At 42.2% G+C, this 72,089-nt stretch overlaps 1 protein-coding gene and 1 long non-coding RNA gene across 3 annotated transcripts; both read left to right on the top strand.

Annotated features, from left to right (window-relative positions):
• The first annotated feature begins 55,231 nt into the window (after nt 1-55,231).
• LOC139073082 (sterile alpha motif domain-containing protein 3-like) lies at nt 55,232-59,825 on the top strand. 2 transcript variants are annotated; one of them, XM_070556055.1, is made up of 7 exons: nt 55,232-55,327; nt 57,302-57,374; nt 57,922-58,013; nt 58,156-58,527; nt 58,663-58,729; nt 58,853-59,018; nt 59,435-59,825. In XM_070556055.1, the coding sequence occupies exons 4-7, from the start codon at nt 58,234-58,236 to the stop codon at nt 59,547-59,549; spliced, it is 642 nt and encodes a 213-aa protein (XP_070412156.1). In that variant the 5' UTR covers nt 55,232-55,327; nt 57,302-57,374; nt 57,922-58,013; nt 58,156-58,233; the 3' UTR covers nt 59,550-59,825. The 2 variants fall into 2 exon arrangements, with proteins under 2 accessions (XP_070412156.1, XP_070412155.1); XM_070556054.1 differs by lacking the exon at nt 55,232-55,327 and having other exon boundaries at nt 57,237-57,374.
• Nucleotides 59,826-68,927: 9,102 nt separating this feature from the next.
• On the top strand, nt 68,928-69,717 carry LOC139061917 (uncharacterized). The gene is made up of 2 exons (XR_011515559.1): nt 68,928-69,563; nt 69,629-69,717. It is a non-coding gene; the product is annotated as an uncharacterized lncRNA (long non-coding RNA).
• Nucleotides 69,718-72,089: the final 2,372 nt, after the last annotated feature.

Below are 72,089 nucleotides of genomic sequence, written 5' to 3'. Positions count from 1 at the left end.
ACAGCCACTGAGTTTAGTTTTACTAACAAAACATGAGGATCCTTGAAGGTACATTCTAATTTCTTCTAACCTTGTGTGTCTGACTGCATTAAAATCTAAATAAAGGGTGCACAGAGGCAGTCTGAGTAATCTTCTGAACACCCTTGGACCTTCATTTTACACACCGTTAAATCCTGAAGAACATCTTTAAAGTGTTTTTAAGAAATGCTTTCAGTTTCGTATTGATGCTTACGGAGGCTCAGACAAAAGCTGAGAGACAGAAGTCACTCATCACGGCCATCCAGGTATTGGCACATCTGCACGCATTGACCACACCCCCGGTGTGATTGGCAGACAAAATGAAATCCCTCATCGACAGATGTGCATCTGTGTGCCAATAGAGCCGATGGAGGGACTGACAGAGTGATGGAAGGAGAGAAAAAGGGAATAAGAGGAGAAATGATATCATGTGGTGCGTTTGTGTCTGCCCTGCTATGTATGTGAGCATAGTTGCTACGGCGTTAGAAGAGAGAGAAGGTGATGTGGGGAGGGGGTGAGATCAGGGAGGTAAAGCAGAGGTTGAACAAGCCACACAGGCTGAGGTGCTGCACATGTGGACACGAGACAGAACTCACCTCAAAGACTTGTCTGCAGTTTCCTTTGAGCTCCTCGATGGAGCACTCCGACTCAGGGTGCCCAGTGGAGTTAAACAAAGTGATGTGAGAGTGGAGGAGCAGTCAGGGAACTTCAGTGGGTCTGAGGCCCACGGGAGGAGCGAGGACAGGGAGCAGGGCTTGCTAGTGGTCTAGAGGACACAGGTCCATCCATCACACATGTCCCGACCTCCAGCTGACCCCAACATAGCAGCCAATGAGGTGCCCCAAAACACACACACACACACACACACACACACACACACACACACACACACACACACACACACACACACACACACACACACACACACACACACACACACACACACACACACACACACACACACACACACACACACACACACACCAGGCCAGTTCCATAACAGCTTCTGATGGTGTTAAAAACCAGCTAACCTTCTTCCTCTCTTCGTTTAAACTACAGAAGGAAATAACTTTAAAAACGTATTCAAAGCTGAATTTGTCCTTCTTGAGCTCCCATCAGCTACCGGCACAACAGATGTGTCTGCTCAGTTAATTTACTGACTTTTAGACATGTTTGTTTTTATTATGGATATCTGCTCTGATGGTCATCCTCTGCTGCAGAAGTTAACCAGTGAGAAACAGCAGCTCAGAGTACAATTTGATAAAAACACACATAAGCATAGATGATCCTGAATGATATAATAAATGGCTGAACAACATAACAGGATTCCATTTACACGTTGTAATACATTTACTTGTTTGCTCATGTAGAGCACACTGGACTCACTCTAAGTGGGTTAGGGTCAAAGTGCTTGAGTTTAACTCCTCTCCTATTTTATACCTCCCTTCTCGTTTAGGAAACAGCTTTAGGATGTTGTCTGGATGGAGGTTGTTAGCTATTTTATATTTTATTACACTGTTAGAAAGTAACTGAATCCAAACTTTTCCATATTTGTGATTTTAGGGGCAACTGGTTTGTGTGATGTCAGTAAATACTGTTGATAACTAATATCTTATTTCTCTTTTTGCAACAGTGATGATAATGAACATTAATGATTATTGCTCCAAACCTCTGCCTGAGACCAATGAACAGTGTAGGAGAGTGAATGTATGAAAACAAAGAAGATCCACAGGCATGAGTCGAGTAGCAGACAAACTGCCGACACTGGATCATATTACTGTCTTTGTCTCAGAACACTGTTTTCTTAAGACTGCCAATAAATCAAATTCAGGAGGAAGCTTTTAGTGCTGACATGACAGGTAAAAGGTGTTACAAGTGTGTTATGCCTGCCCTATACTTAGCACAAAGAAAAAAAATGCGTTTGGTTGATCTTTTTTGTTTTGTTTTAGGGCTTCTTGACAATAAAATGTAACACAGATGAAAAAGTTTAAACTTTTTTCATTCAAATCTAGGACAGTGCATGAGGGTTACACCTTTGAGAAACCTGATCAGATCTTTTCCGCCAAATTAAATAGTTTGTAGTCGACAAACTTTAGATTAAAGGTATCATACTCATTGAGCATTACTGCTTGGAGCTGTACAACATCAACAGGATTCTGAGAGCCTTCACTGCAAACTTAATGGGGTTGTGGAAAACCACCCTTCAGGCCCAACTCTCCATCAAATGTGACATATACCAAGGAGGCGCCCTGTCCCCACTGCTGTTCTGCATAGGTCTGAACCCCCTCAGCCGAATAATCAAGACTGGCTATGGATACCGACTCAAGAATGGAACCACAATCAGCCACTTCCTCTACATCAGGGGTGGGGAACCCTGGTCCATCGAGGGCAGCTATCCAGCATATTTTAGTTTCAACCCTGCGTCATCACACCTGATTTCAATCAGCAGGTGATTAACAAGCTTCTGCGGAGCTTGATGAGCTGCAGAACAGGTGAATCAACAACTGAATCACAAGTGTTGGAGCAAAGACATGCAGGATACCGGCCGTCGAGGACCTGGGTTCCCCACTCCTGCTCTACATGGATGGCAGTACACCAAGAGCGAGCAAGACATCGCCTCACTGATCCACACCACCAGGATCTACAGCACTGATATCGGAATGTCTTTCGGACTTGAAAAGTGTGGTCGGATGGTGACAAAGAGAAGGAAGGTAGTCCACACAGAAGGGGTCTCACTCCCAGAAGGAACAATAGCAGACATTGAGGACAGCTACAAGTACCTTGTTATGCCAAAAGCAAATGGAAACCTCAATGAGGCCGCAAGAAAAGGAGCCACAGCCAAATACCTACAACAAGTAAGGCACATCCTAAGAAGCCAGCTCAGTGGCAATAAACAGTTACACCCTGTCAGTAATCAGATATACTGCAGGAATAATAAGCTGGCCAAAGGAAGAAGTTCAGATCACAGATGTTAAGACATGGAAGCTCCTAACCATGCATGGAGGGTTCCATCCAAAAACCAGGACCTTGATACTGTGCACTAGCCATAAGGAAGGAGGCCGAGGACTAGTGAGTATGAGAGCTGCTGTCCAGGATGAAACATCAAATATCAATAATAACAACAAGGACAAGGCCCCAACAGATGATGTCCTCAGTGAATGTCTCAGACAGTGGTGAACAGACGAGAAGCACTGGAAATACCATTGTGGGAGGACAAACTCCTACATGGGATGCACCACCAACAGAAAATTGGAGTGGCTGATATGAAGAAATACCACCAATGGCTAGAAAGAGCTGGTCTGAAGGACAGCATAGAGGCCCTCATCATGGCTGCACAGGAACAGGCCCTGAACATCAGAGCAACAGAGGCCCAGATCTTCCACACCAGACAAGACCAAAGGTGTAGGCTATATGCAAAGAGGCCCCTGAGACAATCCACCACATAACTGCAGGGTGGAAGATGCTGGCAGGTAAAGCATATATGGATTACCACAACCAAATGGCTGGCATTGTGTACATGAACATCTATCTGTGTAAAGGACTGGAAGCCCCAAGGTCAAATTCGGTAACACCCCCTAAGGTGGTAGAGAACGAGAGAGCCAAGCTTCTGGAGAACCAACTGGGCATTGTGGTGGTCAACAAACAACAGAGGACAGCTGTTGTGGTTGATGTGGCAATACCAAGTGATGGTAACATCAGGAATGAGGAACACAAGAAACCAGAGTACCAGGGCCTCAAAGAAGAACTTGAGAAAGCCTGGAGTGTGAAGACATCAGTGGTGCCCATGGTCATCGGGGCACTCGGGGCAGTAACCCCCAAACTGGAGGAGTGACTACAGCAGATCCCAGAAAAACATCAGACATTTCAGTCCAGAAAAGTGCAGTTCTAAGAACAGCTAAGATATGGTAGAAGCCTCAAAAGAACACTAAGAAGTTTGGTGTCAAGAAATCAAATGTGGAAGACATACCAGACCCCCTCCATCAGGGGCTCCACTCAAGATCTCACCCTGTGGGTTAAAAACGACCACAAGAACAGTGAGCAAAAATCCCAGAGCTACGTGGGGGACTTAGTGAGTGACCTGCAGAGATCTGGGACCAAAGTTACAAAGGCTACTATCAGCAAAACACTATGCTGCTAGAGACAAATCATGCAGGGCCAGACGTGTCCCCTGCTTAAACCAGTACATGTGCAGGCCCATCTGAAGTTAGCCAGAGAGCATTTGGATGATCCAGAACAACCATGACTACTGTAAAGCATGGAGGTGGAAACATCATGCTTTTGGGATGTTTTTCTGCAAAGGGACCATGATTGGTCTGTGTAAAGGAAAGAATGAATGGAGCCATGTATCATCAGATTTGAGTGAAAACCTTCCATCAGCAAGGGCATTGAAGAGGAAACATGGCTGGGTCCGCATGTCAATGATCTCAAACACACCACCCGGGTTACGAGGGAGTGGCTAAGAAGTGTTTAAAGGTCTTGGAGTGGCCTTGTCTCCAGATCTCAATCCCATGGAAAATCTTAGGAGGGAGCTGAAGGTCCGTGTTGGTCAGCAACAGCCCCAAAACGTCACTGCTCTAGAGATCTGGAGGAATGGAGGAGTGGGCCAAAATACCAGCGACAGTGTGTGAAAACCTAGTGAAGACGTACAGAAAACATTTGATGTCTGTCATCATCAACAAAGAGTATACAACAAAGTACTGAGATGGACTTTGTTATTCACTAAATACTGATTTTCCACCATCATTTGCAAATAAAATCTTTTAAAGTCAGACGATATTTTTTTTCTTTTATTTCGATTTTTTCCCGTCATTTTGTCTCTCATAGTTGAAGCATACCTATGATGAAAAATTCTGGTCTCTCGTCTTTTTTAAAGGACGACCTTGGACAATTGGAGGCTGACTAAATACTTTTTTGCCCCATTGTACATCAAGAGAGAGAGTTAAACGTAATGTCCCATTAGTCATCGCACACTGGTGAAATGTGGTCTCTGCATTCGACCCAGACCCTGGAGGAGCGGTGAGCTGCAGACACAACCGTGCTCAGCAAGGATTTGGTGAGCTGGTTAGAGAGAGAGAGAGAGAGAGAGAGAGAGAGAGATCACACAAATGCATGGCTAACATGATAAATGATAAATGACCCACAGTTGTAAAGCACCTTTCAGAGTCAGAGGACTCCAAGGCACATTACACTACACTGGATCATTTATCTATTCACACACACATATTCACACACTGGTGGTGATGAGCTGCAAGTTAGCCACAGCTGCACTGGGGCACACCATCAAAGGCCAGGCTGCCATGTATTTCCTAGATTTTTCTCACAGTTTGCTGTAATGCTCAGTGAATGATAACATGCACCCTTTGTTAGACTTGTTGTGGTTTTTATCCTGAGCTATAGACGTAAGTTTAGCACACCGATCCTGAATATAATCCCAAAGCCGTCAATGCAGTAGAGCTTGCTGATAAGGAAATGTATCCTGAGCCAAGTCTTTGATATGAAAGCCGGTCTCCAGAATTAGCAGATGGGTTAATAGCACATGTTAAAACACCCTGAAGGTGATGGCTGCAGACATATCACAGCAAGAGAGAACCACAGTCAGTGCTTTCACACACAGATATGAACACACACCGAGCTGGAGGGCAGAAGACAGGTTTCAGCACTTCAACTCTAACGTCTCCATGTCAGGCGGAGTCTGCAGATGCTGCCAGCTGTGGATTCTGCTGCAGGCGACTAGCAGCAATTGTTGGCGTTTGATCTCACCTGACACAGTTTTACCTGAGAACCACCTGTCAGTCCTTCTTTTAAGAAGAGCTATAGTGCTCACGTGTGCTGTGACAGAAAATCATTGGAAACGTAATCTGGAAGGATTAGGGAGCAATTTGTGTGTTAACTGATGAAAAACTGAGAGTTCAACAGTTTTGATGGCTACCCACAAAGAATCATGCTAATGATTTAGAAACCACTGGCGTATTTTCACTCAGCTCCACTGTGTTTAGTAAACTCATCAAATCAAGATTGGATTCAGAAAAGGGAGAACTGAACTATCACAGAAGTCCAGACAGCCAGGGTCAATCAAGCAGCTTGTTATTAGGAATGACAGAGATGTTTCAGTGACAGATGTGAGGCGTAGTGTAACTCAAAGCCTCTGGTTTGCACACAGCCTGAAGCTCATCACACTGTGGGAGTCAGAGAAATGGAGTGAAACTATGCACTGATGTGGCTGTCCCCTTCAGGCAGAGAGCAGAAGACTCTCCAGCAGCGGGAAACCGATTCTGGGAAGTTACTGTACGTTGTAGAATCAGACTTGGAGCCTTTCTGTTGGATAGACAGGTCTGAAGGTATTTAGAGTGTGTTCATAATATGTTTCTGAACGTCTGTTTGTTCCAGCGTACCTGCATTTGTACGCTTCTACGTTAGAGGTCTTTTTCACTGAGGAACCATTTTTACTGTACTGTGATCAGTCAGTGTGAGTGACTCATGCAGGCTGAACATGAAAATAGTCTCCTACACCTATTTGCTGTATCAGCTTCTGATAGAAAACAGACGGCGAAACACCCATCTACAGATCTACGTCACACTGTCACCTAACATTCAGGCCTAGTCCGCACATAGCCGGGTTTTTTTTTAAAACAAATGTCTGCCCCTCCAAAAACTTGCATCCACACCACCTCGTTTTAAAAAAAAGAAACTGTCCACACGTACCCGGATAAATACGTTGTTAAGGACATGCCAGACCTGTAGGCGGCAGCACTTCCCCCGTTCTTAACCTCGTTCTTCATCTGTGGTCTTCCGCAAGGAGCAGTAATTCCGCTTGCAAAAACAAACAAGCAAAAAGCGCTTGGACAATTGATAAAGCGAGCACAGCTCTGAGGGCATCCATGCTGTCGGCTAGTGTAAACACAGGTCGCACACGTGATGTCAGCATTTTTTTGTCGCGGAAAGTGACGTTGCGGACCTTAAAACTCCGGTTTTGTCTGTCCACATGCAGATACCCAAAACGGAGAAAACGCAGATCTTCACTTTGGCCGGAGTTTTTAAAAAGATCAGTTTTTGTGTGAAAAAACTCAGTTTTCGTGTGGATGACAGGCCAAAACGTAGAAAAATATCTACGTTTTGGCAGATCCCCGGCTACGTGTGGACAGGGCCTCAGTCAGACCGGTTCCCTGTGACATCTGTCACCGGCGTTCATAACCTAATGGACATCATTTCTATGTGCAACTGTGGGGTCGGAGGTGTTGCGTTTTGTGGGAGGAGGATCTTGTCTCTGCTTTGTGTGGATGATGTCACTTAAGCTCCACCCAGCTCTCGTTGGGGAGGTTCACAGCTGAGATGAGGATCAGCACGGTTTTCAAGTGGAAAAAGGTGGATTGCTCAGGGTAGGCAGAGGAGTAGAGGTAAAGTATCTCAGCAACTTGTTCACGAGAGAGGGGAAGGCAAAAGGAGATCAACAAGGTGGTCCGGCTCAGCGCCAGACATAGGGGGAGGAGCTCAGACATTCAGGAGGGACTCAGAATAGAGCCGCTGCTCCTCCACACCAAGAAGAACCAGCTGGGGTGGCTCGGACCTTTGGTCAGGATGGTTCCTGGACTCCTCCATGGGGAGCATTTTTATCTCTAAGGCGACCTGAGAGCTGACTGTGGTCTGGCCAGAGGAGCTGGTGGGGAGAGGACCGTCTGGGTTTTTCTTCTCAAGCTCCTGTTTCCACAACCACATAAGCAGAAAACAAAGACTACGAGGTTCTGGACTTCAACATGCTGACAGAACAAACAGGACCTGTTGTCCCAAAGTATTCTGCAGCAAAAGATCATGGTGGACATTTTCATAAACGTGTCATTTAGGCTAAAAAGTCTGAGTTCAGATCTGTAAAGCTGAACTTTGTATTTTTTGATATAATAACTTTGGAATCCGTGACTGGTGTGTTGATAAACTTTAGAGAGTACCGTGTGATTCGCGCTGTAACAGCGAGCTGACCTCTCCAATGCCGTGAGCTTACCTGCAGACAGCTGGACTCTAACCCTTCTCACTCCACCCTCACTCTTCCTCCCCCTGTCTCGTTATCATCTGAGCTCCACAGAGACTCCTCTAATGACAGCGCCTGTCTATATTGTCGTTGTCGCGGCTCGTGTGTGTGTGTGTGTGCGTGTTTACATTTGTGCTCTCAAACTAGTGCATGTTTGCCCCGTAATGACAGCAGCTGTCTATAATGCCTCGTCCTGGCAGGGATCATTCGGTTCTACCTCTCTCGTTGGCTGTCCGGTGTCACTAAAGCCACGGTTGGACGATGATATGATCTTTAGTCCCCTCTGCGATCTATAGACTGGCATTTGGCTCAGAAAGCGTCCCTTGGCCATGACATGCATGCTAAAGCTTGCTGCTGTTTTGCCGATATCCTCTCCGTCCCCTCCACCCCCCACCCCTGCCTACCTTACCTCCCCCAAAAGGAGAGTTAACGCCAGCCTGACCAATATTGCAACAGGCAGCATTGGACACAGGAGTGGCGTTAAGCTGCAGAAGCACAAGCAGGGACAACAATTGTGTGCATTAATATTTGGAGCAGTTTCACGGTGATGCCTTTAGTTTAGAGGCCAACGAGCCATCACGGTTTCTTCTGTACTTTAGGCTCATTTTATTTGGAGAGCTCTTAGAAATTAAATTTACACCTATAATAGTTTGATTAGGGATTTAAAATATTTAGATTTTTCACATTTCTTTAAAAAGCTGCTTATTTGTCTGTTGAATGTCCTTTTTACAGCAACTAACCTCTCAGAAAAATCAAGTTCACTGAGAAAATGTTTTATAATTGATTTTTTTTTTAAATATGATCAGTCACTCTGTGCTTTCATGCAGGCTGAACATGAAGATGGTCTCCTACATCTATCTCCTGCATTAGCTTCTGATAGAGAAATAAAAAAGCCCGACAGATCTACGTCACACTGCCACTTAACATTCATGGACTCATCCATCTTGACTCATGACAGGGAAGGCTGTTGTTGGTTTAGCGTCCAGGAAACAGCAGAGGAGTCTCATGTAGTAGAAGCTAACTGTTGGCAATAGCACCTCCGCCACACAGCAGAACTCCTCCAGGCTTGTATTATTTGTGGAGATACAACATCAACAGAGAGCAAACTGAGTCAGTGGTCATGTTACAATCAGAGGAGAGATGTCGAAATGTCAGGAAATACGACTCCAAATGCCGTCGTTTGCTCAAGCTCATTTACAGTTCCTGAAACAGGAGCGACAGAGTTTGTTTCCCACAGAGATTAACTTACAAGGCATTCACTCAAATAGAGTATAAAGCACATTTGGTCCCATTGACTCAAATGTACTCTCTCTTTTTTCCTGTGGAGACCACTGCAGATGTTGTGAAAGAGTTAACTTGTTTGTGACACTCACACAAAAACAGAACCCTGGAGCTGCTTACGGAAGATCAAATCAGCCTGAAGAAGTATTTTATTACACAATTACGTTACCATTTCAGGTGGATGATTTACCCCTTGATTATCATAGTTTGATTTGCTTTTTCAAAATATATTCATGCGAGCAAAAAGGTCCCAAAATACTAAAAATTAACCCGACAAAGAAACAATATTGTTTTATGTTTGTTCTTGCTTTCAGATTACCCTCCCTGATCCGAGACAGGCCCTGAATATGAGCCACTCTCCGTTTAGCAGATCTGAAGCAGACGCTCGTCTAACTTTAAATAGTTTTCTCACAGACGGAAGTGACTTTAGTTTCATTAAAGCCGTATTAAAGTTCACCAGACAACACAGACATACAAGCATAAAGATAAATTAGAACAACAAAACTATTTATGATTAGGTGAGGTTTCACCTGTGGAGTCACCCTAATTTCTGCAGATTTAACCGCAGATGAAGGCACCTGTTGGCAGACCTGCCTGCTTTCATGTATTTTTAATTTTTTTTTGTTTATCCCACAGCGTTGTGGCACGTCAGTTTTGTTGTTTTTTACGAAGCAAAGGCTGGATTTATTGTGCTCCCTGCAGAAACTCTGGAGTTGATTGTATTAATTAGAGATCACCCCCAGGAGCTGATCCTATTCTGTCAAATGCAACAGCTTGCCGATTTATGCACTACAAGCTATTGCATCCTTTGTTGTGACATAAAAACAGAAACAACAGGCTTCAGTTGAAGACAGATTAGTTGCATCCAGCAGTCTAGCTGAGGCATGAAAGAATAATGGAGAAAGAGTTGGGTCTCACATCGGGAAAGGCCTGTGTTACAGTACCCAGCTACTAATCCTTTATGGAAACAATAACTCAGATAATATCTACCTGTGGCACCATACATCATCAGCTCGGTCCCACTCACAGGTGAAATTCTCCTGACGTGCTTTGTGTTGGTTACATTTCCAGGATAGCACGACGGAAGGATGCGTTTTGCATTTCCAGCATCATCAACAATCTGCAGGGGAGGATAAATTAAGCACTTAGCATGAGTGGTAATGTGATCTTTAACCAAGCACAACACGAACGCAGCATGGCTTCAGAGAAGTGAAACACAGGATGAACTACCTGGTTTAAAGGGAAGTGCCGACAGTCAATCTGTTCATGTACTTTAAAAACTTTGCCTCGAGAGTGTTCTTTTTAAAAAGGCAAAACCCAAATGCCAAAAAGATTAGTGCCATGGTTCCACTTCTGCCTTTTGCAGATGACATTGTTCTGTAACAGTTTTCTAGACATGACCTGCAGCACAGCTGTTATCAGTCTGAGGCCATGGTTCTCTATCTTGAGTGAAGCAGGAGATGAACTAAAGGACTGAGGCTTCACCTGCAGTAATGATGATGTTTTAGTTTGTCCCGGCTAGAGGCAACACTATCCATGTCCTGGTCTGCTCACATTCCTGTCCTCATGATCTCCTGGATTTGAGCAGCTGGAATGAGCTTTCTCCTTCCAGAGAAGGTGAGGAGCTCCACCATTCCTGGAAAGCATAAAGAGAACCGTTGCTCCTTCTCTGATGTGGTTTGGGTATCTGATCAGCCTCTAGAGGTTTCCCAGGCATGTCCAACCAGGAGGAGACCACAGACCTGCATCTCACTGGAGGGATTATGTCGCATGAGAATGCCGAGGGATTTCTCAAGTGGAGCTAATGGCAGAGGTAAAGGGATGCGTGGATCCTTCATTACTGGTTTCTTCTTCTATTCTTAATCAGTGACTCTTTAACACTTCTGTTTGTTCCAGGTGTATTCATTGAGCTGTAGAAGAGAGTGGAAATAAAATGTTTTAATGGTTTCATCTTAAAGTAAAAACAGAACCTCTCTGAAGATTCTGGTGTTTACAGTCGCCATCTTTTATAATTATTATATTTAGACTGTGTAAAGGGTTAATTTACATCTATTTAACAAACCATAAGACGTAAGATTCCATAGTAAATATGAAATCAATCTTGTGGATCTTTGGTACTTTTAACCAGAAGATTGGAACTTTTTATTGCAGGGATTATGTAAAACTTCGTATTACTGTAACTGAGAGACAACAGAAGATTTATTTCTAAACAATTTTAAACAAGACTAACTCTAAATTGTAAGTGAATGGATGGATCTTGGTGTGAATGAGACGTGAGATGAATGGTGTATGTGTGAGTGATGTTTGCAATCAGAACTCTTGTATCCGGAGAAGCAAGTCTGAATGATGTTGTGATGTTTTGCTCTTAAGCTATGATCGGAGTTTCATAAACACATAAGACACCATCTTGTCGCTCCACACATACCCTTAAGATGAGACCTCCATACAGATCCAGAGTGCCAGGTCCTCGGACCCCCCTTCGGAGCCGATGAAACAGCATCAGCAGTACAACAGACTAGTCTTTGGATTGTCTCCAGGTAAAAAGTGACAGTTGGTTGACAGCGTCAGATGGACCCAGAGGGTCAGTGAGTTCAGCTTCTACTCTGAAAGGAACCGTTGCTTGGTTGGTAAAATGCAACAGATTTTTTCCAGCTTGTTGGTTCTTTGCTTAAAGGAAGTCCGGGTGGCCGGTCTGACACTTCTCTTAGAATGCGGTGAACTGCAGTGAACTGTAGAGAACTCAGAGAACTGATCTAAGATGGTGTGGGGACTGGTTTTATTAATCTGGATGTTTTGATTTATGGTCGAATCAAAGTTGGCAGATTTATAAACACCAGAGAGACTATGCCATGCTTCAGAAAGGAAGGTTCTGATTGGATGAGTAAAAGCAATGTGTCATGCGTTTACATTACGTGTAGTCAGCATGTCTAGTGCAGCTAGACTAAAGACATCGTCGTCGTCGTCTTCCTCCGCTTATCCGGATCCGGGTCGCGGGGGCAGCATCCCAACTAGGGAGCTCCAGACCGTCCTCTCCCCGGCCACCTCCACCAGCTCCTCCGGCAGGACCCCAAGGCGCGTTCCCGGACCAGATTTGAGATGTAACCTCTCCAACGTGTCCTGGGTCGACCCGGGGGTCTCCTGCCGGCAGGACATGCCCGAAACACCTCCCCAGGGAGGCAACATCTTATTATTGACTAACACTTTGTTTGATTAGCTTTATTAAAAATAGAGTTCTTTGATTTATTAAAAAGAAAAGAATCCTTTCTCTTCATTCTTCTCTTGGGCTGGAAAGGAAGCAGTTTAGCAGCAAATGCATGACCTTGAGGCGGTCTCATGCAGATTAGTTCTGTGTCAGAGGTATCCAAGGAGAGAGGGTAAATAACCTTCGGTGGAATAGCTCCGTCATCACGTTACAACTGAAACAAACATAAACACACAACTATGATTGCTGCAGCTCCAGCAGTACTACTGCTAATTTCAGTTTATGTTGGCTGCTTAATCCAGGTCAGATTAGTAAAATCTATACATTTGTGAGAAAACAGAAGAACCCTTAATTAGCTGTTGTAGTGTCCATGTTTTCTGTCCCTAATGAAGGCTTAAGTGGATCTCTGTGTGTGTGTGTGTGTGTGTGTTCCTGAGGGACTGACTGTGTCCACTTCTCATCTGCATACCTGACAGCATAGACCTTTCCTTTGCCCCCGCAGCTTCTCCTCCAGTACCACCAGTTGGTGTTATTACTTATTTCCTCTTTCCTTCGTTTACCCTCTTTGTTGTCATGTCAAATACTCTTTTACACTCTTTGCTCTCTCACCCACTTGCTAATTTTCTCTCCACTTCAGGTCAATAAAGTGTGTGTGTTGGGGATTCAGTGGTTACAATCTCCAGATAAACGCCCTGGATTATCCGTGTTGTCCTAACAATGTAAATTCCGGATTAGGCCCAGCTCTCCAGGGAAATGTCAGCTCGGGCTCACAACGTGTGTCGTTGGCAACTTGCATTTTGTCAAATCAGCTTATTCCTGTTTATAATGTTTATAATCATGTTATTTCAATATTTAAGATCATTTTTAAGGAGAAAAGTAAAATAGAAAAAGTGGCATTATGAAGTATTAAGTGGTTATTTCAATGCAAAAAGGTTTAGATTTAGCAGGAGTGCATAAAGTTTTCTCTGGCTATGGTTTCTTCCTGATTTACAAGAAAAAATAATGTATTATTATTATTATTATTATTGTTATTATTATTATTGATTTTCCCAGTATCTTCCTAAATTGTACATTAGAATATATAAACTCTCATTTAATGAAAAAAAAAAATCTAATAAACGAATGGAATTTAAGATTTTGTCAAGTTATTGTTTATTTTTAAGAAAAGATCCACGACATCCAAATCAGCACAGGTTCATGAAACATTTCAGGAGCAGAAGCTGAATAAAGCAATTTCCCTTTAATCCCAGCCCTGCCTCAAATACCAGGCAGTCACGTTCCTTAGGTGGATGTGGTCACAACTTCAGTCGCACTTTACACTAAACAGGTTAATTATTTAACACGGCTGTTCAGCCCGGATTCCTCTCAGGATTTTGTTTCAGCAGTTTCAACTTGAATAATTTACCACCGTAAGATCTAAATTAGTTTGTGGTGACAAGAAACATTTGAAAGGAATACAATGATCATAAAGCCTGAATATATCCCAGATATATTTATGTGCATCTTATTTAATCAGATCGTGTGATGTAAACATGATTTAACAACTGTGTTTTAAATGTTATCCCGTCCCAAATTACTCTGGAAGAATCAGTCTACACGTTTTATCTTTATTTCACCGTTTTCACTGTAAAACTGCCTAACTCGTTCAAAAACTGTAGCACAGTCAAACGGGAACTGATCCTGTGAACTAAAGGTTCTGCGCTGGTGGCTTTCATGACTCTAAACGAGGGAAAATGTTTAGGTTCATCTATTTTTCCTCTAAATCAAATCCAGATAATTAGGCCAAATCAGGAGGATAGGAAATTGGATTGTATAGTTTGAATGGACCCAAGTGAAATGTATTCATCTGTTCCTCCATTTCCCAGAATGAACTCCTGACAGATGGATTTCCATGACAGTGATTAGGAGTAATCAGGCTTCCCAACCCCAGAAGAGCTGGATTACATAAACTGGGAGTGTTTGTGTGGAAAAGTCAGAGTATTAATGTTTGGGTTATTAACACCATGGTGAAGGGATGAAGGTTAACAAGTTGAAATGAAATGAAGGAATGGAAGTGGGTAAAGAAGGCAGTGAGGTGGTGGCGATGAAGAGGTCAGAGGTCAAAGGTCAGCCCCCCACAGATATCTCCTGTGCCGGAGAGGCAGTCATGACCCGGTCAGCAGAGGTTCAGGTGTCAGTGAGAGACGACTGACTGACAAGTTAGAGCGGGACACCTCCTGTGTTCCATCCCGATTGGACCTTTCATCCTTCTCTTCTCCCTATCCTTTTCACTCCTCCATGACCCATCCTTCCCTCCCATCAGCTGGTACGTTCTCCTCTCTCCTGGCCAACTCGACATCTTGGACTCCAGCCCTGTCATCCCCTCGTCCCTCCCCCGTCCCTCCCCTGTCCTTTCTCCACTCACCTTCTTCTTCACCCTTTAAACTAAACATTAGCGCCGGGTTTCACTCAGCGGGCCAGGCTGACTGGGACAGCTCTCCGTGGGAAAGCATTTGTCTTCACTTCACTGGGGCACACTTACAAACACACACACACAGTCTAAAATACACTCATACACTCACAAGCACACACACACACACACAGTCTAAAATACACTCATACACTCACAAGCACACACACACACACACACAGTCTAAAATACACTCATACACTCACAAACACACACACACACACACACACACACACACACGAACACACACACACACACACACACACACACACACACACACACACACACACACACACACACACACACACACACACACACACACACACACACACAGAGTCTAAAATACACTCACACACTCACAAACACCAACACACAGGCCCTCAAATAAAAACACACACATACAATCTAAAACACACTCACACACTCACAAGCACACACACACACAGTCTAAAATACACTCATACACTCACAAACACACACACACACACACACGAACACACACACACACACACACACACACACACACACACACACACACACACACACACACAGAGTCTAAAATACACTCACACACTCACAAACACACACACACACACTCACACACACACTCACACACACACACACACACACACACACACACACACACACACACACACACACACACACACACACACACACACACACACACACAGAGTCTAAAATACACTCACACACTCACAAACACCAACACACAGGCCCTCAAATAAAAACACACACATACAATCTAAAACACACTCACACACTCACAAGCACACACACACACAGTCTAAAATACACTCATACACTCACAAACACACACACACACACACACACACACACACACACACACACACACACACACACACACACACACACACACACACACACACACACACACACACACACACACACTCTATTATACACACATACACTCACACATGTCTGACTTTCTATGAGAACAATCCATTGTTTTGAATGTAGAGTTTGATTTTGCAGGAGAATTGAAGGGTTCTGCCTATTGTGTGTGTTTTGTGAACTATATATATATATATATATATATATATATATATATATATATATATATATATATATATATATATATATATATATGTATGTATACACATATTTACCTCATGTGGAGGGGCTCAAGATTCTTCATGTCTTCTGTCTGCTGTCATGAGTGGCAATGAGGACGTTATTCTGGCCGGTGGTGGTAAGAAAGGAGGTAAAGTTCCTGATGTACTGGTCCATCTGCATTCCAACCCTCACCTATGGTCACAACAAGGTCTGATCGGAATCAGGACTGAAAGATCTGAGCTGAAATGATCTTCTACACAGAAGCTGGGCTCAATATGGAGAAAATGATTGGCTCGCATTTGTTGTCATCAAGAAAAGAGCTGCTTGTGGCATAAATCCAAAATGTTTAAAGGAACACGATTCTCACAGCAAAGCATGGGGGTGGCAGCATTTTGGTGTGGTATTATGGAATGGTCTTTGTTGTGGATGTTTGATGAAATTAGAATTTTTTAAGGGGATTCGGTGTGTGGGAAATATACAGGTTCCAGTCACTCATCTTTTATCTAAAGAGATACCAATGAGCAGTTGGACCCTTTCTTCCTCCAAAAGTACCTGGTTATTATCAGAATAAATTACAATTTTGGAATGACAAGGATGTAGGATATGATGTAATGGAGGGTGGGATGGGGTCATGTGACACATTAGGAAAATAAAAATCCAATTTAAATGATTTATTGCAACACCAGTTCACAAGAAATATCATCTCGGGGTGCTTTTCCAGAAAAAAAACTGCTTATCAGATCACATGCAGTCAAATTCAGTCCATTTATTAGACAATAGTGTTGAATGCATTAAAAAGTTGCTCATAGAAAGAAATAGTGAAATAAAACAAATACATTCAGTGCGAATGTTGTCTAAATGTGGAGCTCCTGATGACAGCAGGCTGATAGTCTCCGTTGCTACTGTTCCATGTAAGTATCACTCCCCCTAGCCTTCTCACTTCACTTTGCATGGGAAAGAAATATATATTCATAACCATTTCACGTCTGCAGAGCAGACCCAAGCCTGAAGGCATAGACGAGCTTCTCATCACTCTGTTAATGTCTCATCACCGCAGTGACTGGCGCGCCTGAGGACAAGAGGCGTTCTGACACTGGCGCTTGCAGGTATGTACGCACGTACGCTCTGGCAGGTGCGGGCTTCACCGAGGGCTGCCAGTCGCTTCTTCTTTGTTGCTTTTCATTAACTTGTCTATTACAATCAAAGCCTGTCAGCAAAAGTGAATGACAAAAAAGATGAGGGGGAGATATTGGCAACTTTACGAAACAGATATGACTTACTTTGTGCGACTAAAATTAAACATATTTTTGTCTTTCAGATATCACGTTGTGTGCTTTGTAGCTGTTAGATATCCTTGGGCATTCCAGGTTTATCCGGGTACACCCGCTAAGGAGGAAAACAGGGGAATGAAAGCGTAGCGCTTTGGGCGGCATATGTTCTTCTGTCAGCTCATCAACTCACTGTTACAGTGAAGAGTGAATTTTGACTGAAAAGCAACAGTTTGAAAAAAAAGTACCAGAATATCTTCCAGCAGAAACACTCATGGATTCTAGTTTTTAGTGGGTGTGTCACTCCACCAAAGGTTAAAGCAAAGATATTCAAATCAGTGACTCTTTACACAACAGTCGCTCAATAAGGTCAACTGATGTCACAACGTTCAGGTTGGATGGAGGAATGTGTGTAAATACATGCATGTGTGTGTGTGTGTGTGTGTGTGTGTGTGTGTGTGGGTACTTTGTAGTCATTCTCTGCTTATTATTATTAGTTACCTGTGCAGGTTGCCCAAACACAGCCTCTTTTTTAGTCCTTGGATCCTTTTTCCATGCTAAGTCACATTTACTGAGATTAGGCACTGTGTAGCGCTAACAGACACACGCATTTGCACTGAGTTGAATGTAAAGTGCTGGCGTCTGACGGGGTGATCTGCCAGCCAATCGGCTGTATTGATTATTGGGTCTGAGGAGGCTGGTGGAGCGGCAGCAGTAATTAGGGCTTTTTGGTGTGGATTAGTTGAGAGAAAAGGTCACACACTCAACATCAGTGGCAGGACCACAGGCAGGGACAGGGAGGGGTGAACGGGTGATGTAGACTGTCCCCAAATGGGATGACCATGATTGACACACCATGTAGATTCATAGCCAGCAAAAGGATGATAGACAAATACAATTAAAGGCCCACGAAGGCATAAAGGGATGCATATAACCTGTCAAATATAAAGCCAGGGTTTCATACTGAGATTATATTGTATTAAAAACTCAAGGCCTTAAGATCAAATCTTAAACTCAATTTCCACACTCGACTACTTTCTTCTACAATCTGCTCTTTAACTGTATTATTTCCTGCTATTTCTGCTGTTAACTTAATTTTTTTCTCTAAGTGTTTTTCTCCCCAGAAGAAGCTACAATGAAGTTCTGCTGAGCTGTGGTGGCCTCATGGAGGGGGTCATCGGCTTGAACACTGTTGCTAACCACTTAATCATTCTCCCTCTCCTGATAATAACACTTTACTTTCCTTGACATTGAATGTGCTACTACTAGTTTACCAGTTTAATTATAGATTCACTACAATATATACAATAAAGTTTATCCCTCACCAGATAGAATGTTTACTAAGAAATCACAATGTAGCCATAGAAACGTTACTTGGTGTGTGTGTGTGTGTGTGTGTGTGTGTGTGTGTGTGTGTGTGTGTGTGTGTGTGTGTGTGTGTGTGTGTGTGTGTGTGTGTGTGTGTGTGTGTGTGTGTGTGTGTGTGTGTGTGTGTGTGTGTGTGTGTGTGTGTGTGTGTGTGTGTCTGCTCTGTCTTCTTGATCCCCAGTGAGTCATGGTGGATGGCTGCTTATACTGAGCCAGGATCTTCTGGAGGGTTCTTCCTGTTAAAAATGAGTTTTCCTCTCCACTGTCGCCGCATGCTTGCTTAGTATGAGAATTGCTGTAAAGTCACTGACACTAATCAGTGACTCAGTGCAATTTGCTGGGTTCCTTATGTAGGAAACTTTTTTTGATTGGCTTAATGAGCTCTATTGGAATGTTTATTATGTGAAGTGCCTTGAGACGACTCTTCTCGTAATTTGACGCTTTATAAATAAACTTGAATAGAATAGAATAGAATAGAATAGAATAGAATAGAATAGAATTGATTTGAATGGATGGATGGATGGATGGATGGATGGATGGACGGATGGATGATTGGATGTATAGATGGATGGACGCATGGACTGACGGATGGATGGATGGATGGATAGATTGATGGATGGATGGATGGACGGACGGAAGGACAGACAGATGGATGGATGGACGGATGGATGATTGGATGTATAGATATATGGACAGATGGACTGACGGATGGATGGATGGATGGATGGATGGATGGATGGATGGATGGATGGACGGATGATGAATAGATGATTAGATGGATGGATGGATGGAAGGACAGACGGGCGGATGAATGGATGGACGGGCGGGCGGCGAATGGACGGATGGATGGATAGGTCCTACCTCAAGTGGAGGAGTTTAAGTATCTCGGGGTCTTATTCACGAGTGAGGGTAGGAGGGATCGGGAGGTCGACAGGCGGATTGGTTCAGCATCTGCAGTGCTGCGGACGCTGAGCCGATCTGTCGTGGTGAAGAGGGAGCTGAGCCAAAAAACCAGGCTCTCGATTTACCGGTCGATCTACGTCCCAATCCTCACCTATGGTCATGAGCTTTGGGTAATGACCGAAAGAACGAGATCGCGGATACAAGCGGCCGAAATGAGTTTCCTCCACAGGGTGGTCGGGCTCAGCCTTAGAGATAGGGTGAGGAGCTCGGACATTCGGGAGGGACTGGAGTAGAACCGCTGCTCCTCCGGATTGAAAGGAGTCAGTTGAGGTGGTTTGGGCATGTGGTCAGGATGCCTCCTGGACGCCTCCCTGGGGAGGTTTTTCAGGCATGTCCTGCCGGCAGAAGGCCCCCGGGTCGACCCAGGACACGTTGGAGAGGTTACATCTCCAATCTGGTCCGGGAACGCCTTGGGGTCCTGCCGGAGGAGCTGGTGGAGGTGGCCGGGGAGAGGACTGTCTGGAGCTCCCTAGATGGGATGCTGCCCCTGCGACCCGGACCCGGATAAGCAGAGAAAGACGACGACGACAACGCTAATTTGCACTTTTACGCTGATGACACAATCATTTACTGTTTTGGAACATCCCCCACTAAAGCTGTTGAATTCTTACAGAAAGCTTTTAATGAGGTCCAACAAACACTTCTGCAGTTAAAATTGGTCCTCAGTGCTGACAAGACTAAGCTAATGTTGTTTTCAAACTCTAAAAAAGACATAGGTATGCCCTCAGTGACCAGTCTTGAGGGAAATATCATAGAGGTGGTCCACATATACAAGTACCTTGGTGTCTCAATGACTCCCTCTCCTTTAAGCCCCATATAGATAATTCTGTGAAGTAACTCAAACTCAGACTGGGTTTCTTTTTTCAAAATAAACTGTGTTTTTCTTTTGAGGCCAAAAAACGACTAGTTACTGCAACAGTTCTGTCTATTCTGGATTATGGAGACCTTTTGTATATGTCTTGGTAAGATTGATGTAGTTTACCATGCCTCACTGAGGTTTATTAATAACTGTAGACCACTGACCCATCTTTGTGAATTGTATTCTCAAGTGGGATGGCCTTCTCTGTCCACCAGGAGGTAGGGACATTGGTAAACCTATGTAGCGGTGGCATTTGATATTCTGAATAAATATACAATATTACCTTGCTTGATCTGTATTGTAAATATCAGGAAATTATAGGCCTTAATCAGAAGATTCTAAGATTCTTTGCTTTATTAAGCAATTATACAAACTTTGTTTTGATTCATGAAAGAGTCAGGTTTATAGTAAAAAATTATTTTTATTACAAGAAAAACACGACAAGTGAACTAAGCATTTACCGTGAATGGATGGGTCGAAAGGTGATATAGGCTATGTGTGAATGAGGTGCTGGTCAGAACTTCCGGATCTCAGAGAGCGGCGTCTCCGGATAAAAATGAATTTGGTTTGCAATAAACTATGAGTTTGATTGATATCAAAGCACACTGAGATGCAATCTCTCTGTGTTCTACTCACCCTTTGGATGACCCTCGTCAGGATCCGGAGGTCAGAAGAGGTCGGATGACCTCAGGGCTCCCAGGTCCAGACTGACCATAAGCACCGACTTTCTCCAGTCTTAAGAGATGTCACCAGGCATCACAGGATGGAATCAGCTTGCGTCTCAGAAATAACTCTTAAGGAGTGAACAATTCAGCTTTGTTCTGCAGGAAGTGTTTTTCATCAGCTTTGCAGGTGCACAAAAGGTTTCCCGACGTATAAAAATCTTGGATCTTTATGGAGTCTTGCAACAGGTGGCCAATCTGAGCTATTCTCCGGAACTCTCCAGTACTGACGAATCTCTCAGCAGGTTTTAGTTTTATAGAATTGATGTTATGATTTTAACAGCCAGTCAGAGGCTGACAGAAAGGAAGATGTTACCAAGGCAACTCTCAGAGACACGCCTTCTTTAATGTGCAAGTCCTGATCTGGGTAAAAGGTTTTAGCTATGTGTATGGGACTTTAACTTAGCTGTCCTTGTTATGGTGGATGTGCAAGTGTGTGGACCTTGTCATCAAAACATGGGGAACACATTGCAGTCTAGTAGATAAACATACTGCTTTCAATGAGCACAATTAATGAAGCATTTCATTTCATAATACTATAATTATCACCATTAATATTAAGCAAATGTTTATTTAATGATCATCTAGATTATAAGTCATAGAAGGAGTTCATATTGATTTATTAAAATCATTCTTGACATTAGCACTGATTTGAGCTGGATCTTCTGTCTTCTGCAACTGAGACCTTGAGGAAAGGAAGCTAATGTTATGATTTAGACTTGTGGAGTCTGAATCCCAGCTTGTGTGAAGGTAGACTTGTTTAAAGGGAACACATGCAGTGTTGTGTCTCCTCTCTGACCAGATGTTGAATAGATGGTGGACGGTCAGGCTGTACCTAAATTGACCATTGCTGGTCGCTACACCTACATTTATAAGGCCATGCTTGGATTACTACCTACATCTGTAACTCAGTCTCACAGAGAAGTGTAACTTCTCACAGTCTGCATGCAAATGATCAGTTGTTACTTTGTGTTCTGTTTGCTCACACCAAACTGGGCAAAAGGGCTTTTGTTCACTCTGCTCCTTCTGTATGGAGCAGGCTGCAGGAAAACTGGAAATTAAGCATCAGAGATTCAATGAAGAAAAACTACAAAGATGGCGATGGCTTAGGAATGGTGCTTTTTTGAATGGCTTTGGCATTAACTTTGGGCAATTTAAACTTGAACTTTTCTTTGAGAGGTACATAAGTCCTTTACTTTGAAAATTGATGAATTTGCTTCTTCTTCAAAGTTGTATGGCGACCGCCTCATTGACTGATTTTTGTCGCTATGGATACGGCACATTGTTCTTTGCTCCGATTGGTCCTGGCGCTGTCCATCTGTATGCAGAAACTGTTTAAAGACAACAACCAACTGGGTTATGTCTTTGCATCGTAGCCAGACTGTATATTTACATATTTAGGATGACTTACCAAGCTAGTCTGATGTGGCAAAGGTCTAGATGTACTGGGCTGCCTGCATTCCAACCCTAATCTCTGATTGTAAGATTTAGATCATGATTGGAAGAATTACACCCTGAACACATGCAGCTGAAATGAGCTGCCTCATAGGTAGCTGGGCTCAGCTGTAGCAATAATGTGAGGTGCTTTAACATTTAGGGAAAGCTTTGAGTAGAGCTGCTGCTCCTCCACATCAAAAACCATCTGTTGAGGTTCAAGAATATGACAACAATTTGCCCTGACTGCTTCCTTCTAGAGGTTTTCTGAGCCAAGGGCTAACGGCAGATCCACAACTCACTGAAGGGATTCTGTACTTGCTCTCATCTGGGAACACGATGGGATCTCCCAGGAGGAGCTGGAGAGCGCTGCTGTGAAGGATGTCAGTGCTTCTCTCATGGATCTGTTACCCCGTGACCTGAACTTGAATAAGGGGGAATAATGAATGTATCAGGAGTGTGGCAAAGAGTGTGCTTGGGCCCACACAATCAGATGACTTCCTTAAAAAAATTATGTGTAAATGTATTTTGTATTTGAGGGGTGACCATCATTCAATGAAACAGCACACATTTAACATTAACAGTTTTTCTGATTTATAGATATACATCTCTCTATATTTATTACATGTATATTTACATATCTGAGTTGTGCTAGACATGTTCTGTCTATCATTCTGATTGACAGGCCGACTTTTTATCCTATCACTATTATTCTTGAAATGATAATTGTTAAACTTTCAATGCCATCCAGATTTCAAATTTTAATTTAATTTTAAACGAACATTTAGACATTTAACATATAAACAATGCTGTTTAATTCATCCACCTAAAGTAGAAACATTTAAATCTGTGTCTCATCTTCCTTCTACTCCGGCATAAACGTGACCTGGTCACTGGCTGGTGATTTGCAGTTGTCTCTTGCATAATGCCTTTTAGTTATTCTGTGTAAAATAAAAAGCTCTCGCCCTCCTGTTACTGGAAGCAGAAGTTAGCGGGAGGAGTAAATGGGTGGAAAATAACAGGATTTGGAGTCTTGCTCATTGATATTAATCCGTGAACATCTAGTCTCTGACTGGCTAACGACAACATGACTCATTTGCTTCCTTCATTTGTTTTTCTTGGATATAAAAATGCAGTGTTGGTGATTTATCCCCTCAAATAACACAAGCCTGAAAGCCTGAATGTGTTCCTCCATGTTTTGTGGAGGTTGTTATTGCTAACGGTTAGCTTCTACTAGTACAGATGTACTCTGCTCTCTTGTTTCTGTGGTTGTAAGACAAGGTGGGTGTGGCCATAAATACTGATTCTCCTTGTGACATAGAAGGGACTGGTGTTTTCTTACCTGATCGTTTCCCTTCTAATGCAGGTGATAGGGCTTGGAGAAAATATTCATGTTCAGCATTCATGTGTTACTCAGACTCACCAATATTATTTTTTCAAAAAGAGGAAGCATTACACGGTTTCTCAGGGGACGAGACCTCTAAGGTCTTGCAACTTTAAATACTGTTTGAACGCTTTCTTACCTTTTTTATACCTTCTACTTGACAAAATCTGATAAATCAGGACAACTTGCATGAAAATTTCCAAACTGAACTATATGCTTTAATTCAAAGTAGGGATGAAAAAGTTAATGCATTGTTAACATTGCGTTAACATCTTTTTATGGATTTATCTGTTGACCACTGGCTCTGAACAACTTGTGCACACACACTGAGCTTCGAGCGCATCAACTTGATACAAGATGGAAAGTTATAAAGTTATTAAGACATTAAAAAAATCTTCCAAAGGTCCAGCTGCCTTTCATCAGGCTCCCTCATAGTCACAGAATCTAACGGTCACAGAAAATGGTACAACACCGAGTGTGATAGAAGCAATGAAACAACCATGAAGACATTACTTTGCTTCCAGGATTGTTTCACAGGTGGTAAAAACTGTTTTTGTTTTGACAAAACATTAATTTATCTACTGTCTAGTAAGCCAAAAGCATTTAAAGTAATATGGTAAAAAAAAAAGAAGAAAAACTGAAAAAAACATCTTCTACTCTACCTTTGAAGTTACAATGTGTAGTTTTTACCATTAATTTCTGGAAATATCCATCGAAATGCTGCTGAAAAGGAATCAAATGATGCCCAGTTGTTCAAAAATATTGGCAGCTTCGCAATATATAACAATTGGGTCTAAAATACATGGGAGTGGCTCTCAGACTGTGTCCAAATCCAGGGTTAGGATACTGGTGAGCAGGCATTTTGAGGTTGATGAGGTCACAGCACAGTGACAAAAACGGTCCGAATTTGAAGGATACTCATCCTTGCGTCCTCAAATGCGTCCTCATTCCATCCGAAAATTGAGAATGGGTCTGGTGTATCCTCACCAGCCAAGGCTAATCCAGGCTACTGTGTGCACCGTTGGACTTTCAATAGGAAGGAGAAACTGGGGAGCTGCAATGTTTTAAACGTAAAAATAGTCGTAGAAAACTACGCCTGTGTCCAAAGTCAGGGGTTGCATGCTCATGAGTACCCGCCCTGAGAGGTCTCAGGAGAACGTCTTCTTCCGTGACCGGTTAGACCGAATGTTAACAGCTGTGAATTTGGACAGTCTAGCCTTAAATACTACTTCGGCGGATGTCCTCCTGTCACCTAGCAACTGCTACTGCACTAAGAAGAAGCTGCAGAAATGGAGCTTATATTATGTTTCCTCTAATAACTTAAAATAAAGAGCAAATATTTTCAATTTCACAGGACTTCATGTCCGTAATGAGAGGACCAAACAACCTCAAATAAAAGATGGTTAAACTGAGTGAGATTACATCCTGTTAAATAACTTTCTAAAATGATAAATAAAGCTGCTGGAAAAGAGTGAACAACAATGCTTATACTGCACCTTTTTACTGTTTTTGGGATTAAATATAAATAAAAAATCATCACAAACTTGATATTATTACGTTACATAATTTTCCCGTAAAAGCCCATCACAAATGGAATAAAGATAGCCTGAAGCGCAACCTCCCGACACGGGGGAACAGATTTCAGGGAAACACCTGTCCTGCAGTGCATCTCGGGATTAGATATGAGGAGACTACACCGCACCAGTTCTCAAATTCAGGGGAAAGAAGAACGGATTTCAAGACCGCATTCTGGGCACTCCTTGAATTTGGACAGTCTTTGTTGCAGCGCTGTGACGTCACTGGTCTTAAAATCGGAACTCATGAACACACAACCCCTGAATATGGACACAGCCTTAAAAAGGCAGAAATCACCCAAAACGACCTTGTGTGTCCCATGGTTCTTCCTGTTTATGTTTCTTTAGTGAATTAAGCTTCTTGTCACCTGTTTTAGGAACAACACAGAAAATAAGCTTTTTTATTAAGCTTAGAGGTGAAGAGTGAACCTATTTACTCATGACCACTGCTGTGAAAAGTAGTTTTCCATTCAGGCACTACCCCGGTGGACATGATTTAAAGAACTAAAACATATGACATGTGTGAATAATATAATTCTTAACTTCTCACGTGGATACATTTAAAATATGTTTGTTGCCTTTTCATCACCTGTGATCTCTGATTTTCTCTGTTTTGGACTGCAGATGTTCAAGGTCAGGAGACTCACTGCCGCTGCTTTAACCTGGTCGTCCTCCTGGGAGAGGCCTTCCACTGTTATTTTCATGTTATTGTTACTTAGTTGTTTGGTATCTGAATACATTTATTTACCTTACCTGATCTTTCTTTTTATTATTAACAGATGTTTTTGAATATATTACATGAACAGAAAATGAAAAGATGGTAAGGGGACAAGATTATTTATTAGGGTTAGGGTGATCAAAACAAAGGTGGAACATTTATGTACATGTCAAGCAGGATTAACCTGAGTGACTCTTTTCCTAGATCACATGTGTCAGATACAAGGCCCGCAGGCCAGAAGTGGCCCGTGGAGCATTTTTATGTGGTCCGCGAGATAAATATAAAAAATATATTAAAACGGATCGATTTTACCGCAAAGACTACAACTGCCATGATGCTTTGCGGCGTTAGCGCGGAGCCGACGCACCCACTCCTTTGTGTTTTTTCCAGCGTCTGCTGCCGGTGTCTGCACAAGCCCCCACAACGGAGCTCTAAAATTGAGTCAAACCCAGAAGTACCAAAAATTGCAGTTCCACCCTCATCCACTGGGGCTGGTAACAGAAGCGAGCAAATCCTCATTGACTCCCATGTTAAAAATACCAATTTCACAGCAGATATAAACATGTTTACAGCCTGGAACCAGAACATGTTTTTTGTTGAAATGATCTAGTTTAAACTCATGACAACTCTGAGGGGGGTGAATTTTTTTCTCACTCTTCTGTTTAAGTGTAAAAGCCTAAAATTCTGTATAATTAATGAGCATCAGACCCACGTGACCGCCGCCTCAGACCCACGTGACCACAGAGCTAGCTCCGAGGAAAGGCCTCAGTAGAGCCTCGGTCTGGCCTGGAAACTGTTTCGGGATTTTGAGTCTCTCTGTTTGTGTATTCTGTTTTGGATATTATTTGTGCAATTGTTGGACAAAATGACTTGCTGTGGCATTAATTGCATTAATAGACAGTCCAAGGAGTCTACACTTCTTTTTTTTCGGTAAGTTAAATTATGTGTATGTATTTTAGGTCACTGCCGCCTTTAAACTAGCTGAGTTTAGCGAAGTAGCTAGCTAACTATGTAGCATGTACTGTTTAACCATGAAATTTAGATGTAAAATACGGTAAAATAATTAATAGGGCATATGTCGATGGGTAAAAGGGTAAAACCCAGTGCATTTAACATAAAAATGGGTTGAAATATGACGGAGCTCTTGGAGGGACACTTCTGTGTTCCATTTTTCCACCCGGTTCTCCCCGACGGTCAGCCCGGTGCATGTCTGACCGATGCAGCGCCTACTAGCTGCTGCGCGGCCTGACCGCTCGTGTAGCTCTCGGACGGGGCTGACCGCTCGTGGAGACCGCGGTCAAGTGAGCCGTCATTTGTGAACCGCGGTCAAGCCAGCCGCATCTTATCCGCCGCGTAAATTTCCTTGCGCATTTACACCAGTCTTTACGGTACCGCCTTCTCGCTGTATTTCCCGATAGAAAGACTTGATCCGCGCGCGCGTCACATTCAAAAATTCATTAAAAATCATCCTCAGTAGTTGATGTCCAACTTTCAAGACATTATGACTCTGGGACACCTACTGTACCTTACCGTGGCCCTGGGACATTTTTTAAAAATGCCAGAAGCTGTCAGAGCGGACTTCTTACCGGTGCTGGCCGGGGAACCCCTTGGGATTCCCCCGGAGGAGCTGGCCCAAGTGGCTGGGGAGAGGGAAGTCTGGGCCTCTCGACGCTACTGCCCCCGCAACCCGACTCCGGATAAGCGGATGAAAATGGATGGATGGACAAATAACAGATTTACATGTAAGTAGTTTAGAGTGCTGTGCTGTTTGAATGTATAAACTGAACGCCAAGAGAATCACTAGTTTGATTTTTTTTCCATGAATAAAATAAATATGTCAGGCTGGAGCGTCTCAGGGTCTGTCTGAGATCTGTCTCGGTGAGACAGATAATAGCAATCCAAAGTGCTTTTTATGTGTGATCTGACAATTGATCAACCATTGCTTAAAAATTAAATACAGCTTAGCCGGTTAATTGCTGTGATCATAAAACAGGTAAACGGCAGCACGCAGAAATCATGAGGAAACGTTTTACGTGACGTTTACTTGCTGCTATGAGTAATAAGATAGAAAAAGCCACGCTAAAATAAGTCTAGGAAGCCCACTAAGAATCGTAATAAAAGCATTTAAAATAAATACCATACACAGTTGAGGAAACGTTGGTTTAAGTACCTGATATGAAGCGGTCGCTGCATAAGTGAAATCCTTTACTCTCGGGATCCCACAGTTTCATTTTCGCCCGGTCACAAGTGCGTTTTATTACAATCATCCAACGTTTGCGGCGCTCCGGATCTTGGGGAATCCTGTAGATGGCTCATTCCTTATGTTGTCCGTGTCTGTTCTGCATCCTGGGGCACAACAGGAATCTACAATATTCCCCGTTTGATTGAGTTTTCTGACAATAACAAATAGTCCAGCTGCGGGCTTCTGCATGCCAAGATGGCACCGTTTCGATTTGAACTGTTGCATGCTGGGAGAAGTGACGTCAACTCCCGAAGCTCTATTAAGGATGATTTTTAATGACTTTTTGAAAATGACATAATTGTATTGACTGTATTGCATTAATTACAAGTTTGCTTTCATATCTGAGGATTTCTACAGTAAATCTATCTGAAATGTGGCACACAGGTACAGTAGGTGTCCCAGAGTAATAATGTGTTGAAAGTTGGACATCAACTACTCTGGATGATTTTAATGAATTTTTGAAAAATGCGGTACTGATAAGACTGGTGTAAAAAAGCAAGGAAATTTACGCGGCTGATAAGATGCGGCTGGCTTGACCGCGGCTCACAAATGACAGCTCACTTGACCGCGGTCTCGTGGAGCTCTCGGATGGGGCTGACCGCTTGTGGAGCTCTCGGACTCGTAGAGAGACCTGACCGCAGAAATACTGCAGCTCAATTCCCTACCTAAATGCAAAGTTTGAGACACGTGGTTCACTTAGGGCTGCACTGCCTTCGGGCTAATTTGTCAAGTTCACAAAATGTGGAACGGGATGTAAGTTTAGAATCAGCGGCAAATCGGAACATATCTCGAAGCCCTGGCCGACAAAACGGTCCACATGACTATTACTGTCAGGCTCGGAGAAAATTCGGGTTGGTTTTGTGTCAGTCGGTAATTCTGCAACAGTGACTCTAACTAACGCAGCACTAGTTGACAGACATCATTACAGCGTGAAATCCAGCACAGCGTGACCCGGTTCTTTAAGGAATTCTGTTCAGGAGGTCGCATATCAGGCCCTCCACATCATATGTGACTGACTTTTACATTATAATAACGATCACACACTAGGAATGTTATAAAGCGCCTATATCATCTGACTTTTTAAACTCCCAACAACAATGTGCTTCTTTTTTTTTTTCAGGCTAAATCTACCCAAGACATTGGCTGTCAGACAAATTTAGTAATCTGCAAGAATGCACTTGTCCAGCCTGACGTGAAGCCTTACCAGCGTAGCAAAGGTGAATTATTTTTAATAATCGTCTATGTAAACATTTTATTATCACCTTCTAGTTTTAATTTGTTTTGCAGATTATTGTTACACGTGATTTTATGCTCTTTTAAACATTTATAAATGTGCTGTTTCTTTGTTTTTTTATATAGCGACCCAGTTTAGAGCTCCCAGCTGCTGTGTGTCTTGTGACACAGGGACCATGATGGAAATTAATCTTCCAGAAAGTCTGGCTCATCATTTAGCCAGATTTCTAAGGTACAGGCCAATAATGTTTAGGTGTGTTTTGATAAGGTCTGTGCATCTCTCATTTCATGACGTAACTTTTCATATTTTAGTTCCTGGGTGCCTTCAATGTGCAGGGACTGTCCAAGCAGACATTCTGTCGACATCAGGCAAAGCTCTTAATTCCAACAGTGAGCTGGCAGTGGCAGCTAGAGCAAGCTGATTTCATCCAGGAGGCTACTGAATCTGGACCTGTGACTCTTGGTGGTGACATGCGAGCTGATTCACCAGGTGAATACTTTTAAATTTATTTATTTTATTCCTTTTCTGTCAAATGTAAATTAAGTAATAACTTGCATTTCTGAATAACACTCAGCCAAATATTGCAGCTACACCATGATGGATCTAAAAAAAAAAACAAAGTTATTGATATCCAACTCGTACAGGTACAACGTTACCTGATGATTCCAATACATTTCATGGTTAATTATTCACAGAACAATGGAGAATTATGTTTATTTTCAGAGCAATGAAGTTGGAAATAGTGTGCGAATGGAGAAGGGGGGATTTGTGCGAAGTCTGAGCACACTTTTGGAGAGGGGGGTCGATGTGCAGCAAGTTGTGACTGACTGCCACACAGGGGTGCAGAAGTATTTGTGGGAGGAAAAAAAGGAAATCAGTCACTACTTTGACCCCTGGCACATGGGAAAAGGTACTCTTTGGGGATGTATATAGTGAATATTACAGGATTTTTTTCCTATTTTAAATGTGGGTCTATTTGGCTCTCCATGAATTGGTAAGAAAATCGAAGAGCTGGGAAAGAGAAAGACGACCCAGGATGTGAGACTGGAAGCAAAGTGTGGTGAACCACCTCTACTGGTCAGCATCCCTCTTTATTCCAGATTGGCTCAGCATTTACATGCTAATGTGGCAATATGTCACAGAGTGGTAATGTTGTTCTTATGTTTAATGCTCTTATGTTATGTTTTATATGGCATGTTTTCTAATTGATTAGGTGCTTTCAGGTTGATTTTTAACTGTTGGGGTGTTTTTAGTGATTGCTGCAACATTGCATCCCATCTGTGTTAATCCTCCCCAATTACCCACACCTGGGAGCGGGGTGTGGACTGGACTGGCAAACAATGAACAGAGGCAGGGCGGGAGGTGACCGGGCGGAGGGTTTTGTTTATTTAAGGGAGTGGACATGGAGACGCGGAAACATGAGGGGAAAGGAAAATACCTGGCTGGAGCCAGACGGACACCGCGAGCTCTGCAAGGACTGGAAGGAGATCCACCGGCGGCACGGACAGCAGCAGCAACAGCAGAGAGAGAGATCCGCGGCCTGAGACGCCAGGGCACAGAGCGCAACATGGCAGGTGGGCAGAGCGTAAGTAATTGATCAGTGCCTGGCAGTGTTAGAGTTGCTCTCTCTCTGTGAGTGGTCTGGTGCCGGGGACCTATTTACTGCCGGAGTTGTTGTGTGCCACAGGGGCCGGGCCGAGGAGGAGGCGGATTGGATCCACCGTGTGGCGATCCTGTGGTTCCCAGACGACGACGGCCTTGGAGGTTCCTTGGTCGAGAGCTCAGCGGGGCCGGACTGGACCGCCTTGGGGCCCCTTGGGGCCCTGCGCACACTCGATTGAACGCTTTTTTTCCTTGGCGTCATCATCAGGGTTTTGTAATACATGTCCCTTTTTAATTTGCTTTGGCTGTTGCACTGCTTGCCTTGTTTTTTTATAACCTATTTTAATCCTTTTAATATTAGTGGCACCTTCCATTCCACCTGGATCGTGTCACAGATACATAACCCAAACCAATATTACAATAACATAAACTTTTACACAAAACGCTCCTCTTGATAGAGCAAATCTGTTCAGCACATTGTGACAGACAGACCACCTTTCTTCTGTCATGTTGCTGTACAGGACATTTTTAGAGTTTTTCTTAAAGATAAACAGTATTACATTTAAAGAGCAATAATTTCACATCATTTTCCCACACTTTCTGTATACCTGTATTTTGTTCTTTTTCAATAAAGAATGAGAAATTATTTAAGTTTATGGTTTTTTTTAGCAAACAAATCTGTAAAAAATATCTACAAAGCTAATATTTACATAACAAGTATGATGTGGCTTTGCAATACAGCACTCTGTTTATTTTAGTAAGATTTTTAAACCAAGTAAAGTTAGTAAAGAACACATTTCTATTGGCTGCTAAGAAACTGTTGTACTTAAAACAGGCCTGTTGTAGAAACAACTTGGCATAAATGATTCTTCCGTCCTTTTTGTCTTAACCAAAGAAATTCCAGTAATTGAGCCAAAACATTTATTTTTTTACATCACATTTTGTAAAATAACAGGACACAAGTGTCAGGACATTTTAAAAATACTTAAAATAATAAAAGGGGCCCAGAGAGCTGCAGAGTGAGTAGAACATTGGGTTGTGAAGGAAGAACAGTTCTCAACAGTGTGATATGAGGGTGTAGAAGGTGAAGCCGGTGCAGGTCCTTCATGTTCACCAGATTCACACTGCTGACCACCCCCATGTCATTGCTGCCACAGTGGATGAGAAGGACATCAGGAGCTGCTCTTCCATGCATGGAGTTGAAAAAGAAGGGGAGAAGATAAAATTATATTTTTATTTTGTTGTTGGCCCGTGAGAAAAGATTTAACCTACAGTAAACAGGAAGTGGAAAGGCTGCAGATAGATGAATAGAATAGAAAATCCCTTTATTGTTCCTCAGTGGGGAAAGCTAGATGTTACAACAGCAATGACACGTATTACAGGAGAAAAAAGGGAGAATAAAAAATAAGAAAAAGGAATAAACAACAAGAAAACATAAATCCTGAATAGATTTTAAAAATGCTGAATATACCACAAGTAATGAATACCACTGATGCGTTTTATTTAACATTGACTTGCTCGTGTGTAACTTGGTTATTCCATCAGTGTTAATGCAAAAATAAGTTTGTTTCCAAATTAAAAGGTTCAAAATTGCATATATGTTGATAAAGAAATTTGCCGTCACTTTTTAAAAAAATATCAAGTTTGGCCCGCAACTTCGTCCCAGATTTTAATTTCGGCCCGGTGTGAATTTGAGTTTGACACCCCTGTCCTAGATCATTTATTTAAACTGAGTGAGAAGAACGTCTTTGGCAGTGTAGCTGGATCTGCTGCAGAAGGATCCCAGACGTGGCAACCGAGACCTGTGGCTTTCCACTTCATCGTCCATCTACAGGGACTGCTGGGCTGGCTCAATCGATGGCTGTTACATATCTAAGACATATTCAGAAATATGCCACAAGGGCACTGTTTATAGACTGACTCTGTGACTCTTTACCATCAATAACAACAATGTGTTTTTAATAGAGACTCCTACATACATGACTTACCTGTCAACAGTAGTCATGGGTTGGACAGAGCACCGCTGACCACCTCCATACCAGCCTCTCATCATCTGCAACATGGTCCTCAGGCTCATCCACCGGGGCCACAAGGTCACCAGCATCGAGTCATATGTGCAGAATGGTGCATGTTGACATGTATTAGCAAAAAAAAAAAAATGTATTATTAAATTTAAAACACACACACACACACATGTAACTCACGTCATATTGGTTCTGTTTAAATAAAAGCGTAGAATAATAAAAATGATTTACATTTTAGAAAAGAACTAAGCATTATTAGGCTTAAGTTGAATTAACAAACGCACATTGAAAACATCTCAGTGATTTTTTTATTTAATTAAAAAGTTTGTTTTTATATGTTTACATTCACTTTATGCTCATTAAGTATTTAAAAACCCAATTATCATCAGAACATGCTATAGTGTATCCAACAATTAAATTACATTTGTTTTTATTCATCCTGTTAACACTCTATATGTTTACATTTAACCACCTGTAGCTTAAAACATACATGAAACTATCTAAAGTTAACATGTAAGTCCTGAAGACTTGTAGACTAAAGGAAATTACTTCACCTGGACACGGTTTTCTCTCAGCCTTAATGTGCCAAAGACAATCTAAAAGAGTTATAAAGATTTTTACCAGGGCGTGCCAACTTAGGTACCTCACAGTTCAAGGTGATTTCGATTAGGGCTCTAACGATTTGATTACTAAAGATTTTCACGATTGTTGATGGATTTTTCTACCCTATGGTGACCTTGACCTCGACTCAGAGTTGCAGCCAGTCTGATTATTGAAGTCACCAAGCATAATTAGGATTACTATTGAGTAATGTTAATGACATTTCCACACACAAGGCCAGTTGTTGCTATTCACTTACTTTGTTTTATGCTAAGCTAAAGCTAAAGGAGTACTGCTGGATCAGGAGAATGACTGGGCCCACTTATCTAACTATGGGAAACAGGGCAACAGACAAACTTTTACTTTGGGGTGGAATATCCCTATAAGTCTTTAGTTCCTACGTTACTCGTTTAGCATCAGCTCTTACTGACAGAATATGCCTTGTAGTAAAATACCCCTCCTCCTCTTCATCATCATGTTTGTTTCCTTCCAGTTCTTCACCTGTTGCATCATAAAAATGGTCTCACCATGCTTTCTTATCCAGGTCCTGGCAAGCTCTGAACACCAAATGGATTAAATGGGAACTTTGCAATAAAAAGTGGTGTTTGCTGAAGGTGAACTCACAGCAGCACCTGGTCCTAGTGGTTTGGAGGATTTTGTTTCCAAAAAACTTTCAGCTGAACGTCTTTCACCTCATCTCAGATTGATCAATGAGCTGAGTTCCACCTTGTTTCTGCTGATCTAATCTTTGGTTTGAGAGATAATATCTAAACTCTTCAGGAATTTGGTCAAAATAGTAGAACTCGTGTAGACGTTTATACTTTTATGCAGAATCAAGATTAAGAATGTGTCAGTTAGCATTTTTGGTTGTGAAACGCCTTTTCTTCTTCGCATTTTCAGACTAGCAAGTTAACCTCTCAGTGGCGTGTCTGAGTGTGAGGGCATGACCCCTTCCACACTGTGAGCTGGACAAACAGGACCGGGAGCTGCAACAAGGCATGGAATGTTTCTTTTGCCTTTGTTCTGCTACACCTTTTATTGTGGAACATCTCGAAAAGGCCTTACTCTGCACTTACCAGTTGAAAGTCAAAAATAAGGGCAAAAGTGAGTCAGAATGTCTATAAGAAGCGTACTGTGGCAGTAAAAAAGTGTAACAGCTCAGGCTAAGTCTGCCTTTCTGTCCTCCACATGATTGATCTTTATACAAGTTGCAAAAATGGTATTTATTTTAGGAGCTGCTACGTGTTATCGTCATTATTCGTGGGTCCCAGACGATACATTTTCCCTCTGTGTCTGGTTCAATAGTTTCTTTTAGAGAAGTAAACAGCAAAAAGGATGATTAAGAGGGTGTCTGCCTCTGCATTTATTGGGTGTCGGCTCCCCTTCATCTGCTGCTCAGCAGCTCAGTGTGAGACAGCAGCAACAGTAGCAGGATGGAGCTGGCTGGTTTTGTGCAAAGCTGCAGCACCTCTAGTGGTGGAAACGCAGAAGAGACAGGAGGAGACAACTTCTGAGCTCATGGTAGAGTTTCTGCATGCTGTGCATGTGGAAGAACAATGTGTTTCGAGTTCATGTCAATGGAGGCGGGGATACAGAAGGGTACGTAACTCTGTGTGTGTGTGTGTGTGTGTGTGTGTGTGTGTGTGTGTGTGTGTGTGTGTGTGTGTGTGTGTGCATCACTGGAGAAAAGAGGCTGCAAACCTGTGTTTTCAGTGGCACATCCGGGCTCAGGCTGTGTTCATTTGACCCTTTTTATGTATGAAACAGTGTGCATGATTTGTAAATGTCAGGGGAAATGGCATGCCGACACAGGTTCTGGAGAAGTGTTGTGTTGTGTGACAATACAGGACATACATAACCAGAAACAAACAACGTGAGGGCCAAACAAACAACCCTACAGCAGACTGCCTGTGCCTTTCATCAGCAAAGGTGGCGGTTAGAGTGTCTGCATTTTGCTGCTGCAGGTGAATTTATGACCAGAAGAACCATAAATAACCATTTAGAGCCACTGAGAATTACAATTTCTGACAAAAAATGTGATTCAGTATTCAAAACTGGTTTCCCAGGATCTAAACGTGTCGGGCAGCAGACCGTGACCCGGGCATATAGAGACAACTGAAGGGAGGGATAGTCTTCCTGCAATAACGAGTTCACCAGAGGGTCAAAAGTGTCATCACATACATCACAGCCGTAGCAGAACGGCACACACACACACACACAGTTTCCATGGTGATCTGCCATTTTTTCCTCCCGCTGTGCAAAGCCAAAGATTAGTGGGTGGGTGCCAACACACGGGAAAATCATAAAAGGAAAGATGGCGAGCGGAGGCTTCTGAAGGGGTGAAGTCAGTCTGTTTATTTGGGCGAGGCGGACACCCCCAATAGATGTGTGTCTTCCTTGTTTGATCTGACTATCTGTGGTCTCAGCTGTGCTCCACGGGAACAATAGCTGACTTAGTGTGGCAGGAGCTGCGTAGCATGATGAAGCAGGCAAAAGGAAGGTGTCAGAAGCTCCATTGAGCATAAACAGGTCGGTGGTGGATGGGCTGCACCGTTGGGTTTGGGGACCATAAGTCTGGCGATTAAACATGCATGTGGAGAATCCTTCATCACGGGACGAAACAAAGCGACCCTGCCCTTCTCACGTGTTCCAACATTGCCGTGGAAAAAGCCTGTTTCCTTGGCAACCAAACGGGCTCTCTTTGTCACAGGAATGGGGAAGGAGGAGGAAGGGAGCAAAGGCATGACGCTCCTCTCTCTGCTGACCTCCAGCTAACCTTTGGGTTAACATACCATATTGGGTCCCTGGTTTCCAGCAGTGATGTATTGTTTTTAAATCAACAAAAAATATTTTCATTGTTAAGGGTAAAAAAGATCTAAAAGATACGTGCTTAAATTTAGCCTTATCAATGTGTTTATCTGTGAAAAGATTTGATTCAGCGGGAAGACTTATTAGTGAATTATTGAGATTTGCAGATGCTGTCACACTGCCATGTTGGGGTACCACTGCTTTACTTGTACTGCCCCCAGTGGTGAAGCGCGGCGTCCATGATGGTGAGGCAGAAAGGCGAGAAAAGGGGCAGAGGGAAGAGAAATGACTCAAAGCGGGAAATGGAGGATACAGTTTCCAAAGCATGGTGGTGAGAAAAAGACAAAGGGAGGAAGGGACGCTGCTTTCATGTGGACCCTCGGTTGGTGGTGCAGAAACCGGCTGGTGCTGTAGCGTTAACGTCGCGTTTCCCTAATGGGCTTAGTGACATATGGAGCACAGATTGCAGCAGAAGTCGGTTTACTCTGAAACCGCTGCCGCCTCCCTCAGGGCGTCGTCGGCAGAACATCATAATGGGTACACGGCATGTCTGCTCCACTTTTAAAGATTTCTTTGGAGTTTAAAGTTCCTTTAATCATATTTTTAAAATAAATCTCAACAAGTGTGTTTCTTCTGAGTCCCAGAATTACACGAATGAATAAAATTCCTGACTGATTCTTATCTCAGACATGATGGTTGTGTCCTTACCTTAACTCTCGTCACTGGCCTCATGTAACATCAGCGCGAGCATCTCCTGGAGGCTTATCGCCCGCCATTTTGTTTCACTCACGTAAATCTCTCAGATTCTTCAGCTACACCCTTCTCACTTGTCGTCTGGCCGTCATCTTCCCCCAGATTGTTACCGATGGTATCAGCGTGCTTTTGGTTTAACGGCTGAGGAAATAGGAGCTAATGGGCTTTCAAACACTTCATCGTGAGTGCGAGCTGTCAGGAGGGGAAAGATAGAATCAGATTTGATTAGAGGGGACAGAAGCAAATAAAACGTATTTCAAAACTGAAAGAAGTTTGTTTATCAGCTTGTGCGAGTGAGGAAGGAAAATAGAAACTCTATTGGGTATTTATACTGTATATTTTTCCCATCCTTATTAGATGCCGCTGGATAATTTTTTGACCCTGCTACTGTTCTCTTTTTTAATTTCCATTTCCTGTATGTTTTCCTCCCCAGCGGAGCAGAGAGCAACACTGCCTCTTTTGGCAAAATGAGGTAAATGTGTTCATCTCTGGCAGATGAATGATGTCAAAGAGACATATTTATATTCATTTAGGACTGAGGAGGAGGAGAACCCATCTGTAACGGATGTGAAAGGAACCGCTACATGCAAACGTGCGCTGTGAGGTGTGTGTGTGTATGTGGGAGCGTGCACGCTTGTGCGTGTTCGAGCATGTGTTCCAAGGTATCCATCGTTTGTGATAAATGAATCGTGCTTTTGTGTGGGATGATTCTGTGTGTGTGTGTGTGTGCGTGCGTGTGTGTGTGTGTGTGTGTGTGTGTGTGTGTGTGTGTGTGTGTGTGTGTGTGTGCGTGTGTGCGTGCGTTCAGGCGAGGTCATTCCCCGGTCACTCGTTCAGGCTGTGTGATGAATGAAGAGGAGAGGTGCCTGCGAAGCCGGAGAGATTTGGGAGAAACATTGTTCCAACGGGTTAAAAATGGTCTTATTTTGAGCCAGAGGCTGAGGGAGTGTAAAAAAAATAAAAAATAAAAGACGGCAAATGTAAGTGGATGTTCATCATATCGAGGGTTTAATATCAATCTTACCAGCCTCACAAACTAAGAGAATATCAATACTAGCTAATTTACTGAGCAGGATTGCTAAATGAGAGGTTTTACATGCAGATAGTGGCCCAAAATGTACCTTATCATTGTTTTTCCTGCAGGAAAATGAAGTAGTGGAAGTGGATGAGCTTGGGTTGCATGGAAGGCCAAAGGCGTGAAAGACATCTGCCTCAATTAGGAAGTATCAGGTTGCAATAGACAGGAAGTATGTAGGCCAGACAGGAAGGACTTTCCACTGTGGAGACTTACTGAAAGCAGCCATCATTGTCTGTCAGCACAGCCTAAAAAATAGAAGGTGCTTGAATGCCCAGGTGGCTTCAGTCAGTTTTAATGGCTGAAACCCTTTAAAAATAACTAAAATGATGCAAGCCTCAACAATAAAAAGCAAAATGTTGAGCTTCAACACGAGCACTTTCCTGCTTATTAAGGGATGGGGATGAGGAGATGAAGATGGAGGAGTGGATATGAAGCCTGTGAGAAGCTGTTTGGGTCCGTAGATGACAGAGGTCAGCTCCTTTCTGCCGTGGGATCACCTGAGCATGTCTGTTTTCATGAGAATATGTGCTTAGGAGAGTGTGGTCCTGCAAAAGTGCATCGTGGGATCAATGTCCACACACCTTGTCCTAAATTATTCATACTGTCAGCTACCCTGTCCACCATCGCCGTGGAAACCGCTGACCAAGAGTTTTACCCCAATCCCCACGGATTCACCTCTTCATCCTATCTTCAGCACCTCACTTCCTCCTCCCGCTCCCTCGCTCATTATCTCCTCCCTGATTCGTTCATTTACAGCCTCTCCTACTTCCAGTCCTTCTCAGTTCTCCAATCTTTTCATCTGTCTTTCTTCTACTCCCATTATTCAGTATATCTGTCTTCCTCATTAGTCCCGAACTCCCCCTGACTCACCTTCTATTTTTTCCCTTTCTCTCCCAGTCTTCCTCCGTGCCGCCGTGTTGCTGACTAAGACTCTAATGTGTTGGCGTTGTACGATGTTTATGTTTGTGTCTTTGAAGTCTGCCCCGCTGGCCTTTGGAAGACAGCCATAATCCTAGCGAGCCGCCAGAGGTTGTTCCGGGTGCCGCGTGCGTCTGTTCGTCCTCATGCATGTGTGAATATGTGCGTGCACACGATAAACTCTTGAGTGCAGTGTGTGCGTGCAGGCATGTGAGTGTGAGTCAGTAACTGTGACATGGCTCATACATCACGGCCAGAGCCCGTTTGATTACAAGCGGAGGGGCCCAGTGATTAATCGTAGGATTCAGCTTCCTGGCCCGAGATGTGACACCCGGTCACAGAGCATCTGTACTGGCACCCCCCTCCTTCCCCTCTCGTCCAGCACCAATACACCCCTATACCTCCTACGTGTCTTTACACTCACAAATACCCCCTGCCTTCATCTCACTTTCACCCCTATTCCTTTCTCCTTCGACACAGACCTTACCTTCCTCCTCTTATCTCACTGCCTCCTGTTTTCTCCTACCCTTACACCCCATTATATTCTGCCTCTCGACCTTTTCCTCCTCTCCACCAAACATCTTTACCATTTTGCACTTTCCACCTCTGAACTTTCTCATCATGCTCCTCTCTACTAACCCTTCCTTTTCAAGCCAGTCGGCTCAACCCACCGCTACACTCTTCACCTAATTTGATTTCCTCACTAAATGCATCACCGCATGTCCATGAGAGCATAAGCTTAAACACACACACACACACACACACACACACACACACACACACACACACACACACACACACACACACACACACACACACACACACACACACACACACACACACACACACACACACACACACGCTTTTAAATTCCCAATAGTCCAGAGGTCACCATGTCCTTATAGACACAAACAGACTCAAGCTACTGACCAGAGCTTTATTTCCTGTAAATGACACGTAAAGTGTTCAAATCTCCAGTGAAAAAACCCTTTGGGTTTCTTCAGCAGGAGTTTAAGTGGATGTGATGTTTCTAAATAGAAAAAAAGAAGACTAAGTAGTTTTAGCGCTACCCCCACTGCTTTCACAGGGAGTAGCCTAAATGTTGGTTTATGCTTGACGCGTTCGCGAGGTCCGCACGGCTCCGCGCGGAAAAGTTGCGTCATTTTGCGTCATTTTAACAACCACGCCCCTCCACCGCGCCTCCGCACGGCCCAGAATTTCCGCAACGTGCACCTCGGAAAATTTCTAACCACGCGGACGGACGGACGGATGCGGAAAAACATAGCGGACCGGCAAGAACTAGTATGGCGGAGGTTCGTAAATACAGACATTTGTATGATTCAGCTCTCAGAGATCACCGTGATCAACATGTTGTAAATAATTCTTGGAGAGAAATAGCTCGCACTGTCGGAAAAGACGAGGACGCTGTTAAAAATGCTGAAATGCCATGTTGTAAACAGTCATTTTTACTTCTACTATGGTGTAGTGTTGGGTGCATGCCGTAGAGTTCCATGCTGCCCCCTACAGTTTGGGAGAATATTGTCTCACCGCAGAGACGAGCCGCACGAACCATAAACGCTGCGAGTTGTGAAGCGCGTTCCATCCACGAGCCGCATCACCAAGCGGAAAGTGAATGCGTCAAGCATAAACCAAGCTTAAGTGAAACAGGAACCTATTATTATAAAAGTGGTTTTAATTAGGGATGTGCATTGGTGAAATTCTGGCAATTCGATATGTATCACGATACGGGGAGACGATACAATACATCACAGTATATTGCGATACATTCAGCCGGATGATATTAGCGACTCATAAGACTGAATTAATTGTAAGAAAATTCAATAAACCGTCCAAACTGATACGTAATGTTTAACATGAGGTATCTGAACCATAATAGAGGGATTTATTTTTCAGTGGTGGAAACAAGTCCCACTGCACACTTCTGCCAACTAGTGGTCGACATTTGAATTGCACCAACAGAAAAGAAAATCTTTGCATGTAAATTCTTCCAATTTCCATTGAATCCACTGATTCCAATCAGTACATACGTTTCAGGGTAGTTTTACACCATATTGTCATGACTGTCACTAGTTTAAAAAAACAGTACAGTAAATGTTACCTGTGGAGCAGAAAGCTTGCGACCTCGGCGTGACCCCCAGATGTTCTTCAGTTAATTTCATCTAGAGAATGCAATGCTGATTGTAATTTTCTGGTGCTGTAACTTCCAGAGTTGCTTGGGGTCCTGCGTCTGCCGATGATGTATGGCAAAACCACTTGACCTAAATATATTGCAATTGCTTTTCGATTATGTTCTTTCACATAGGTTTTGGATACAATTTTCAGTTTTGTTACTAAATTAATGTTTTTTTACTGCCTAAATGTTTTCATTATAACTGTAATTTGTTAAAAAAACACACCATATTGTCTTCGTTTGTGTATGTGTGTGTAACTACATAAAGCCAACATGAGACTGCCAGAAAGCAAAGCACTCCTTATATGTGAAAAAATTTAAATGTATTTACATAATTAACAACACTTTGCATTTATATAAATGTGGAATTATTCTGTATATTTCATGATTTCCAATTGTTCCCAACAGAGCACTTCACTCTCAGACTGCAATTTTTATTTTTTTTTATTTTTTGTGGTTCCTAGAATATCTAAAAATAGAATAGGAGACAAATATTTTAGCTATCAGGCTCATTTTTTGAGGAACCAGTTCCCAGCTTTGGTCCATGAGGTAATAATAATAACGCATTGAACTTATATAGCGCTTTTCTAGACACCAAAGACGCTTTCACACACTCTCACATTCACACACTGCTAGTGATGGTAAGCTACTTGTAGCCACAGCCGCCCTGGGGAGGTCTGACAGAGGCGAGGCTGCCATTTGGCGCCGTTGGCCCCTCTGACCACCACTAACACAGGAAAGTTGGGTGAAGTGTCTTGCCCAAGGACACAACAGCAGGATTCCCCTGGTGGGAGCTGGAATCGAACCCATGACCCTCCGATCATGAGGCAACCCGCTCTACCACCTGAGCTACTGCTTCCCCCAAGGTAGACACCTTGTCTGCTTTTAAGACTAGGCTTAAAACATTTTATTTTGATAGGGCCTATGGTTAAAATCTGATGTTAGCCCAGATCTGGACAAGTCGGGGAGTAGAGGGAGGTGGAGAATACAGTCGGTAAAGACGGCTCTCCCTTGCCCTGCCTCCAACATGCCTCCATCTAAAAGGCTAGGTTATCCAGAGTTATGCTGCTATAGGCTTAGACTGCTGGAGGACAGACTGACCATACTACTTTTTTCAACCACTTCTCTCTAATTGCATTATTTCCTGCTATTTGGGCTGTTAACTTCAGTGTTTTTCCCCCCAGAATAAGCCACAATGGTGTTCTGCTGAGCTGTGGTAGCCTCACGGAGGGGGCCATTGGCTTGAATACTGTTGCTAACCACTTAACATTCTCCCTCTCCTGATAATATTTTACTTTCTTTAACATAGAACGTGCTACTAGCGGATGGCAGCTTTAGATCCCCCTCCTCAGAGATTATGGGAATCTTTGGTTGTGTGGCTGGACGGGCCCTAACTGTTGCCTGTGCTTATGCACCAAACTACAGTTCAGACTACCCTGCCTTTTTGGAGTCCTTGGAGTGTGTGCTGGAAAGCACTCCTTCTGGTGACTCCCTCGTTCTGCTGGGGGACTTTAATGCTCACGTGGGCAATGACAGTGAGACCTGGAAGGCTGTGATAGGGAGGAATGCCCCCCCCCCATCTGAATCCGAGTGGTGTTTTGTTACTCGACTTCTGTGCTCATCATGGATTGTCCATAATGAACACCATGTTCCGACATAAAGGTGTCCATATGTGCTCTTGGCACCAGGATACCTTAGGCCGCAGATCGATGATCGACTTTGTTGTCTCATCAAATCTGCGGCCACATGCTTTGGACACTTGGGTAAAGAGAGGGGGCGGAGCTGTCAACTGACCACTACCTGGTGGCAAGGTGGCTCCAATGGTGGGAGAGGATGCTGGTCAGACCTGACAGGCCTAATCAGGGTCTGCTGGGAACATCTGGCGGAGTCTGCACCCTAAGTATTTTTAGACCCAAATTTATAGTTATATGTTACGAATGGCCTGTATTTGATATAGCGCCTTCTAGAGTCCTGGAACCCCTCAAGGCGCTTTACAACACAATCATTCACCCATTCACACACACATTAACAGGAAGATGAAGAAGAAGATAGGAATCACAAAATATTTTAAAAAATACATGAAAATTTAACTAAACAATCTTGTACATAAAACTGACTGCACATGATATGTATGATGTCACGATTTAATGTGGTAGGATGTTTTAGGACCCAAAAATGCAGAAAACCAGATGAACGAGGCAGGAGGTGGATGATGAAAATAAAATCCTTTATTAGGAGTAGTCCAAGAAGCAGGGAGCCCAAACCAAAAAATCCAAAAATCTAAACTGAGTAATCAAAAACCTTCAGAGAACTAGAAACACTGGAAAACACTGGAATCACTAGAAGCTAGGAACAGGAACGAGACGAGGCTGACAAGAACAACAAGCAAACATTAATGGACCGACCAGAACACAGAGACAAGGAGGGCTTATATAGACAGGGAGGAGCAATTAGGGAAACAGGAAGCAGGTGTGTGGAGTGAGGCTGGAGGGAAGGCAGGTGACAACAATTATCTGGATGGGGAAGAGAACCAGTGGAGGGCAGATAAACCTAACACTATGTAAAACACAAAACTAAACCTAAAGACTAAGGGAAGAACTCACACAAACACATACACATACTGAGACACACAAACTATGAACTGGGGAACAAGAGGCTGTGGCTATAACTTAAGACACACAACAGAGATGCAGACAAAGGACACATGAGGGCGCTAAGAGAACACAAAAGGGAATCCAGAGAGGGATGGAGAAACATTAGGAGACACATGGGGAAAGACGCAGACAAAGGACACATGAGGGCGCCATGAAACACAAAAGGAGAACCTGGAGTGGGAACTGGAGGGCTAGGGAACAAAGGGACACAGAACATGACATATGATCCGTCTTTAAGTGAAGTTAAAACTGTTATCTCACATTTTCACCATTCAGTAGTTTAGATGAGCCCCCTCCCATTAAGTACATGTGCAGTTTGCAAATGTCGGTGAATATTACGCAGGTTTTTGGAACAGCTTTGTTGCTGGAAGTGCTCATGGAGCTGGTACCGGGTTCAAGTTGCATGTGTGTGCGTGTGTGTGTGTGTGAGAGAGAGAGAGAGAGAGAGAGAGAGAGAGAGAGAGAGAGAGAGAGAGAGAGAGAGAGAGGGAGAGAGAGAGAGAGAAAGAGAGTCTTAGTCTTTACTAAGAAATTACAATATTACTATAGACACATTACTTTGTCGTGTGTGTGTGTGTGTGTGTGTGTGTGTGTGTGTGTGTGTGCGTGCGTGCGTGCGTGCGTGCGTGCGTGCGCCTGCTCTGTCTTCTCGATCCCCAGTGAGTCGTGGTGGATGGCTGCTTGTACAGAGCCAGGATTCTCTGGAGGTTTCTTCCTGTTAAAAGGGAGTTTTCCTCTCCACTGTCGCTTTATGCTTGCTTAGTATGAGGATTGCTGTAAAGTCACTGACACCAGTCAGTGACTTGATGCAATTTGCTGGGTTCCTTATATAGGAAACTTTATTTCTGATTGGCTTAATGAACTGACCTGAATTGGAATGTTTATTATGTGAAGGGCCTTGAGACGACTCTTGTCGTGATTTAGCGCTATATAAATAAAATTGAATTGAATTGAATTGTGTGTGCGTGACATCAAGTTTAGCCTTGTAATTTCATTTAACTTACATTTTACTCCCTCCTTATGTGAGCTGTCTTTAGTGAGCGCTAGGTCACTTTCATTGTTGTAACAAAACATTAGTCGCCTAAGACGTATATCTTGAGCGGGCCATTACGTGCATCTTTGTAGACAGGACTCATGGTTTTAATGGTGGTGGTTTTTTCCCCAATGCAGAAGTAATTTGTCAGAATGTCAACAGAAAATTCAGGTTTCAGAACTAAGACCAGACCAGCTTCAGGAGTAGAAATGCCTGATGACCCATTAAGGCTACTTTCTCCTAGATGTAGGAAACATCTTTACATGGGCCAAATTTTAGCTGAGGCAGGAAAATGCATGAATGCAGCCAAAAATGTTTGGGTGTGTCTCATGAGGAGATGACAATATCACATGGAAAAAGCTACAAAAGGTGGATCTATCATGATCTGGAACCTTTGGAGTTGGTTTGAAATATGTTTTTTCTGGGTAAAAATCAGAGGACTAAATCTTAAACATTTGGAGAAATCATTGATTTGTAAAGACATTAAATGTCTTATAATTGTTTCAAATAAATATGTTATCTGATTCCACTGGTGCATGACTGCCAAACAAAAACAAAAACACACTGACATCATTCATTATTATAAAACTTTAAAAGCAGCTTCAGCTGTCACCATGTGGGATTTCTCTAATTATAAATTGCTAAAAAACTTGAAAATACTACTCATCACCTCTCACTCAGGGCAGTAGGAAAGGTACAACATGACTGTTCATACAAAAAATAACTGGCTAGTTAAACAGGCTGTAAATATATTATTATTATTATTATTACTATTACTATTATTATTACTATCCTTGTTATTGTGAGGATTGAACAATTTTTTTATTGTAATGGAAATCTCAAATTATATGAAAACAGTCGCATTCCTCAAATCTTAACCAGACGGAAAGATTAAAAAATCAGCAAAACAAATACATTATTTAAATTCAATTAAAATAAATCTGACACAATATAGATAAGAAGATTGAGTGTGAGGAAACAAGAGAAGTAGGATGCAAATGAATAGGAAACAAAGAGAAATTGTGTGTGTGTGTGTGTGTGTGTGTGTGTGTGTGTGTGTGTGTGTGTGTATGTGTGTGTGTGTGTGTGTGTGTGTGTGTGTGTGTGTGTGTGTGTTGGTGTGTGTGTGTGTGTGTGTGTGTGTGTGTGCCCTAATGGTGTTTAATGCCCAGACTAATGGTTTCAGCAGGGAATCCTTGTGCCGAGCTTTAGTCCAGGTCTGGGCTGATCGCTGGCAGGACCATTCCTCATCTTGATACCGCATGGAGGTGAGAGCCAGGGGAACACACACCATTAGGGCACACACACACACACACACACACACACACACACACACACACACACACACACACACACACACACACACACACAGTTGTTTGCCTGTGACTAACCCATTGACTTAGATTTAATATTTGTAACTTGAAACAGGACAGAACTGGCTCTATGTTACCATTTAAATATAAATTATAATAAAAACAAAAAAGCAATGATTTGCGTGATGTTGAAACTTTACAAGCATTCATAATTACAATGAACCACATATTAAAAACACACAAAGAAAAGGAAAATCCCTTTTATATCTAACTTTTCTCACTAGCCACCATTTTAGTAAGATTGATTAAAGCTAATTGATTTCCTGCTGGTTCTTTAAGACACACCCATTGTTTCCTTTCCCTCCTCTTCCCCAGCATGTATTACCTGTCTTGGTGTTTATGTGTGTGCTATATGTGTCTGTTCCGGGGCAAGTGTCCCCAGCGATCCAGGTGTAATTGGGTTAGTGACAACCAGGACAATGTGACACCTGCAGGCCTCAGCTGTACCTCTCCCTGCTGAACTGGCTTGGAGACAGCTGGAGCTCTGTCATCTGGACCGGCCTTGGATGAAAACGACTGCGCTGGGACCGATCCAGGGTTAGAGGCTCGACCAAGCACAAAACAAATGTCAGTCTAAATCCTAACCTTCTGTCTTTTAGCCTAACAAGGGAACCGGAAGGACGTATGCAAAGTATCATTAAAGGGCAACTAGGCAGTTTTAGCTTGATTTTAGCACCCCCTAGTGTCCATTTGTAGAACTGAAACCAAAACTTCTCTCCTCGTTATGCATTCGGCTTTTTAACACCTTAATCTAAAAAATGAAATGTGTCCCAGCCTCCCTTAGTGTTCAAGAGTGATGCATCACTAAACTGAACAAATCAGCTGTGTTCTTGATCTAAAACGTCTATGGGTTTATAGGATCTTAGGAGATCTTCAGGTCTCAAAGGAAAAGACTTGATTGTGGTTAACTAAACATCCATTATCTGAATCCGCTTGTCCATGCAAGATTGCAGGGGGGCTGGTGTTTACCTCCAGTGGTCAACGGGCAAACAGGTGTGGTACATCCCGGACAGGTTTCAGTCCATCGCAAGGCAACACAGAGACACACAGGACAAACAACCATCCACACACACACACACACACACACACACACACACACACACACACACACACACACACACACACACACACACACACACACACACACACACACACACCAAAGAACAGTTTTTGAGAGACCAATAAACTTGACAAGTGCAAACTTGGAGGTGCAGACATGTTTTGGAACATTAGACTCAAAAGACCTGCGACCCGATTTGGACACCGGGGAGGATTCTGTTTATCTTCAGAACCAAAATCAGTTCAGTTTGTTCAACATTTTTTATATATTTAATTTCTTTGCTTCCACTGGGAGCTCTCAGCTGACTACAGGTCTTAGCTCCATCATCTGTCCCAGTATAATTCAGTAATCTACAGATAAATAAAATAATGTGCTGCCAGTTTTAATGTTGTGTGTATATATTGATACAACTCAGGATCATATTTAACTGATAGCTCATCTGAATAAAAATTCCTGATGCTGGAGTAAGTCACCAGCTCAACTCGTTGTTTGCTCGAATCCAGGAAGGCACGGAGGTTCTACCGGTCCCAATATGGGGTTCGTCTCTTAGATTATATCTGTGTGTGTGTGTGTGTGTGTGTGTGTGTGTGTGTGTGTGTGTGTGTGTGTGTGTGTGTGTGTGTGCCGTAGCTTTCCCAAATGACTTGTTTTTTCCTTACCGGAGCTAACACAGTTAGCGGTCTTGCTGCAGTCATGCTAACGGGACTCTGGAGTCCAGAAGTACCGGTGCGGTTTCAGATGGATTTATAGATGTAGGTTATTATTTTAGATCAGACCTGTGTTATTTAAAAATGCGTGTAGGACACGGACATGTGGCTCAGACCTGTTGCTGCAGCTGTAAACACAAATTTCCATAATAATTAAGAGCACAAAAGTAAGCAAAATACAGTTATTCACAATACTAGCAACAGCAGCTACCTTGTTTTACGTGTTGCAGTGACGTAAGCGGAACACAGTTCTTCACTGTCTGGAGGAGAGGATTTGGATTATCTGTCGTAATTTGTGACAAAAGTCCTTAACTAAATGAAAACCTGAACCCAGTTCATATGTATATAGATGGTAAAGTGTAGTTATATTGGTTTTCTACTATTTTAATGCCGAGTCTGGCCAATACCTTTAAATTCAAGCTTAGCTTTTTGAAGTAGACTGAAATGAGCATTTCTGAGAGTCTGGTTGTTCTGTTAAAGACTTCCTGTTAACCTGACAGACTAAAATTAGATTTGGAACTGATAAGAAAACTTGTAGAAATGTTGTTTTTGTGCAAAATGACAGAAATGAGTGAAAATAGAGAATAAGCATCTCAGCAGTGAGGGATTGACAGAGCAGCCATCAAGCCAGTCACAGAAACAGCATCATAGATGCTTTTTGAGCATCTCTGTTAGGTTTCCATAGAAATGCCTCATGCCTTCAATATAACATCACACAGAGATGCATCACTGCTGGTCTTCCTCTCATCGGGCTGGAATCACACCAACGTCTCGCTGTCACTTCAGATTTCTGCTTCTGATGTCAGAGAACTGTCTCTCCAGGCCAGAGTGGCGACGGACCATGCTAACCAGCACGACGCCATCGGAAGCTAATAAATCATCTGTGGTTTTATTTCAGATTTATTTGGACCATAATGAAGACGCGACGGCCCCGAGCTGTAACCGACGGCGACAGGGTGACACTGATGAATGGCTGAAGGTGTGTTCTCTGCAGTTGGAAGGAGAAGAAGGCCTATCAGGTGGTGTGTACGTGGGACTGCCTCAGACCTGTTAGATCACAGAGCTGAAGTAGAAACAAGATGTTTATCTAACATATAGAAATGTCACAGTGCAGAACCTGCTTCATCGTCTTCATCATCACTACAGTCAGGTAGTCAGTCTGGATCACTTGTTATGGAAACTCTTTGGCATTTATTAACCTCTTTAGAATAGTATTGCATGAAGATAATTATTATTTACATTACAATAACCAGTCCATATATCTACGTAATCACCACCTTTTTATTTATGGTGTTTATGGTCACATTCCCACCTTAACACCATCAAATCCCTGATAATGTTTATGTCACGAGGTTGGGCTTTCACTGTTAAATGAGATGTTTTCCCTGTTTTTGTCCCTTATCATTAAAGCTGTCTTGCTTGTATTTTGTCATTTTTTTTTATATTTGACCTTCTTAGCAGTTGTTTCTTGGGTTTTATTTTTTGTTGAATTCTGGGTTTGTTAGTTGAAGAAAAGAAACAATCTGTTACATAGCACCTCTCAAGAAAAACAGCATGAGGTGCTTCACATGAACAAAAAATTAAAAAATGAAGAAAATAAATATTTCTAAACTGATTAAAAGTGGGAAAATAGGAAAAGTAAAAACTGTGAATTAAAATTGTAGGAAAGAGGAAGTGAATAAGAAAGAGGTACTCGGTGGATCCCGGAAAAGACAGAAATGGTAGAAAGAGAAGAAGAAGAAGAAGAAGAAGAAGAAGAAGAAGAAGAAGAAGAAGAAGAAGAAGAAGAAGAAGAAGAAGAAGAAGAAGAAGAAGAAGAAGAAGAAAATATCATTACTATAGCGCCTCTCAAGATAAAAATCACGAGGCGCTTCACAAAAACAAAAAATATAAAAAATATAAAAAAGAATTTAGAAAATGGTTAAAAATATATTTTAAATGAGCAAAAAATAGACAATTGTGATTAAAGAAAAATGTTAAGAAAGAGAGAGAGTGAATAGGAAAGAGGGAAATCAGTGGATCCTGAGGAAGGTGGAATAGGTGGGGAGAGCAGAATAAAGAGAGAGTGGTGAAGAAGGTCATACAAAAGCCAGCTTGAACAAGTGAGACTTCAGCTGCTTTTTGAAGGAGACCACTGAGTCCACTGATCTCAGGCTCAGAGGGAGAGAGTTCCAGAGTCTGGGGGCCACAGCAGCAGATGATCTGTCACCTTTGGTCTTTAGCCTGGTGCTGCACAACCAGTAGGCTTTGATCACTGGACCTCAGGGACCTGCTGGGGGTGTAGGGACTAAGAAGATCACCAATGTAAGATAGTGCTTGTCCATGTAAGGCCCTATAGACCAGAACCAGGATCTTGAAATGAACCCTGAAGTTGACTGGCAGCCAGTGAAGCTGGAGGAGAAGCGGGGTGATGTGGGTGTGTTTGGAGGACTTGGTCAGAAGCTGAGCACAAACATTCTGAACCACCTGTAGACGGTTCAGGGAGGTTCTGCTCAGACACGTGAAAAGAGAGTTACAGTAGTCTAAGCGTGAGGAGATGAAGGTGTGGATAACTGTCTCAAGTTCAGAGCGGGACAGAATGGGACTCAGCTTAGCAATGTTCCTGAGATGGAAGAAGGAAGAACGAACAACAGAACTGACATGAGAATCCAGGGTGAGAGCTGGGTCAAAGGTCACAACAAGATTCTTGACGGAAGGTTTGGTAGAAGGAGAAGGTAGTGATGAAGAATCAACAGGTCACCCCAGAGCTTTTTAAAGAAGACCACTGAGCACAGGTGTTACAGCTAAATTTGTGACCTAGTGGGGGGCGCTAATGAGAATTTCTCATTTTCTAGATCTCATAAAAAAAGAATAAGAAGAGTACTTAAGTCAAGTTAAGGCTACTTAGAGTACTGACTTAGAGTCAGTTAAGTCAAGTTAAGGCAGCAGTAGCTCAACCGTTTGAGCGGGTTGTCCAGTAAGCGGAAGGTTGCAGGTTCAATCCCAGCTCCAGACAGAGAATTCTGCTGTTTTGTCCTTGGGCAAGACACTTAACCCCCTTTCCCGCTGGTGGTGGTCGGAGGGACCAGTGGTACTGTGCTCGGCAGCCTCGCCTCTTGCCAGTGCGCCCCAGGGCAGCTGTGTCTACATCGTAGCTCTGCTCATCACCATCAGTGTGTGAAGGTGTGTGTGAATGGATGAATGATACACTGTAGCGTAAAGCGTTTTGGAGTCCTTACTCTGAGAGGCGCTATACAAGTGCGGGTCATTTATCATTTACTTACATAAATCTCATAACAACTATTAGAGCTGAGATTTGGGGCTTCATCGTTTCTTCTAGCGTTGATTACCATAGCTGTAATCGTGAAACTGTAAATCTATTTTGATTACAAGTTGAACAGTATCTGCTGAACTTTCTAATGGCTCACATATGCTTTTTCTATTGCTTTTATATTCTCCTACATCCTTACTGCAGTCTGGACTAATTTATTTCTATTTGAGACCCTCCTATGGCAAATAACACTGTTCGCCATTGTAACGTTATGAACTTCATAATTTTCAGCTCCACACAGCTGCCCCTGTACACAGTAACACCCGTGTAGAAAACCCCAAGGTCGGGTGTTCCTCAGACTGTTTACATTCCAGGAGAAGAGCCAGAAGGAGAAGAAGGCTTTTCAATAATCAAAGTGCTTAATTTGTGATTAAAGCTATTCGAAACATATGTTAATCAATAATAATCAAGTGAATGATCTGTGGAATAAAGATGTCATGATTTATGTTTAATGAAAACAGGACTACTGCACTGACAGACTGACCCTCATCTCCATAGAAACGCATGACACATTGTTCCAACCAATCAGAGCTTTCGGCTGCCGCAAGAGAATCAGGCTTGTTGACTTAAAGTGTCCAATCCACTTTACTAAAACTTATCAACAATTCAGAGATATAAAACAAGGCAACGCCATTTTAAGCTCAGTTCCATTTTGACTTAAGTTCTATTCACCGTCATCCCAAAGAGAAGCACAGCCTGGCCAGATGTGTTTTCTTCTTTAAACTAAGAACTGTGAAGTTGGAGATTTTCGTCGTTTAACAACCAGACGACATCCTTTCAAAATAAGAGCACCTGCTGACGCCGCCGATTGTTACCTGGGTCGACCCTTCAGACGGGCTTTGAAACGCTGCGATCGCTGTTTCGACCAGCTCCAGCGCACATCCGAGGTCTCCAGACCTGGCATTTCCTGATCTACCTGGGAGGCCCCCACTGGGTACGTACACGGCAAAATAGCAGCTCATGTCATCACTTTATAAGCCTCGTGATATCTAGTCATAACAAAGACGACCAGATTCAATGACGTCAGCCTAAGGAGTCTGAACCAACCGCACACACACACACACACACACACACACACACACACACACACACACACACACACACACACACACACACACACACACACACACACACACACACACACATCAAACATCACATTCATTTCCAAACAACACAGAGTTAGTCCTGATAGATTGTTAAGAATTTATAATTAAGAAATTAAAGATTCTTAAACGATCCCAACTCTCTCTCTTTTCTTGTCTCAAAGTCAATACAGAGTGTTTCATTAAACTCCCTGATGATAAAAACAGCCTATTCTTCTGTTTGTAACAAGTGATCTACTTACAGTGTATTAAAATACAACTCTAGATCGTTACATCACTCTATTTTTCTACACCATTTATTAGAATAGAATAGAATAGAATAGAATAGAATAATCCTTTAATAGTCCCACAAGGGGAAATTTGGTTGTGTCAGCAGCAACATCACACATATACAAACAATGCAGGACACAGAACAGAAGCACAGTTATTACATATTTACATCATGGACAATAGTTACCAGAGCAGAGTACAATACAGTTGTTTATATAAGCGCACACATATGGTGTAAGCATAGCAGGATACTGAAGATGTTAAAATAGTTTTAAAAGTTTAAGATGATTAAAAGAGTGCAGATTGTTTATTTTTTACCCGTTCATTAAAAAGTAGACATGTAGCCTTCAATAAATTATTGCATGTATAAGCTGAGAAAAAGTAATGTGTAAGTTATAATTGTAGAAGTTATTACAGCACTGATGCCGACAACTGTTTTTTTTGGGAGCAGTTCTGATTGTACAGTCTAACAGCTGCAGGGAGGAAGGACCTTCGGAAACGCTCCTTCATGCATCTAGGATGCAGCAGTCTGTCACTAAAGGAGCTCTGCAGTTCAGCAACATTTACATGCATGGGGTGAGAGACTCTGTCCATCAAAGATGTTATTTTGGCCAGAGACCTTCTGTCTCCCACCACCTGCACTGGGTCTAGGGTGCATCCTAGAACAGAGCTGGCCTTCCTGATGAGTTTATCCAACCTCTTCCTCTCAGCTGCCAATAAACTGCTGCTCCAACATACCACGCTGTAAAAAATGACAGATGCTACCACAGAGTCATAGAAGCTCTTTAAAAGCGCTCCCTGTACCCCAAATGACCTCAGCCGCCTCAGCAGGTAGAGTCTGCTCTGACCCTTCCTATAAAGAGCATCCGTGTTGTGGCTCCAGTCCAGTTTATTATTCAGGTGAACACCCAGGTACCTATAAGAGTCCACTATCTCAATGCCCACTCCCTGGATGTTCACCGGTGTCACTGTGGTGGGTCTGCGTCTCCTGAAATCCACCACCAACTCCTTGGTTTTCCCGGCGTTGATCAGCAGGTGGTTCTGCTGACACCAGTCCACAAAGTCCAGAGTCCCCCGTCTGTACTCTGAGTCATCCTCACCAGTGATGAGGCCAACTATGGCAGAGTCGTCAGAGAACTTCTGTAGGTGGCAGCGTGGGGAGCTGATGGAGAAGTCAGCAGTGTAGAGGGTGAAGAGGAACGGTGCCAGCACAGTTCCCTATTAGGTAGAACATTCTGTGACCCTATGGTGTAAATCTATAATAATAAAAACTAAATGTTTTAATCTGGTTTATTTGGTTATTCTACCTCCTTAATATACTCGGCATTCATTTGATTTTCCCTCTTATAGCAAACAACACACTTGTCATTATTTATTACACTGTTAGAAATTACCAGCATTTCACATTAATTTAAAGTAATATTTTACAGTAATTTATTGTAATTAAGTTTCCCTGTAATAACCCATTGAATTAATGTAAAAATAAAATATCCTTGGATTTTACAGCATTTAACTCCTATTTTACAGTATAATCTTGCCATGTAAAACCATCTGTAATATTACAACCAGGAATTTTATTTTCACAGCAAAACTGTAAAAAGTGCACTGATTTCACACCATCAAACTGTAACATTACAGTAAAATATTGACTTGGAAGTCACGTGACACAGGCAGCCTATATACTGCCAGAACAATGAATGACAGACAATAGAGCAATTAAAGTTATGGATGTAACATATAATGTTCATGAAATTTAAAGACATAAAAGTTCAAAGATGAGCTGATTTTTGTTTGGTGGTAAAAGTTATTTTACATTTTGTAGTGGACTACAACTCTTGAGTTGCCTTTTCTGGACAAATGTTGGAGCATTAAACGTACCAGAAAATTATTTCTTTTTTCCGTCCGGCGGATCCACGGGCAGACTGGAAGGGGAGGAGACTTCCTCTAAACGAACTACTAATTTGAACTGAAGGCGCGAAATCCCTCTTTCCCTTTCTCCGCCGGTGAAGAAGGTGAGCAACTTTGTTTTTACAATGATATTTACTTTTTGTTGAACGTTTATTGCATGCCGCATATTGTCTTTAAAAATGTTGCATCGAAGGCTGCATGTGGAAGTTGGTCTACCAGCTCAGGAATGTTTTTTAAGGGGGTGGGGGGGGGGGGGGGGGCGGCTATCTATTGTTGATGGAAACAATGGGGGGTTGACAAATGAAACATGATGTGCCGTGAGGCAAAGCGATGTCAGACCCATGATTTACCGCAGAGCGGAGCGGGTGCAGCTTGGAGCACTTCTGACGTGTTGCGCTCCACTTTGTATGCAAAAACGTTCAAAGATATTGCCAACTAATGCTGCGTTCCCACTGGCCATAACGTATACGTCAAACAGCGCGCTTAAAGCCCCGTATTTGAAGCCCTATATTTTTTTTACTTTGGCCCTTGTAACGTCTGCCGTAACCGTTGGCTGCTGCCTCAGGAACCCCCCTGCTGCAGGGGGGAAAGTGCGCGGGAGGGGCTCTCTAAACTTATCCAACACGCAGACTTCTTCACCAATCTTTTTCCAAACGAAGTCCTAGTTATGCCGATCTGTTTAGGCATGACAGGAGGGGCCATACGGTTCGCGGTGATTGAATACGACGATAAGTTTATGCTCTATGGCTGAAATTCTTAAATGCTTGTTTTTTTTTCATGGAATCTGGCTCGTAGTAGTGATATGACAACAACAGGCGCTCTGATTGGTTGCTGCTTGTAAAGCGACGCAGCTGAACGTTGAAGCTTGAAAAGTATCAAGCTTTGACGGAGCCAACGCTGTTGAATCTCATTGCAGAAAAATAATTAATTGCTGTGCATTCATTTTGCACATGTATAAGATATGTATAAGATACAGATAATTAATATGGTTAACAGATCTTATATCTAAAGTGCAATACTGTAATTTTCTGCAGCTCATTCCTGTGCAATATCCCATCTGCCCTCCCGTCATATTTCTTTTCAGGATTTTCTTTATTGACACATATATATTTAGTCATCTTTTCCCTTTTACCATGTCTCTCTAATATTTTGCTCCTTACTATATTTTTTTTGCTTTATTTTATTATATTTTTATTATATTTTATTATATTTTCTCCTGTATCATGTTGCTGAGAGACCGCTGCTCGTCATACACGTTTCATTGCAATGTTGACCCTGTGCTAACTTGCATATGACAAATAAACTAAAACTGAAAAACTGAACTGAGATACAGATAATGCTGTACTCACTCATCCTTAGAAATCTCTGTCAGGGTGTGAACTTTGACTGTACTCATTATCTTATTTGATTTGATTGCAAGTATAACCAATGTACTGTCATTTTTGCACACTATAATTAATAATCCAGCTGTCATATCTGCACAATGAATGACTAATATATTCTGCACATCAGACTCACTTTGATTATTACTGACTCACCTCGTTTAATCATAACTGAATAATCCCTCTGTTATTTTACACAGATTGGTGTATTTGTGTTTGTAACTACCGACTTCAAGATCACTGCTGCTATTTCCACTATTTATCATCCACATTTTCACTGTTGCAGCCACATTCATCTGGAATTCTCAACCTATTTAGATACTACTCCCAGATATACCCGAGTGCTTTCTTTTCTTAAATACTTGTTGTATTGTTCTTTAACTGCTTCTGCTACTCCACTGCTCATACTTTCATACACAAATTTCCTAACTGTGGGACAATGAAGGAATACTTATCTAATCCTTGGCTATGGTTTCCTCTTGCTCTGCAGTCCATTCAAGATATGTGTGATAAAGTAACTACAGAGTGAAAGGCACTCTGATTAGTTGGCGCTCATAACACTGCGTTTCTTTTTGTTAGCAATGTTTTTTTTAGTATCGGTTATCTACTTATCACTGTTATCTACAACATTCTGACCTAAAATTTGTGTTCTTCACCTTGCTTCCCTGTGTTGACTTGAGTATGCCTGTATTCTAGGTTGGACTGACATCTTGATACTTCTGTACCTGTGTCACACAAATTTGTAGTTCCTGTTGCTGGTGCGACTAAGGTAGTTACTGTTTTAATCATGAGCATTGCTGTTTGTGTTTTATTTCATTTTGATGATGAATAATAATTGTAAAAATTACTGTTTACATTGATAGAAAAATCTCAAAGTGCTACTGAAAACACACACATAAATAAATACAATTGTCTGACTTAGGTGACTTAGGCCACCCGTGCCTACAAGGTGGAAGCTCCAATTCTGTTGGCAAAAAAATTTGGCGGTCAGTAGGAATGTTCAAATAGCAGGAAGGAGGAACTAGGAAGAATAACGAATGTTGTGGGGTAGAAAAAAACTATCATAATTTTGAAGAGAAATATCTTTTGAAAGATTTAGGTATCTTTAATATATACACAAACACTGTGGACTGCAGCTTTATTTGGATAAACAACATCAGTGTTTACAACACTTCTACACTGTAACATAACTTCTGTGACATAAGTCTGTTAATGCAGTCACAACTGGGAGTCAAACGGACCCTTTAGTCATTGCTCCAACTTCTGGGCTATAACTGTCCCTAATAGTAGTGTTACCCTATGATTCCCCTTCTTAGGTGTGTCAGGTGGGGCCCAGTGGATTTCCCAGAGGGGGAGACCGAGGCATCGTTGATGAAGATGAAGAGGGATCTACTGAACATCTACTCAGGCAGGCTTTCTACTGTTGTTTTGGGTTATTTTGTTTGGAGTTTTTTCATTTGTCAAGATCTAAAAACTGTGTGTTCGGCAGCTAACAAGACCAAATTGTTACTTTGGTACTAACAATACATTTTTATTGTCTGTATACACAGAGGAAGGAATGAAAGGGGCGGAGAGAGCAGAACCAATGATGGAAAAGACATGTCATCCTCCGGCAATACCTTAACAAAATGCCTGCTGCAGCAATGTCTGACATCAAAGAGGAGTGGCCCTTTCTCTTCTCTCCGAAAAGCCTATTCTCACATTTTGCTCTTTTGACGGACATCAACGTCCTTCAGAAAGTACAGGTGGCAATAAGTCAACGAGGACAGACCATCCTGGATTACTGTTCAACACTGGACCATCCCAAGATCAATGAAGTTCTGGTCAACTACGCTCAAGACTCTGATAAGGCTGCCTCCATCCTGCTGGTCCTAATGTTGTACTTCAAAGAGCCAAAAGAATGTTTGGTGCTTGAAGTTGATGTAAGATTTTGTATTAAAAAATTTAAAATGCAAATTGAATGATTACATTATCAACTGTACGATTTATTAACTTTGACCAATGAGGAATATTTATACTCTATCCTAAATCTATGCTGCTGTGTGATTATGTTACAGCCATGTGCCACTGCCGTGGACATAAGTTCTGCAGAACTTCCCACCACCCCCTTCTTGATCATTCAAGGTAATATTACTTTGATCCAATATTGACATTTCTGTCTTGATATAACTTGTTTCATTCTTGAAATCTAGATGAATTTTGTAGCTGAAGTAGAAAAAAATGCTCATATCAGTCTTTTCATTTCAGGTGACATGATGAAGCCCTCTGGATGGCTGATATCCATCGAGGGACAGGTCATGATGGGCCCACACCCGTTCTTTTTACATGGTGTAGCTGCATTGTTGAGCTGCTATTACGTCTTCAACATCGAGTATCCTGCCACTGGATCGTTAACACTGGAGTTCATTCAAAGGTATTTTATAAAGATCACATTTAAAGTGACAGTGTGTAGTATTTGTCATTAATTTCTGGAAATATAAGTTGAAATGTTTTGCAAAATGAATCAAATGAAGCCCATTCATTGAAAAATACCAGCAACTTTGTGACAAATAACCATAAAAATCAGGTATAAAATACACACGCGAGGGTCCGACTCTCTGGAGGACGCCATGTTGGATTGTATGTTTATTTTGATGTATTTATGGTTTTGCTGGAGGTTTTTGACTCCTTTGAAAACTGTGCAACAACACTCTTCTTCCTTTTCTTGTGTGTTATTTGGCGGGTGGCACTCAACATAAAAAGATGCATTTTTCACCAATTAATGTTTTGGAGGGTGAACCAGAGTCATTAATCTCATATCAACTGAAACTATCTTTGCTTTTTTAACAGGTGCTTCCTGGGAATCAACCCTGAGAGAGGGTCAAAGACCAAGAAGCGAACAGCAATCAACCCTCGTGTGAGCACTTTTTTTAGGAAGCTCATTGATTTTGAGTGGACATCATAGATTTTTGCAGCAGTACTCAGGCTCAGTTCTTCAGTGTTCGTTTATTTTTAGATAAGTTTACGTTAAATGTTTTCCTGTTCTATTGCCCATAATGTTAAAGACTAAGGAGCGCCTGACCCCATTCCCTTCTTCACTGTCTCCTTTCCTCTCGTGTTGTTGTGAGGGCCTCATTCCCTTTTCTCAGTGTTTTTCCTCATTTTAATTTTACAACTTGAAAGATTAATCTTGAATTCTTGGCTGTATAAAATATGTTGAATAAAATTTCTATAAATATGCCATTGGATTAACACTGACTTTACTTTGGCGACTGGGTTGTATTTGTGCAACGGTAGTACATTTAAAGCAAATGGAACCTCAGGATTACTTATTACTGGATTACTTATTACAGTACATTACTGGATTTTTTTTTACATTTTCATACATTGTAAATTCACAGTAAATCATTGTGAACTTGTAAATAGTACATACTGTAAAAGTACAGGGCCTTGTTGTAATGAACAGCAAAAGATTGTAATTCCCCAGGAATGTACTGTAATATAACAGTAAATGCTTTGTCATTAAAGCTGTAAAGTTGCAGTGTACAATTGTGATTTTACAGCAGTACATTATAATATCACAGCAGCAAAATTACAGTAAATTGCTGTGAGTGCATGTAACAGTATTTTACTGTGAAAGCACGGCAAAAGTACGGCAAAATTTATCCAGTAAATTATTGTGAATTCACGGTGAAAATTTTAAGAGTGTATAGGTAGAAAATGTTGTGACCTTACTTGAAATCCATAATTACACCACACAGAATTTTTAGTTTTGCATGCTGTCACCAGAGGTTTTCTTTCTCTTCAGACAAGCCAACAGGCTAATCCAACAGTCTAGCTGAGCTTGTTTTGTTCATAGACATGAATTCCTAGACAACATATTGGGCAACGGAGAGCGTCGTTGCCATATTGGATGGGTCCATCTCTCTCTGAAGCCAAACCCAAGAGAAGTCAATGCAGAGAGAGCAACAATGCTTTTTTTTGTGCGGCCTATGGTTGTAACAAAGAGCGCACTATTGAAAACAGATCCCGTGGGGCATTTCTGGGAAGTTTCTAGCCTGTCTGTTGGGATTTTATATTTTAACTTTTTAAATTTATTTTATGGAATTACCGTATTTTCCGCACCATAAGGCGCTATTAAAAACCTTTGATCTTCCCCTGAACCGGCAGTGCGCCTTTTATACATGTATTAAAGACATGGGTGAAGCCAGCCACACCTGCGTCTGCAGGAAAACAAGGAGCCGGCCCGTAGCACCGCCCACCCTCACCAAATAAAAGGTGTGGCACTGCTCCACACAGCTATACCGGTAACCAGCCATGGCACCAGCGAAGAGAAAAGCTTACGAGGCAGAGTTCAAGCTCAAAGCCATCGCTCACGCCGTTGAGCATGGAAACAGAGCAGCAGCGAGAGAATACAAGATTAACGAGTTGATGGTCCGCAAGTGGAGAAAGCTGGAAGACCAGCTGCTGCAGGTGAAGAAAACACAGCGTAGCTTCAGAGGCAACAAGACAAGATGGCCGCTGCTTGAAGACCGAGTTGAGCAGTGGGTCGCAGAGCAGCGAGCAGAAGCGTCTCCACCATCTCCATTTGTCTTAAAGCTGCAGCATTAGCACAAGAGATGGACATTGCGGACTTCATAGGAGGCCCTTCTTGGTGTTTTCGCTTCATGCGGAGGCGAGCGCTTTCTATCCGCACCAGAACTACCGTCTCGCAGCAGCTGCCCGCCGACTACGCTGAGAAGCTAGTTGTTCCGCTCCTATTGCACTAAGAAGATGGCAGACAAAACATCCAGCCCCAGCACATCACCAACATGGACGAGGTCCCGCTTACCTTCAACATCTGGACCGTGGAGAAAATGGGGACCAGCACAGTGTCTGTGCGGACGACCAACCACGAGAAGTCCTGCTTCACCGTCGTGCTCGCCTGCCAGGCTGATGGCCAGAAGCTGCAGCCGATGGTCATCTTCAAGCGGAAAACTTTACCCAAACAAATGCTTCCTGCCGGCGTGATCATCAAGGCGAACCCGAAGGGCTGGATGGATGAGGACATGATGGCGGCGTGGCTGATACAGGTGTACACCAAAAGACGGGACGGCTTCTTCCACACTTGTCCAGCCATGCTGATCTGCGACTCCATGCGGGCCCATCTCACCTACACCATTAAAATCCAGGTGAAGAGGATGAACACGGAGCTCACCATCATACCAGGTGGATTAACCAAAGAACTCCAGTCGCTGGACATCGGGGTGAACCAGTCCTTCAAAGCGAAAGTCCGAGCAGCGTGGGAGTGCTGGATGACTGATGGCGAACACATGTTCACCAAGACGGGCCGGCAGCGCCGATCGACTTATGCCTGGGCCAACGTTTCTGTCCAGGCTGTTGTTCGAGCTTTCACCAAGGCCGGTATCACAATGGGAGAGACGAGCAACAACAGTGACATTGACTCTGACGGCGATGAGCCCGGCGTGCTGGGTTCAGTGCTGGATCAGTCAGGGGCGCCGTAAAGCAGTGAAAGATTAGGAAGATTCTAAGGGCCCACAGCTGTCAGGGGCCCAAAAAAGTTTCAAAGTTGAATAAAAAAATAATAAAGTTTAAAAATCACAAGTACTTTACTTTGCAGTATTTTTCTCATTTAATACATTAAACAGTCGTTTAGTCTTCATGAAATGTATATTTATTCAGAGGTCCCTAGTTAATTACTACTATACTACTAATTAGGTTTTACAAGATGTAATTTGTTTATGTGGCTTTTAGATCACAAACCAAAAATCTGTCATTTCCAAATAATTCATCAGAGAGCAAAAATGAAACAAAAGCTATTAATACTTGTAATAAATAAACTTAATATAACATTGAACACAGTAAAATATGAAATCTAGTATTGATGATGGAGAACTACAGCTAATATCCTGCAGGAGTCTGTGCTGCATTGTCCCTGTTGTGCATTAATTTTAAAGACTGTTGTAACTTGGATAAAGATTTTGTCACAAATAATAGCCTATATTGTAACACATATATCAATTTCATTATGTACAGAGCCTGGACCCTCCCAATGTCAGGTTTGGTCAGGACAAAGTATATACGTATTCATGTAAAGTTGTCCAACTTTAAAATTTTATGTAACCCTAACTGACTCCGGTTTGAACTGTGTGCTTATTCATTTTGTGTCTATGATGAAGCCGTGGAGACTTAATAAAGAAGTCACCTTGTGAGCAGTGAATCCTTAATTTTGTCAGTCATAGAGAAATACTTGATTTCAAGAGGAAAGACAGCTGAAAATGTAGTTATGTAAAGCTTTGACACAACATGGAAATTTAATTAGATATCCAAATTTGAATTTTATCATCAAATAAATTTTTAGAATAAATAAACACATTTTAAGGGAGTAAAAGGGAAAAGGAGATGAACACATTTCAGCATGTGCATTTCCTGCTTTTTCCAGCAGTGAAATTTCTACTTCTGTTGAAGGAAATTCACTGTTTAATGAGAGACAGCTGGTGAAAAGTATATGTAAATAAGTAAGAATGCACGTAGACCTACATAATTAAGCAAAACTGAAACACTAATATAACATATATATATTATATTGTTTTCTCCCTTCGAATCTGGGAGGGTGGAACCCCAGCTCCGGCTACGGAGAGCCCCCAGGGGTCCCAACTTCATATTTTTTCATGGGGCCCAAAATCTCTGGCAGCCTCCCTGGGGTCAGTTCTTCATGTCAAACACGGAGGACGAGGATTTTGAGGGATTTATGGACGAGGAATGAAAAAAAGATGGGAGTGTTTTTTTCAGTATTGCTGCTGAATAGTTTTTATAGCTGCTATAGACAAATCTGTACAGAGCTGTGTTGCTGCGGTCTGAAAGGCCAACAGCGCCTGTGCGTAAAGATAGGACTTTAAACACGTTGTTTATATTAAACAGCTGTACAGTGTTGCCACGATCCGAATGGGCAATGGCGCCCTGCGTGAGACTGGGACTTTAAACATGTTTATTTTAAACATAAGCAAACAGTTGTGTTGCCGCTGTCTGAATGTGCATCTTTGCTCCAGCCGTGCCTGCACGTAAAAATGGGACTTTTGTTTGTTAAACAGCATACGTCTGATTTTTATTCTTGCTGCTTAAAGCATCCATGCAAAAAATGACACTGACAATTACGAAACTGTTATTTTTATTGTGAATGGGAGGAATAAAGTTTGATTTTGATCTAACTCCTTCGTTTGGCTTATTGTACCAATTACGCACTACTAGGTGGAGTAAGACTTCTCTGCTTGGCTCCCGGGTCATTACAACCACACAGTGGCCGCACATAATGTTTTATCTCCGGCAGACTCGGCTCCCCTGTCCTGCAGCGGTAAGAGGGGCTTACTGCTGCATTCAGTCAGTCATGCCGTTACCAGAGTTTAAATCTTCATTCTTGCTGCTAAAAGCACCCATGCATTAAATTGGGACTAAATGTTACTTTAATAATGTGAAATTAATTTTTTAGTATAGATAATGAGTGGAGTAACTTTTGACTTTGATCTAATTGCCCAATTTTCCTTAACTGTGCCGACCGGGACACTCGTTTGCTTTGCTGGGTTCGTGTTTTGATCCAGTGAGCCTTATGTGCAGACCAAACCTTTAACTAGGACGTTGATTGGCTGTGCGCCCTATAATCAGGTGAGCCTTATGGTGCAGAAAATACGCAAAATAACTATCATGCCACACCATATGTCTGATTTTGTGAAAAAGCATAACAGATTGCGTTTTTTAGTTGGGTAAGCGCCTTCCTCTGTAGAAATAAATACACTGGCGGCAAACGGAGACCCACCTAAGATGGCTGCCGGCCACTGCGGCAGCCCCATTAGGCAGCGCCAGTCCACGGGCGTCTATGTGTACGATGTCTGTGGTTTTGTTGTCCACAGCATGTGAGCACATGAACAGTTCCCTTTGTTTTCTTCTGCAGCCCAAATGAAGAGCAAATAACAAACTCTTACGCTGCACCCTGGCAACTTCTTCAAAAGTCTTAAAATGTTATTTTATTAATAGGATTTACTAAATCTGCTTAGTGTATTTGACTTGTGTTTAACTATTTTAATAAATAACAGTTGTGATTTAATAAATTTTAATTAAATCCTAAGATGGTGTATAATAGGGCCAAGAATCTTATTTTTTGGGAAGAGCCACAACAGCTTCTCTACTTTTTAATAAATAAATAAAGTTAAAAATGAATCACTGCCTCGTTGTTTTTATTGAAGTATTGCTGTGTTAACGTTAAAGTGGATTATCATAGTTGAAGTGCTCTCCGAGTGTCTCTCCGGGAACAGTGCAGGCTGGTTCTGACCAAGCTGCCATCCAGTCACCCATAACCGTGATCTTCATGTTCCTGACATCCGTTATCACCAAAACATGCTTCATGTTCTTCCAGCATGGTTTTACTTTACCGAGTCAGAGGTTTTTCACTTACAGATTTACTGTGTAAGTAAACTGTTTCTGATTTGGAAGTTTCTAGGTATACTTTTTGTTAAGGATTATTATTATTATTATTATTATTATTATTATTATTATTATTATTATTATTATTATTATTATTATTATTATTATTATTATTATTATTATCACTATTATTATTATCGTCTTGTATTTAATTGGTAGACACTGGATTTTAGCTAAATATATTTTTGAATCTGTCAATAAAAAGTCAAAAGTTTAATACATTATTTGTTTAAATGCTTTCGTCGTAAAGCTTGTCAATTATACAATTGTTTTGAAATGTGAAAATGTCCAATAATAGATGAAGCTAGATTTATATGAATGAAAGTCAAAGTGGTTATTTTATAATAAACAGCCAGTAGTAGTAGATGTTTAAAAACCAGTTTAATCAGCATTATTTTTCTTCTGTATATCATCCAAATCCTCCCTGTTGACTTCATCATTTTTGCCACTTTCATCTAACCTTTGACCTCTCCTCCTTCATTAAATGTATGCATTGTCATCACTCTTCCTGCATTGCTTGTTGTCTGAAACACCGACTTGTGTGAATTAATAGTTTGCTCTTTCTGTGTGTCATCACACTTCTCTCTCTCTGTCAGCCAAGGACAAATCGACTGATCCAGCTCAATGCTTCAAGCCTGGCAGCATCCAGTCATCCTGTCAGTCAATGAATCCATACGAAGCTCATCTCAGGGTGACAGGATGTGCTGCAGCACTTTCAGACCGTTGCACAAATACATGTTTACATCATAAACAACACTGTGGAGGAATCTGACAGCTTGTTTGACAAACTTCTTCTTTGAAACTACCCTGAAAATGTATTAAGCAAACAAAGCAACCCTGTTATGGTATATGCGCATGTTTTGCTTTAGATCAACAGAACTTTTCTGTCTCTAAAATGTAAGGAGTCAGCCACGGAGCTAGGTCAGATCAAACAGTCCACATTTGTGTGATAAAAGTGTTTTCTTATGAAACCAGCTGAATGGTGAAGCAGGTTTAGGTTTCCTAATGCAAACAAATACTAACATGAACATGTACATAGGGAGTGCTCACTTTTAGGATTGACCAACACAAACACTTCTCCTGTATGTCAGACCTTGTTCAGACTTCAGACAACGCTAACTGAACCATTGGGTTTCAATGAAATAGCCACACATTAATAATTCCATGTGCATCCATACCAGATTAATTTTTAATTCAACTCAAGTTAAAACTACAATTCCATCATTTATCAGTCTGATGAATAAGGCTAAAGACCACATATGATTACTTGTGCAAGTTTTAAAGGTGTGGTTTACCCTAACCCATTTAATACATCTGCAGTGTTCTCTAGTGTTAAAGGGACTTTACGGAGTTTTGAATTTTTATGCTCGCAATTGCCCCCTCAGGCCAAAAGCGTGCTCTTGTTTGAGGAGTGAGCACCACCTCACCCCTGCCACGTGTACCTCAAGGGATAAACCATCAATCCTGCTCAATGGTCGACTTTCCTCGCGGGGTCACCCATAAAGACAGTGGGAGGGTTATCAAGAAATTGGGTCGGAAAACTGCGTAAGCAACTTTCCACGCAAACTTTGGGATTTATAAATGAAAACTTCGCAGAAAAATGTGCGCAAATTTAAGTTGACTAAGGACCTGGCTTACGCACATTTTGGACATGGAGAGCACCTGCAGTGCTGCTGCTGATAAGATACAATTGTGAAATCCTGCAGCATTATCACTTGTACTGCTTCGTGTCACACAGAACAAGCCACCCACACGCAGACACACGCGCGGACACACACACTAACACACTAACACACACACACACACACACACACACACACACACACACACACACACACACACACACACACACAAACACAAAAACACACAGCCTGAAGCGCAGAATACAGAATATCAGCAAGGGGGAAGATTGAGACAGAATGTCATGGGTCTGTGACAGTGTGAGCATCCTGTCACTGTGACCAGATTGATCATGTGCCCAGGCTGCTTAACCAAGGGAGATCTTTCTTTGGGTGACTGGTTAGCCAAGTGACTCTCACTCGAGAATCTGGGGATTGAATCCTGATCAGACCATTTTTTATATATATCCGCCACAGATCTCTCTGAAGAACTCAGCATTGACGGCTTCAGCAACGCTGTGCCACTCCGTGGATTTTCTCTTATTTGTTTTGCAAAAGCACTTCCTTTCATTTCTCCACCTCACCCACAAGTACCTCAAGTTCTGCTTGTGAAATAGTGCTTCCTTGATCTGCAGTCGTGATCGAAATGCTGCAAGGAGCTGTCTTATGTATATGCATGAGATCCACAAGGCACTTTTCATTAACTATTTATGGCAGTAAGTGGGCGTGGTGAGGGCGGGATGTGACTAAAATGCAGCTGAGAACCTTTCTAGATAGTTTCTGATTTATAAAGTGGAGGTTGCGTGCAGCTGTGTGTACTCCATGTTTTATTGTCACAAACCTTGGCGTACATACTTTCTTTTTTTTGCTGAGCTTAAGTACGGTTTTAGTAAGGATTCTACGCAATGTTTTATAAATGAGTCCCCTGGATTGTATTGGAATGTTTACTGTGTGAAGTGCCTTGAGATGACTCTTGTCGTTATTTGGCACTATATAAATACACTTGAATTGAATTGAATTGAATTGAATTGAATTGAATTGAAAAGTGTAGCGTTGGAGAAAGCCAGCAAGGTCAACAATCGGCCCTACCAGCGGGCAGAGGTCATCACACATCAAGTGTCCAGCCAATTTTTTTTCTGCCAGGAATGCTGTCTGCCTCTCCATACCAAACCAGTCTCCTATTTACCTTCCCTGGCCTTGCCACTAGGAAGAGTAAGCTGTAACATTCCTCTTCCCTCTCTTATGTGTGGGAAGCTACAAGGTCTACTCCTGAAGACGAGACTTTACTCTTTTAATAAAATGTGTCTATGCTATTCTATAAAATGATTTCTTTCACTCTACAAATTGATTACAATCATTTTCTGTTTTATCTAAAGTGATTTAATAATGTCTTAACTGCTTCACAGTAATGAATGAATCAACATAATTGTTTATTATTTCAAGACTTACTTCAGATACACCAAAATAATCTACTTGATGATTTAATAATGATTTATTATCAGTATATTCACATATTAATATTGGCATGCTAACAAATTAATGTTTGACATATTTACTTCACATTAAGTGAAATAAGCTTTCCTAAGTATCTGAGGAAGAAGTTACGTCTGAGGACTCTTCTAACTGCCCGCTACATTCTCTGGCTTCAATTTGTTTAAAACTTATAAACAAGAAATCTTCAAAGAGAAATCACTTCCTCAATTTATTAATTCCAGCGAGCTGTGCCAGTTCAGCCAAACTGTGCCAGCAGCATAAAGAACCATTTTTTTCCAAGACTTAAGAACTTATTTGCTAAGCCTGCAAACAACTCCATCAGATGCAAACTTCATTCGACCAACAGCAGTCCCCGAGTTGTATCTTATCGGCCAGCCGTGCAAATTCAAAGGAAGCTACGACCTTTGACATTCCAGAAGCCGACTCCTCTGAGCAGCCTGGCCGGATCGACTTCCTGCCAGCTGGACCTACCTAGAACTCCTATCGCAAGGGTAATCGTGTCCTGTCACCTGGCACTGGATGGTTTTTATTATTAATTTGATAACTTGTTAAACCTCATTAAACATTCCACCAGATTTTTTGAAAACCCAGACATCACACCTTTCCGAGTCACTTAATTAAGCTCTTAAACATAGCAGGTCATGTTTCATCAGAGTTCATTCATTGTCTCAGTTGATATCACTTTGATTCACCATTTATAATCATTTGTCCTTCATCATCATTAGTCACAGAAATATAGTAACAAATAGATTTTTACAAACCGTATTTTTGCCTCTGTGTCAAATTATTATAAAGTGTTCATTCCCTGGTGTTACCCAAATTACCTAGTTTCATCATCAATCAAATATTAAAGGTTCAACAATATAGATAATCCATATTTTTATGGAATATTACTGCCACGGTCCGTGGCGAGCTTCCTGCCTGTAACCCTGTTTTCCTCTGAGCATTGTTCACAGGTGGGCGTGTCTGAGAGCTTCCAGCTGCAGCTAATCCTGTCATCAAGGTCCAGGGGATTTAAGGAGCAGTGTGACACTTCACTTTGCCGGATGATTACTCTGTTTGGGTAGCTCTAGCCTTTTACCTGTCTCAATCTCGTGGTTTTCTACTTCCTGTGTGCTTATTTGATCTTATGAATTTTTGCTGGATTTCCTGTCACCAGAAAACCCTGACTACTCTTCCCTGCTCTGCTCCAGGTTTCGCTCCACACCCCACCTTCTCCATAACCAGCTTGGACTCCTGCAACCCAGATCACGCTGTCTCCTCCCCTGGCCGCCCGCTATCAGCCGCTCACCTGCCCTATGGATTAAACAGTTACTTCACCTCCTGGATCCTCCCTGCTCACCCGGACCTGACCTAGCCCTCCCTGAGCCTCTCACCACTACCTACAATCAGTAAGCTCCCTTCCTAAGATTATCCTCCGTCATTCCCACCAAATACTCACTGTCTCCCTCCTCAGAATCTCCTCCTGGAATCTTGCTGCCAGTCCTGCACCGCGTCTGTTCCCGTTTTTCCCGTTACTCATCATTTAATAAAGACTTTTACGTACTTACCGATTCTCTGTGTTGTGATTATGCATGTCGTGGGTCAAGAAACTGCCACCCACCATGACAATTACATTTTATTGAATGCTTTTATGTTTTATTGACGTTTTAAAAGTAACCACTTAAAACATTACATACAGCATTTTGACACCTGCCTAAAACCTCTGCACAGTGCAAAATAAATAAATTTCATTTTTATTTTCATTTAAATGCAATAATGGCTTAAATAAAGCATTATTATGGCAATGATGATGCCTCATTGCTTTATTCGAGTACCCAGATGATTATTAGAACTTATTTTAGGGTATGCTTCAATAAGATACAGGGACTAAAATGAGCTTCACCAGGTCATCGGCATGCCATGTTTTGCTTCATGGTTGTAGTAAAGCCAGATGAACCAGTTCATGTGAATTTACACTCAGAATCTCATGTCTTTTTCCAGCAGATTTCATTAGTAAAATCCTGCAGAAAACACAGCCTGGCTTCAGTTCAGCTGCTGCAGGGAAACAACTTGAAACGTTTTAGCTGCAGCTGTGGATTTTCTTCATCAGAGTCTGCTATATTTCTCTGCCTGTGAGTGGTGTGGGCTGTACCTCTGTGTTTTGCCTCATGTGCATCATGATGCACTGTGAAGCATTTGGCATTTCTTGTTGGCAACCACAAAAAGAGACGGATAGCATGCTAGTGGTCCACACAAAGCTGGCAGTGTCTTCATCCCTCCATCTTAATCCCTTCACTCACACACTTTGTTACACTCATCACTCTGCCTCTCCATCTTCGTCTAACTCCTCTCCACACCTCTCACTCATTAGTAGCAGTAATGTCTGTCCCTACCCCTCATTTGGCTTTCTACCCCATCCTTTACTTTTTCATCCTAAAATAAACTCATTGTGTGCTAAACTGTATTTATGGCTTATGTTGATGTTTATTGTGTTAACTTTTCATACAAGTTTTCATACACTTATTCACAGGAACATATGCATACAATCACACACACCTGCAAGTGCACACAGCCAGTTAATTAGAGCTTGAAGCTCTTCTCTCCTAATGAACCTGGGGGTAATTAAAGAGCCCCAGGACACAGTCGTGTCTGCAAGCTGGTTCTAATTAAGCCCCAGCGAGCTGATTTAGCTAATTAGCTAAAGGCTCCATGTCGTACACCGAAACGTTCCAGCCCCGGCTGAACACAGGAAGTTACGACGTTCCCACATTGTCCCTGGCAACACTTTCATTTCCTGCGGCATTAATCACCAGTGCTACAACTGTCTCAGAGGTGACTGCCATGTAGTGATGGGGAGGCGGGATGGGCTCAGACTGGAGCCAAAAGATTGGAAAAACATGTTTTCAAATTATTTCAGGGCTTTTTAGTTAAAAAATAGGGTTGTCACGGTGTGAAAATTTAACCTCACGGCTATTGTGACCAAAATTACCACGGTTTTCTGTATAATCGTGGTATTTTTTTTAAACGTGCTATATTTTCACACAATTAAATAAACTCTGTATATCAGGAAATATTGTCCTCAGTTTGTGTCTAAATTTAGCCTAAAATGTGTTATTTTGTAATTATGTTGTTTATTTGTTTACATTTTTCCCCTTTAGTCTTTAAAATACCAATATTTGCCCATAACTTCTTATTTTATGTCTGTTTGATGTCATCATTTTAAAAATATTAGATCAGATGATACTCAGTACTCAAGTAGCCTTCTAATCAGATACTTTATTACCCTTACTTGATTAATAAACCCTATAACAGGAAAATATTGTCCTCGGTTTGTGTCCTTCCAGTGAGCTTTGCAGATGTGGGAAAATGTCATCAGGCAGTAATCATTGTTAAATTCATAATTATTCTCGGAGAGAGACCAACTCTTATCTGCCCCTGGGAGTCCCGTAATGCATAGCGTCATTTCAACATGGCGGTGTCCGCGACACGGTTTATATGCAGGTAGCGGCGCTGCGGCTGCTTTATATAGCGACTCGTTGCATTCTCCCTCAACCCAAATCCTCGGATCACGCATTTTAGCTAAAACGCTAACGTTAACTTGCCTTGCGGCGTTGACTGTAGAGTTGTGGGTGATGGCCACGCAGATGTGTCATGAGATTTGAAGCGTTGCTGCCTTTCACAGACTCTTTTTCTGCACGTGCTGCAAACAGGATAGCCGTCTTCTATCAGCTGTCCTTTGGCATTCCTCAAATATCCAAAAGATGCCCGTACTTCCCTCTTTGTCTTTTTTGAGGGATAAAAAAATGTCCTGAGTGCTGCCGTCTCCTCCTTTGGCCATTATTTCGGCTTTAGCTTCAAGAAAGTTTTGGTTGTAAACAACAAAGTGCGCATGAGCCGCCGGCAACTTCAGCAGATGATACGGTGGCTGGTAAGGG

This window comes from Nothobranchius furzeri, chromosome 11, assembly GCF_043380555.1.
Source record: "Nothobranchius furzeri strain GRZ-AD chromosome 11, NfurGRZ-RIMD1, whole genome shotgun sequence".
In the NCBI taxonomy this organism is placed as follows: Eukaryota; Metazoa; Chordata; class Actinopteri; order Cyprinodontiformes; family Nothobranchiidae; genus Nothobranchius; species Nothobranchius furzeri.
Note: the sequence above shows the minus strand (reverse complement) of the source record. Positions and strands in the feature narration are given on the sequence as shown.

Bases quoted from the DNA above. Each gene is read 5' to 3' on its own strand.
- LOC139073082 (XM_070556055.1), top strand. From the start codon at position 58,234: ATGCCTGCTGCAGCAATGTCTGACATCAAAGAGGAGTGGCCCTTTCTC. The intron at 58,730-58,852 runs GTAATATTACTT...TTTTCATTTCAG, and splicing joins CCCCTTCTTGATCATTCAAG to GTGACATGATGAAGCCCTCT. The intron at 59,019-59,434 runs GTATTTTATAAA...CTTTTTTAACAG, and splicing joins ACACTGGAGTTCATTCAAAG to GTGCTTCCTGGGAATCAACC.